We start from the raw sequence: 69991 nt of genomic DNA, 5'->3' as shown, positions 1-69991 counted from the left end.
AAGATCAGAGGCAGGGGGAGAGACAGAGACGGAAGCAAGCGGAAGAGCGCAACTGACGGACAACTTTCATGGAATTCATGCGCCATGCCACATCTTCCTTTTCCGACCGGCGAGAGTCGAAATACCATCAAGCTCGACTACAGGAACAATATCGCTTCTCACCGGAAAATACTGCCCGACTCGATTGGAACATTGACAAATTGCCCAAGACAGCTTACGGGCCCCTAAACCAATTTTGGCAATACACGAGTCGGGTTGGGGGAAAACATGCAAAGACTCCTCCCCAGTTCGATGATGCCCATAAGCCCATGGACCGACTGCGTTGCTTGATTCGGTTGTTGTCTGCACTGTCAGATAATAGGGTGGGAGGAAAGTGCCGTCTTCCATTGCCGAAACCCTGAGGGCATAGAGTCGACTTGGTCGGTCAGGGAGTACATTATCTACTATGATTTCATAATCGCCAAGGAACTCTTCAAGCAGGATAATGGAAAACTTCTTAGACTTATACTGTGAGTTGACGACCTCTTGAAACTGTCATTGTGCACTAAACTCTGCTGCGTGGAAAGACCCCAAAGATTAACTCGTCTGCCCTAGAGAAACATGTTCTCAACGCATTGTGCTCGACGAAACTCTTCCGAAAGTCTTTCGTTCGATTCCGCGGCGATTTCCAGACATCTGTAGGTCACCGGCTCTTCCTCGACCGTGGCGAGTGCGTGTGCAATAGAAATAAGATTCTTGATCTAATAACGGTCAGCCGGTGAACAATAACTAGCGTCGCTGGAGACTAACATCTCTTCCATTTAGAGAAAACTTGTCCAACTGCTGCAACTCATCTTGTCCAACAACAGGAGGACCCTGGGCCGTGTGTGCTTTGGATAATAGATTCGTCCAGATCTCCCGACGAAACTTCGCTGTCAAGCCATCATATTTGATGGTCATGTGAATCCTGCTCAAGATCGCCTCATCGAAATCTATCATCCGATTCGTGGTCAAGAAGAGGACGCCCTGGTAATACTCTAGTTTTCGGAGGAAAACGGTCACAAGACGATTATGAGTATCATGGTAAGATTTGCGCTGCTCCATGAATGCATCTGCCTCGTCCAAGAGAAGAACAGCGTTGAAGTGCTTGGCAATCTTGAATATGCTTGCGAGTCTTTGCTCGAGCACACTGGAATCGGCGGAAGCGACGACAAGGTCTCCGGCCGATATCTAGGCAATGTTAGCAAGCCCACAACCGAGACAACGGGCAATGCTTACAGAATAGAGAGGAAGGTTGAAGTGCTCTGAAGTTGCCTCAACAGTGAAAGTCTTTCCGACGCCTGGCGGGCCACTAGAACAATTCAGATACCAAGTAAGTAATGGAGGGTGTTTATCAACGTACTGCAAAAGAATGTTGAGCCCACGGCCCTTTCCGTTAATTACATCGTCAAATGGCACCCCTGGTACTAACCCCAAGCGAGTTTTTGCCAGTGACGAGAGGAGAGTCTTTTTCTTCGACGGTATCTTCAGACAGTCAAAGGTTTCCGGGGTCCATGTCACCTCGCGAAGAGCACCAACCGCGCACTCCACTATTCCATATTAGTCATCATATCAACTGCTCTTGATCACGTAATACTCACAGAACTGCTTCTCCTGGAAGCTGAAGCAACAAACTGTCGGACAGCTGATCAAAAAGTCGTCCTCTCCCATTTGTTGTACTTCTACGCTGCCTTCCTGCATTCCTTCCTTCTCCCTTTCACGGTCCCTTTTGAACACAGCGCCTATGTCGATAACTGCGATGCCATCATTCTTCTTTGGCCAGTTGTCTTGGAGTCGGGGCCGGGAATAATTCGGCAGCATTTGACGGAAAAATGCTGCGTCAACTCCCACTTGACCATTGATTTTCACTTCGACAGCAGTGCCGTTTTTCATGAAGAAAGCGCTTCCGTCACAGTATTGGATGTGTGTCCCTGCCAGGTCACGGAATTTCTGACCTCTTTTTACCAGTTCTTTGCGGACCGCATCACAATCTGGATGATGGTGGAGGGGGAAGGCTTGGAGAGCCTCGATTGGCTTTGATCCCCGGAATTTCGTGACCCCGAGAAAGATGCCGGCTTCGCCAAACTTCTGTCCATCATAGTCGAGGTACCGGCATTCAAGTCTATAATACGTGACGTCGTCTTCGGTCGTCTCTTCGCCCGCATCGAATATAACACATCGCGGCTCTCCTGTTCCGAAGCACCTGCCATACACGTGGGAACCAGGCTTGAAAAGTGCCCAAAGAAGGTCGTACGTGATATGGCCATGCTGTAGCATGGAATAAAGACGTTGTGAGGTCGCCGCATATGTATGCTTGAGGTGGTCGATGAGCAAGCGGAGATCCTTCACTTGTGCAGATCCACGGTCCGGATCGTTGTTCATGGTCTCCGCATATTTTTCCAGTTCTGGGAGGAAATGGAATAGCACATGTTGCTCGATCTAACCTCAAGTCAGCATTCTCCTTAAAGGGAATATCAGTTTCAATTACCGATGGCTTATCTTCCATCAGGCTAACGGCCTTGATGTCGTGCAGCACCTCACGCAGGATGTCGCGCAAGCCTTCCGATTTGACATCTACGTATGACATCACCTCCTCGGACTTCCGGTCTAATCCGATCATTAGTAGACTTTCGGGTCTGTATCCAAAGGTATCACCTACCAACACGTTCACGGACAACGAACACATACTCGGTATAGTCGTCCGGATCAGTGCAGTTCTCCGTCGGCTCGGCTATCTTATATTTACAAGCCTCTTTGTCCCAGCTGTACCTGTGTCAGCAATTCCCGAATAAAAAAGGGTCTAATGGCAAGCTCATACGTTTCCACGACTGTTTTGAATTGGGATGATGATGCCCATTTCTCAAACGATTTGAAATCATCTGGAGTAGTACAGATTTGACGATTGAGATCAATTTCATCTGCCCCCTGAACAACCTCTTCCTGTTCATTGTTGGCACAGCAAGACTGAGCAGGATTAGTTGCCATGGAGAGCTCAGCTGAAGCACATTCCAGCAACTGCCGAACCATGTCGGGGTCTGGTGGGGACTGGCCTTGGGAGGCAGGAGTGTTTGGAGGTTCTTGATTGGTAAGATCGAGCAGCACCTTTTCAAGAAAAATGCCAAAGAGATGCTTCAGATCCTTCACGATAGCTGGAGGAGTAGCTCTCCCCTTCGTCGGGCTATCCGGGGGCGTCAACCCTTGGTGGCAGGGAGAGGAAGTCTTCAATGCCATGTTGTGCAACTGAGAAATATGGGTGCGGTATGGGAAGCTGGTATGAAATGTACAAGAGACTGGAGTGCTAATGATGAACAGAAAGGTCGATGAGAGCCCGAGGAATGGCTTCTTCTTATATGTTCGTAACCCTGGTCATCCATGCCTGTGTCTCACTATCTGTTCTGGATAAAATATCTCATTTCCTATCCTTGTAGATTAGTGCATGCAGCAATGTCCATGAACTGGGCGGCTCCCTCCTCGCTCAGAATGGCTAGACATGCCTATACAGGAATTTACGAAGATCCCACGCTGATTTGAGAGCAACTTGCATGAACTTGTATGTATGTTGCAGGGGAATGATTCGACTGAGCTTGGGGAAATCGAAGCCACCCAATTTGGTCTCGTCGACTAGTTTCCAGAGCGGCTGTAGCTTTCTGTATGCCCCCAATGCAAGTGGTTTTCACTCATCTATGTTGTTCAGGAATGGTATGCTCTTTCAGCCACCAAGCATTCCACCATAACAACTACCAGTACCAGCTGCAACGACAATATCGGAGTCGCAGCTGAGCAACAAGTTAATTATGGGCTCTGGATGAAAGTCACGTGAATACCGAAAAAAAACTGCCGATATCGACCGATTTTTACCGATTTTTCTAGTTATTCTCCTAAATCAAAGATATTTCTTGTCAATTTCCAACGTTTTCTTATCTCTTTCTTCCGATGGTAATACTCAGTGCCCGTTTCTGTACAAGTCCTGGGACGCGCCTCGAATAAATATAGCCAGGAAGATTGATAATTCCAATAAGAGCATTGAAAGGGCTCCCCATTAAAATGACAATGTGGCTGCAACGTATGTGCATACTCGAAACCAGTCATAAATTCTTCCTGAGTCTCCTCTCGTCCAGAGCTCCAGTTGATTTGTTGGTCTAATGAGAATATCCCAGTTGCGCATAGAATATTTGATAGCCAACTGGCAGCGAATGCTCCCGCATGCGGGGTAAAAGTCGATCGTGCTTCGCTGTCCAAGTCAGAAATTTACTCAGACGCAAGCAAACCCTCATCTCCCTTTTTTTGCACATGCTACACAGAGGCTGTCTCGGCACACATTTTAAGGCTGGATAGTGAGCCGCGTTTTTTAGGATATTCTAGCCCTCTTCCCACTCCAAGTAGACTCCACACTGCCTCACCACAAAAATCGCTCTTTCGATTTAGTGACCTCAAGGGTGTAGGAAAAGCCACAAACCCTTCTCTCAAGCTACACTGACCAGCATAATAGATCCACGCTGTTTCCCCACATCACCGGAGATGGCCGAGCAGTCTTCATCAGAGAAACCCGCTGTTAAGGAGGCGGAATATAGTATTGGAGGCAGCCTTAAGACGTTTCAACAGCTCAGCTCGTCGGGAGGAGCGGCACGAAAGAAGAGGCAGGATAATCACAAGGAAAGGATCATGGGAGCTTTAGGCGACGCAATCCAGGAGCAGTTTTCGAAAGAGGAAGGGAAGGAGAAACAAATTCATTCAGACAATTAGTCTGTACGGTGTTCAAAGGCGTGCCGAAGGTCTTTGTCGTATTTCTCTTTGTCCGCGAGCTTGCGACCCGCGATACCTCCCACGTTCTTCTCGAAGAAGAAAGGCATGACCACACCAAACTCTTCATCGTAATTCTTACAAAATAAAGGCTTGATATGGTTGCTGAAGATAGTGAACACCCCCGAGGGACTTGAGATCCCCATTGTGTACCAGAATGCACCCGATTCCCACGTACGATTCATAATCTCCGAGAGACGCAACGGTGTAGATCCATCATCCATCTTGCGGTGAGGCAATTCCTCCTCAGTGACCAAAGCCTCCATAAATTGTCGACGGATGAGATCGTATTCCGCAGGAACAACCTCATCCACACCTTTGTCCGTAAACCAGAAGGGAGGCATCATCATTTCGATTGGCCGGGAGCAGGCCCATTCAAGGTCCACGAGACATTTTATATGCCATTGTGCATCGACAAAGATGTTGCTTTGATGGAGGTCGGTGAAACAAAGAACAAATGGGCCTCTTCGAAAACTCCGGTTGAAAATCGACTGAAAAACTGTTCGCATGGCAGTTAACACAGAGAGCTGGTAAGCACAGTCTCCGAGATTATTAACAGCATTTGGTTGCTGGCGAAATCGGTTGTCATGAGCTCCCAACATATCAATCACGTATGAGTCAACGGTTGAGTAGGTATAATCACGGGATATATCGGTGGATATCCCTTCATTCTCCAGCTGCTGTATTTCAACTGAAAGAGGTCGATTTGCAAGATGCAAAAACCCATAGTTGTCGATTGTTAACGAGCCAATTCTCGGAAGCGGAGATCGAGAGAGACTCAGAAAAATTCGAGAAAGATCACGGAAAAGGTTTGTTCGTAGCTTCCGGTCATGTCGCCCTTCCTTCCACGTATTGGAGAGCATTACTCCTCGTGTTTCGTCGACAAATTCAACCAGAATGTAGCCCATATCGGCCAGCCCGCCAATGGACATGGCGTTGCCGTACTGATGACGGGTATAATTTGATGGGGCAGGTTTCCCTAGCCATGATAAAACTTTCCGGCGCATGAGCCAGAGATAGCGAGAGAATAAAGGCATACATCGGAGAAGAGTAAACTGACGAGTATTAGTAGGCTTTCCTGGACACCGGGATTTATTAGCTACATACCACTTCTCCGGATGACAAAGAAAAGCCATAAAGCTGGGGTATTGGTATTTCCGAACAATTCTCTTGGAGCCAGGCATAGGTCCCCACTTCGCACCGGATTTTCTCGTCGCTGTTACCAGGATTGAAGGCCTCGCCTACACGGTAAGGCAGAGGGAATCGAAGAAGAACTCGCTTGTTTTGCTGGTTGTGAATAGTTACCGGTACACAAACATTGAAGCTACCATGAAGCCAATCTTCAACATCCGAAACTTCGCATGCAGCGGGTGAACTCAAGTTGAGATGGTGGGCGACGACTGCCTTCATCCAATCACTGTTGTCGCGAAGGTGAGCGAAAAATTGAGCCTGTTGGGCATAATAATCAAGTTGGTGGAGCATGTTGAATTCATCATCTTTCACATCTGAGTACGTGACTTCTCGTCGAAGAAGACGTCGTTTCTTGGGCATGGCGTCAAATACTAAATCTCTTTGTTTACCCAGATAATTATTATTCAGGGGCTGACAGTCTTTCCAACGTAATATCACATGATACACGCGGCCGCGTGATATGTCACGTGATTTCGTATTTCCATCGATTCCGATCGATTTCCGCCGATAACCCATTACATTACAAGTTTTCCATCGATTTTGCCTGAATCTCAGTAGTATTTCGCTGCAACTCACCCATTTTTTTTGCTATCAAACAAGATGGCCCGATCGTCTCAGCATGTTGCAAATCGCCCAAAGTCACTGACAGTGAATGAGGCTATTCTTAAGCTCCAGGATGTTTCAGAGCTTGTGCGAAAAAGGGGGATTTCAAAGCTACGGAAGCAAAGCGTGTGAAGGGTGCTTTCAGTCACCTCAACGCCACAGCTACTGACGAAGAACCGCCACGACAGCAGCATTATGTGAAGTTTCTTCGAAGACTGAAAGATGTCGCAGGGGCTGCTATGGTTGCTTTGAGTGCTGCAAGTCTCGGACAGGCTGCTGTATACTCCATGACCGATCGGGTCAGGACAGAGCTGCCATTCAAAATATTAGAGCGCAGGGGTGATCTCCAGAACGCGGTGATTGAGTCTCTTGCGACCAAATATGCGAGTTCCACTGAGCCCTGTCCTAGCCAAGTCGTACACGTTGCCGGTCATATCTCGTCGGAAGTTGGTGAGTGTTCTTGATGGCTATTGCGATATGTGCAAATGTAATAGTGCATCGCTCACCTACAGGCAAGGGCATCCATCCCAGCTTGCGCCATCCAGTCTTGCCGACCAATCTACGGGCACTGCCCTCGATGCGAACTCACGCGTTATCAATTTCAATCCAGGTAAGAAATACAAAATGTACATGTCGATATTTCTTCTCACAGAAATCAGAGATACCCCAGACAGCAGCACATCTATATTTACAACCATCTCCTCACTCAGCTGATGGATCAACATATTTTCTGTCATTGGGTGATTCTCCAAAGCTCCAGGTCAGCCTTCTTCAGAGCGAGCCACCACACCGAACAATCAATATATCAATCACACACCTCATGAGTTTCTTGCAAGGTCTTCAAGACCTCACGAATTTGCCCAGCACAATCAACCTGCTCCAACAATATGAAAACAGCTGCCCTAATGTGCAGCTAAAGGTCCCTCTCTATGACGCGTTTCCCTCCATTGAAATCAAAGTGACTAGAGATTTGGGGCCAACGGTGTTGCTGATCTTCACGTGGGATATCGCTAATGACCTGTTGTATTCACTGGGGACTGGAATGGCGAATGTAACGGACTGAAAGGGGATCCAGTAGTAAAAACTTTTCTTCTGGCCCAAGAACAAGAAGAATTGTACCAGATAGCCCATCAGTCCTTGTATACCGTGCGGGCTTTCCAATCACTCTGATAACACCGCCTCCATTTGTATTTTCGACTAGAATCCCACAAACAGCTCGATCGACAGAAGTGACAACAGAAACTGGTGTCCAGCTCGCATCGATGGATACGTTATTAGGCTGGATGGTGTCAAACTCATTTCCAATAACACTGCAAGCTTCAGGCGCCCTTACCAAATTATTCTTCTCTCTTAATTGAGTTCTAGCTATCTCCAGGATAGAATCATCGTCTATGAGATGGCTCACGTCGAGCCCTTTAACTTCCTTTTCTTCATTGTCCATCTTGGAGACCTGCTCAGTCCTTGAGAAGGCCAATGTGGGGTTTCGGCGAGGAATCAATGTCGAGGCTTGGAGGCAATCCGGATTGAAGGCAGGCGCATCCCTTGAAGCTGATATGAGACTGCAGGAAAGAAAACCCCAAAAAATGGGACGGCGGGAGGATGGTGGCTTTTATCCTAACTGGGAATTAGAAATTCCCTGTCTCCACCTCGAGGTCATTTCCCTCAGAATCCAACGTAACTTTCACTTGGAACTCACCCACGAACCACGTTTGTTCCACCGAGGACTGTTGCCTCGTTGATGCAAGTTCTTGGGCACCAGTGCGTCGAAATACGTCCACGTCCTATTTTCTTTGTCTAGCATCTGACGTCAGAGCCACGTCTACCAGATTGAAAACCGCACGCTCACCTAGGAGGGCACTAGACTTGCCTCATCGACCAAAAAGAGGTAGTTCGGTTGTTTTGATGATACAACGGGAGAACTGGGATGAGGGAGGAGATGGCGAGCCGGGACTGAAATTGGGTATCAATTGTCTCGTGGTGTGTCCGCGGGGTTGCCTCAGAGCCCCTCAGCGCCCAACGCCAAACGCCGTTAATCAGCTGACTCATGACTAAGCCAATGTCGTCACCCATCACCTGATCTCCCCTGTTTCTGATTGGCCATCTGGTCCTACAGATGCAAGAAAGGAACAAAGTGTGGTGTCGTCGTTGGGTCCATTATAACTTTTTTACGTCAATAAAATGCAACACGCTAGCTTCGTCACGTGTGTCCCTCCACTTCTAGATGGGACCCATCTTCCCATCAATAAAACGCTGTAATTTCAATGGGATACTGTACTGAATCCTGGTAAATTGTCTGCAATTAATTGCGCCATAGTGGAGCTTGCTATTTGGCCATCCATTCAGCGTTATAATTATATGCTCGATGCTCCTGGGAATACTTTGTTTTTCCCGTCCTTATTGGATCTTTCTACTTGAGATCTCCACCATTGTCTGGCACAGAGGCTAGCAAAGATATTCGTCAAAATGTGGAGAAAGAGAACCGCTTCTCTGCGTCAGGTTCCGGAAATTTTGTAAGCTGTCGTACAGCTTGCGGCCAGCTACCAGAAGTACTATATCTGTGGCCTCAGAAAGAAAATCCGATTGCTTATAAAACTGTGGGTGCATGCGCTTATTGGAAACACGGCTTACCAATGCGATAAAGCCACCATGGATTGCTTTTCGGCGGATATATAGGTCGAAACTAGTGAAGCCATACTTTGGTAGGCTGCTCCCAAAAACTGCTCTAGGGTATACCAGATTGGTTGTCTGCATTCTCCGTGATATGGAAGATGGCGGCCATAACCGAGTAGTAGGCGAATCGAACAGCCGATAATTCAGATTGAGCATCTAGCCCTTTCCATGCCGGATGCAGACGGGAGACCTATACAATCAGTTACTGGCGCAAGTCAATTAAGACGCAGTATTTTCCTCACGTGCTCGATTCTCTCTTGAATCAGTTGCATATCCGCCAACCAATGTTCCCGGATTCCATGCAAAGTTGCTAAATCACCTCCTATCAACATTGATGACCGCCCCTTAAGATACGGCACGACAGCAGCCTGGACCCCAGCAAGTGCCATGTGAATCTGGAAGAGGTCCGCTATGGGACGCCGATAGCTGAATAGGCCTAAAGTGAAGTGACCAATATGAATGTCAAGTAAAGTTTTGAATCTCCCCATCTTGAAAGCAAAGTTTGTATCTAGCATATAGCACCAGGCGACACAGTAATACTGCTCTTCGCTCAGAGAGCCTCCTGTCTTCATGACAGTGTCAAGGCCCAGGCATACACACACCCTGCAGGCAGCTTTGGTAAGCTCCCAGCATATAGCGAGGTCTCCGGATCCTTGATGGAGAAAAATCTAATTTCATTAGATGCAATAATTTCTTCTGACTATTTGAATACTCACACCGGAGAGGAGTGCCTGCAAGAGTCCGAGCGAAGGTATCATCAAGAGAGCTGTGTTCTGAAGAGCTGCTTTGGCTGCCGTCTGGAATTGAACCACGCTATTTGCCAGTTCGTGGATCAGTTCACTGTCAATTCCAGCGTGGATGATGGTGGTCAGAAATTTAGAGGCCATGGCATTGACACAAACAGTGCTGATGAGCAAGTCGTGAGGGGACTTAGACCTATGAAGGAGGGTAAGTCCCATTTGCTCGAGTGTTGCACCACAGATATGCCTGAAGTAATCCCCAACAAATGAGCCAATGCTATCCTCCTTGATATCTATTAATACCAAAATCAGCCTGTCACATTAGTCGAGCTCTACCAACTATAAAGACGTACCCTTTATCATCCATGCTAATAATTCAATAGAAGGGGTTTCTGTTTGCTTCTCATTGACAGCGACTTCACTGGCAACGTGCGCGGAGCCCTCAAAGCTTTCTGAGGGTTGAAAAGCCCGCCCCAACCCCGATTCCAATTTCTGGCGGCTATTGACGGGGAGCCATTCCAGTTTGTCTCCGTGATATCGAATGGTGACATGAGAATCATGATGGGAGAGAGACTTATCGGAGCCGGGAGATGGCCCACGATATTGTTGATAGTCCGGCCTGGGATATCTGTTGGATGTGGCTACAGAATTATCGTGTGGTCCTAATGATAGATTTTGCGCGTCTTGGGATCTTGAGGTTGGTCGAGATGACTTCGGACGTGTTTCACCGTTGCTTTCTATCACCGCAAGCCGAGTGGTTCTTTTGATTCTTTTTATGACTCGCTGACGTGAACATATGGCATTCCTGTCCTGGCAGTTACCACATGGGTTACCTCTGTCACAACGGACCTATGTTTAGTCAGTGAAAGTTTCCATACGATCTTATTGTAAAATAATTCAATCCATACCTTTCGAGTGAAGCACGAGTCGCACTGGGGTTTGTTTGAAGCCATTAGTATTGTTCGCGTGGCAATAATGGGAGACAAGTACCACTGGAAAAGGTGTAGAATGATTCTTTAGTAATTGTTCTGATGACATAGTGGTAGCTAACGAGAGAGATAGGCGCAAAGGAAAATAAAGAAAAATGAATTTTCCATTATGTATTTTCAAATTGAGGAAATCACTATATATATGGATGCACCAACCTCTAGGTATCGCTATACTGCTGAACTTTTCTCGGGAAGAGGCCTGCATATAAATAACTGTAAAAAATATAAAATTACGTTGTTGCATAGAATCTAAACATTATTGGCTTCCTAGGTATTCCAGATTACGCTTCAGAAAGGCGCACTCTCTGAAAATGACCCGGAAAATGGCGTCATGTAACAGCTAATTAAAATTGCATTCTGCGTTGGCTAATCATGTGCTCCGTAGTGGTTTCTCGTAAAGTGTGTTAGATTGTCAGTCTTAAATACCGCTAATGTCATCTACGAGGAAAGTCCAGAACGCCAATGGCCACTTGCTGTACCGAAATTAGACGTTAAGCGGAGGGGGAAATCTTCCATTATTTTATGCTTTGGATTAATTTGGTGAAAAGTCAATTCTATCTATTTTCATGAGCTGCTGGGTGTCCCGGTAAGAACCAGTGAACCTAATCCCGGTAATGGCGTGTGTACCTTGTACGTGTTCCGCTGGAATATTCTGTGGTTACCTCAATCCGCCAAAACCCGAGAAGCTTTGAATAGATTACGGAATGGGATGCGGGTGCGGTAGATGGGGGTATTAGTCGGGCCTTAGCCGTGAAGGAATCAAATAATGAATGACGAACTGTGACAGCCCTCCTAAGGCTAAATGTGGGGCCGCAGGATAAGTAGTACGGAGAATCCAGTTGACATAGTTGATTGAAGAACTGCCAGGAGATCGCTGTTGAGAGCGTCTCATAGCCTTAGGGACAGATATTGGCATGTTACGACTTGAGTATCTGGCAATGACCCCTTTTACCATACAAAACATACGAAGGTGTGTGTACCCCGACAAGCTTTTTGAGCAACCCACTTTACTCCACTGCCCCATAGGAAATTTTAGTGGTCTTTATAACAGATTCCATACAACTTGGTGTCTAGATTACATTGGTGTTTACGGTAATGTCCGTGTCCGAACCCTGTCCGCAAACTGGCTGACCAGTTGCTGACCAGTTACGATATAGTGAGCAAAACAGACAACTCTTATTTGGACAAGATATTTTGGTCACAGATATCTCCAATTAGAGCCTTGAGTCAATCCCAGCCAAGTTGCTATTCTTGTTCCGATGATGGTCGCAGCCCAGCCGGGTTAGGGGGCGATTGTTGGAGCTTAATTCAAAAACGGAAAATAATAGAGAGTTCGGAAACCACAAAGCTTATTGGAGACTATTTCTTACACTACTGGCTGAACTAGGGAACTGCAGGAGGAAGAGTTTTTAGTAGAAGGGGCACTCGGAGCTTTTCTATGATCCGGGTTATTTTCCTGTCCCGTTGTGAAGGAGTAATATCGGACAAATAAAATGGCAAAATTGTCATCCAATATTTGCTTCACAACGGTGCCTTCTTTCTCATTACGGTACCTCTTTCCGTTCCCCATAGGCCGTCCTAATGATACAGGCTGCGGTGCTGTTGGTGCCTAGCTCAATTCAGGGAGATCAATACTCTGCTGCCTGTCCTCGAAACAGAATTGCAGAAGCCCTACGATTTCCCTAGTCGGTCTTTGGATAGTTTGACTTGCCAGGAAATCCACGAGAGACACGGGTCCTAAAGTGATTTGCAAGGTCAAATGCACTTTGAAACAGTAAGCTTGGGGTAATGGTCCACCTTGCCTCCGCACCATACACTGGTATAGACAGGTACGAGCACAATGCACAAGTTGTACATGTCTCTGATTCCGAAAGAGAGGCCCACATGAAGAGGGAACGAGGGATCCGTGGAGAGTCGAGAGTCGAGAGTCGAGAGTCGTGAGTGGGAGTGGGAGTGGAAAGGAAACCAACTATGGGCTCACTAAAAGACAAGCATTGCAAGTTGGAGCCGCAAAGTCGCATGGGAGATTGCCCCAAGGGTCTCAGATGTATTTCCTTACTCCACTGGCTAAAAATAGTTTCCCTTTTCTCGTCTTTCTCTGTTTCGCATTCCGCATTCCTTTTCCCCTTTGCGTTCCTTTCAACTTCGCGACTCCAAAATTATCATGACATGAGTTCGCCATGTCCGTCTTTGCCTATTTACCGCCATTGCCACCATTTCTGTTCTCTGCGCTTGTTGTAAGTGGATTCGCCTCGAAGGCTTTGCACATTGCGTTACACATTCGCTCGTTACCGTTCCTCTATTTCGTTCTCTACTCGCCAACCCTCATTTTACAAGATGTGCTGGTTATAACATGTGTGCGGTTATTGTTGCGCTTCCACGCGCCGGAAGGCTGCTGGCAATGGTTATCCACCGCCGTAGGTGGGGGTCTATCGTATGTTTACCCCGGATGCGAAAGACGAAGCCACCAAGAATGTTGGCTCTCGGCACTTGAACATGGACTAACAACACACTAGCCTAATAACATGGGGTGCCTCGTCGATTCAGTTCGGATTCTTCCTACAAACCGGTGCCGAGGTGGCTTGGGCAGCTAGTGGGAGCTTCCTCAGCGACCCAGCCGCCATGAAGATCCTACTTAGTGGTATCTCGACTGTGTCTGCTGCAGCAACGGTCCTCGGACTAGTGGGATGGTTGGTTCATTCGCCCGTGTACAACCTCACCGGCCTTGGATTGCAGGCAATCCGAGACCTGTGTATGGGAGGATACAAAGCACGGTATACATTGATTGCCCCTAGCAAGTCGTGCATGGCCTCGTTTGACCTCCGATCATTCCGTCGCATCATTCCCGCCATCGCCATCTGTGTCTCGCTCACTTTCTTGGAAATCACTCGCCCAGAGATCCCGTACGACCATCTCTCCGGGGCTCTCCCACTGACACTGCTCGAGGCGTCCACGAAAAAGTCCGCAACGGTAGAAGGTTGTCGTGAGCCCGGGGTGCCTTTTCCTCTGATGACTGTGGATGCTAGCGGCAATTCTCACCCTCTATACCAGCCCGATCCGTCTGTGGAACAATGGTCACGGGCTTCTTGGCTTCCGGAAAACCCACCCCAGGGATTTAGTCGATGGGATATGAGTCCCCGAGACCGCGCAGTGAAGAATAACTCTTACTCTTATGTTTGTGGTGGTGTTGAAGGCGGATTCTATAACCCCAAGAATGACCCCATCAAGGTTAGGAACTTGGGCGGCGAAATCTATGAACCCTTGAAGAAGGCTTTCAAGGAACACTCAGTTCAGGTTAACCATGTGGTACTATTAACTCTTGAGAGTGGCCGAAAGGAGATGTTCCCTACACAGCAGGGCACTCCGTTCTTTGATAACCTTCTCGTCTCTCATAAAAAGAAGGATATGGAGGAGGCGATTGACCGTCTAGTGACGATGACTCCCGTTGCCCAACAGTTGACCGGCGAATACGCAACCGACAGCAAGGGAAACCGCGCCAATCTGACACATTCACCATGGAAGACACCAACGGAAGAAGGAATGGGCGGTCTCAACGTTCGCGGGGCTATGACAGGCAGCTCGTTGACTTTCAAGAGTATTCTAGGAAGCCATTGCGGTGTCAACCCGTTGCCAGTGGATCTTTTGGAGGAGGCAGCGCTAGAAATCTATCAGCCATGCTTACCGCAAATTTTCGAATTGTTCAACGAAGGCAAACCGAAATCGGATACCAGGGATACCTCCAAATCAGAGGCTTTGAAGAACCCGTGGAAGCCTGTCTTCATGCAGTCTATTACCGACAGTTACGACCGCCAGAATCTCCTCAACGAGAACATGGGCTTCAAGCACAAGGTCGTCAAGAGCACCTTGGAATCGTCTCACGCAAAGTACCACGCCTCTGGCAAGGAAATCAACTACTTCGGATATGCCGAGACTGAACTTCGACCCTATGTGTGGGATCTCTTCGAGGAGGCTGCAAACAACAAGACCCGCATGTTCCTTTCTCACGTCACCAGTACAACACATCACCCTTGGAGCACGCTGGAAGATTTCACGAAACAATCGTACATGGGTGACCAAGGAAGCATCAACCACGATCTGATGAACAACTACCTGAATGCCGCACGATTCGTTGATATCTGGCTGGGCGACATTATGAACATGCTCGACCAGACTGGCATCGCCAACGAGACTCTGGTAGTCGTCGTCGGAGACCACGGCCAAGCTTTCGGTGAGGACAACAACGACATGACCGGAACCTATGAAAATGGTCATATCAGCAACTTCCGCGTGCCTCTTGTCTTCCACCACCCGCAGATGCCACGAGTGGACATTACCGCCAACGCAACCGCGCTCACCATTGTTCCCACCATCCTGGACCTCCTCGTCCAGTCCAACTCCCTGGATGAGCGTGACTCCGAAATCGCCTCTGCGCTCCTCCCCGAGTACCAGGGCCAGTCTATGCTCCGTCCTTTCCTCGCCTTTATCGAGGAGCCATCCCACAAGGGTCATGCTGACCATCGTCGACCCCCACCCCCACCCTCACCCTCACCGAAAGCCGAGCCCGAGCCGTCCCAGTTCGAGGCCCGGTCTCATCCTGATGGCCCTGCCAAGCGATCCGTCTGGAACATGGGCCTTATCAATGCCGGTGGCTCGATGCTCTCCGTCACGACTGCCAGTGTTCCCTACCGTCTTGTCCTCCCTCTCAAAGAAGGCTTTGAATACTCCTTTACCCACCTGGGCGAAGATCCCAACGAGAATCATCCCATCAAGGCCTGGACCCTCAAAACTCTCATTGAAGAGGTCACCCCGAAACACGGCGAGGAGTCCGCTGCCTGGCTTTCGGATGCCGAGCAAGTCGGAAAGTGGTGGGTCACTGAGCAGAAACGTATCTGGGGATACCGCGAGGCCTAATTACACGTATGAAAACTAAAACCCTCCGATCTCTTTGTTGCCCTTTTGCGCAATACGATATTCACTTGGCCATTGCTCGATTTCGGGGGCCAGTTTTACCTGGAGCCGGTGTTCTTGGAGTTCCCTTTGTGTCTCGAACCAGCGTCTATGAAAACCTAGCTTCACATCTGGGGTTCCGACTCGCCGATCCTTTTACCAGTGGACGGAGCTGGTTAGCCAATTGAGCAGATGCTGCGGCTATGCTCCGGAGTCTTGAGTATGGCCAAAAGATGCGGTCGGCGCAGAAGGCTCGTAAGTTTTCCTCAGCGTTTTTCGTCGGCTAGCTCCATTTCATGGTAGGCTGAATTCAGCGAATGGGCGCTAAAGAGATACCGAACGGAGCTGGCAGAAAGAAACCTGTTTTTTTGGACCGTTTATGAAAACGATGAAGACGAGACCTATTCGAGGCAGCGAATGTTTGCACTTTTGAAGTTCATGTTGATGAAAGTAACTAAGGGAAAGCTCCATGGGTTCTTTCATGAATCAGGCGGCGAAACGTATCAGACACGATATCGGCAGCAATCGGTGAGGATCAAAAAATGCACATAAGCCGCTGACCACGCATCGCGTCTCAGACTCTCAAATCCCTCGCACGCCACGCTAGATGTGACGCTAGGAAACAGTGTGTGTATATAGAGCGGTTAGTTTTGAGCGATCTGATGGGGAAGGACCGAGGGGTATGAAGGCGGGCACCTCGGCTTCAGCACTTCTGTCTTCTCTCCAGTCTCAGTATTCGCTGCGGAATGCACACTTTTCTGAAGGATATGCTCTTGTCACACTAGATCTGAAATGATTGAATCGGTTAGTGGGAACAATATGGTGACACAGTGGACGAGAAAAACCATGTCTAGCGCTGTTGGTCGGCTATTCGGCTATCTATTCTTTGAGCAGTAGGCGGTGGTAGCGTCGTGAGGCGTGGACACGACACATGGTTCATGAGTGGGGCTTGAATGAGGGAAAGTAGTGATCAAAGATGGAGAGGAGTATTCTTGATGCTTGTGGCCCACCATACTGTAACAGTGGAGGCCTCTCAGCAAGTAGCATACATCCCTTTGAAGTTCAAACGGCACGCCAACCCAGTAACCCTTTCACGACAAGGTCGCTATTCTCCATTGCTGTATCCTCTTGCAACGCCTGTGCCAGCTTCTTTTCGATCTGGCTTGCTGTCTTAAGGAGCAAGGAACTCATGGCGTCGTCAAGAAACTGCCTCGCGCCACCAATGAGATGCCTTTGGAATGTGCCATCGGCCGGATTGACCTCGACAACAATACACCTTATATAAGGAGTGTTTTCTCCAGTGCGACGGGAGAAAATGTAAACAACTCCCGTGATAACTTGAAAGGTCTTATCGGAGCCAAGGAGGAACTCCACGTTTTCTATTCTGTTAGTATACAGGGCCAAAGGAGAAGCGGGTAACCTTGCGTAAAGTTGGTCTTACCTAAGATTTGTGCACGAAGCGCCGCCATGGTGATATTAAAAAAATCGCAGAAATGGTGCCTGTTTTGTCCAGAGGTGGACACAAAATCTGTCTGATGGGAAGGGGAAATTGAGTTTCCAGAGAAGGCTTCGCTGCATGATAGGATTCAAAAGTTGGCCAGCGCCCCTCTCTGCCCACCAATCCCCGAACACGTTGAACAACGAGCAGGTTTAAGGAAAGCTTATATACGAATTATTCTTCAAAGAGGAGCAACCATTTGTTCTCGGAATGGGAGAGAGGGGTGGTTTACTGCTAAAATATGGTGAAAGTGACAAATCAGTTTAAGAATAATCAGCGTTTCTTATTAATCTCCAAATAAATGATATAAGTGCCATTATATGTCTTGCTGCTGCGGTCGAATGTAGTAAGACTGTCATCCGTTCAAAGTATAGAGCTTTTGATCATCAAAATGACCGTTGGATGAACGAACTCTGGCTATCCATTTCAGGCTTTAGCTGTGCATCAATGTTAATACAGTACAGATGGATTAAGAGAGCAAGATAACCTGTTGAGGCCACCAACAATCAAGCTGATGGAACTACCAGCAAAACGTGTTCACATTTGCTTGTGCAAGTCTAAAGACACTAGATGAGAGAATGGTAAGAGTTTCCAGACTTGTCTAATCCATGTACGTCTCTGCCACTCCTACGTCATTCCTCCGTTTAATGGTGCGGCAGTCCTTTCAGCAGCAAGCCTCTTGCTTTAATATCCTGTTGTTATTACCTTGGCTGGCAAATTAGCATCGTGGTAAGATTCTACAGCAACCCAAGTCTGGCATTACGAGATGAGGTTGTTAGCGTACGCGAGGCCCAGTGATCCTCTATCGTCTGCACTCGGGCAAGATTGTCCAACAAACGAATAGTGCATTATTACCATCCCAACGTTCGAACAAGCTGGGATGAATCTTACTTTCTATTCCGATATTAACAGAGGTTTTGACTAGTACAGGAACATGGGTTATAGGTGGCTGCCGCTGACAAATGTTTGTCTTGGGGACGTAACTTTGTGTAAGAAAAAGGGATAAGAATGCATAGACTCCTTTAGCAACGAAGAATCACAGCCTTCAGAAACACAACAGGCAAACTATGGACGAAACCTAAGTTGGGAAGGTGCTGGAAGATTCCCCCGTAGACACCACACTCAGAGAAGCCCAAGCTTTTGCAAAATCCAGGCCCGTTTGGCACCTTTCATGGTTGCCCCATTCTTTTTGAGATATGCTTTGGTAACTGGGAGGCCTTTGCAATCAGGATGCCCGGCGTGTTCCAGCCACGACAATGGTGTTCCGTACATATCGTCGAGAGCATTGACTTGGGCTCCGTTTTCCACCAGAATTCTCGTTGCGTTGTAAGAGCCATACTCAGCAGCCCAGGAAAGAGGGGTACGTTTGTTTTGATCGCGATCGTCAATTGGCGCACCAATATCCAGAAGTCGTAAAAGAAGCTCAGTACAGTCCCCCATAGCGGCGTAATGAATCAGAGATCTCTTGAAAGGGCCCCTTGGGTTGCATATGCCCCGGGATTGGACCGACTTCTGAGTTGCTTCGAGGAAAGCCATGATGTTCTCGTCCAGCGCATTCATCTGGATATTTTTGAGGCGCTTGAATTCACCATCCATGGTTGTGGTGGATTGAGAGGACATGGTCTTTAGACACTTCGAAAAAGCCAAAGGTCAGGGTCGCGAGAGCCCGTGACCAAGCTGGGGGATCATAGGCTATATAGTAATGGTGGGAGAGGATGTCCCATGTCTCCCAAAGTATAAAATATGAATATGCTTTCTGCTATCCATGTGCTTTTCGGCGGGTTCTATTTCATTTTAGTGATGCAGGATGCTACTTGGAAGCACAGGAGTAAGGTTCAAGGGCATTCTGTTTTATCAGTGCGTGTTTCATGGCCTCGGCAAATTGCGGCTGCCGGCCACAACATACAGTATGCAGCGGACTGTTGGGTTGAAGAGACGAAAAGGCTAACAAAAAGCCAGAGGCAACTCACCCGCACCGTGTTGTAGTACCTCAGAAACATGAATTGGATCGTTCAACACAGCGTGTTGTGGGGACCAAGGCTGGGCCTACTTCCGGAACAAGACCGCCGACCACACACGCGGCCTGATACGCCTCGTAATTGGATACATGGGTCCTCGGTTATGAATAGCATAGCTCTATCAGAATGGACAAAGACCAAGGTCGAAATCTATGGTTGTGCATTTCGCGCCCCGCGTTATCGTAGTCGCGGCACATCACTTCGAAAATGGCCTGCTACGCCACAAGTGTCCAAGTGCATATCCAGTCCTCACTTCTTCAGCCACGACGACACGCCATAAAGCTGTAACAAGCCATTTTCCTTCGGCCGGGTTGTGAGGTGTAATCTGGTGAGATGTTGAAAGGAAGTACCTCAGAACTCCGGAGCTCATCAGTTCTGAAAAGGTCGCCCGCATGTTCTAGCCCTAGATACGTCAAGGGTTATTGGGCAAGCATCAAGTTGTCTTAGCTGGCCTAAACTGATCTAACCGATTCCTGACCGCATAGTGAGCCTCAATAACCGACCATACTTGCCAAAGTGTTAATCTCCCATGCACCTCAACTTTGGTCAGCCGACTGACATTTTTAATTCAATATGTTCCCCCTACAGGCAATCTGAAGGCTCTCAGAAATCTCGGTAATTCTATAAAAGCCTCTGTCATCCTTCCTCGTTTTGCTCGACTACACACAACGCCAAATCAATCGGTTAAGAAATACAGGACACGAGACGCAACACACGATATTTTCGAATTTTAAGCTCCTGTAATTCGTCTAAGACAAGGAAAATGCGTTTCTCCATCGTTATGATTCTCGCCAGTGCCTATGCAAGCGGATCTCTCGGCGGCACCCTTGAGATCATTGATATTGATGGTCAATGCGCGATATGGTCCTATGACAACCATGGCTGCACGGGATCTTCAGCATTCTTTGGCCAGCTTGAGGGAGAAAAATGCTCAAGTAAGTGGACTTCTGGCATAAGAGTCAGCAAAAAGAGTTACTAATAAACTCGCAGCGGTGAACGAAGTCGGAGACCGTACCCATCGCTACCCTGTGCACGGGGTGGAGGCTTGTGGCACGGAAGACAATTCGTCAGCTGCATGGATTCAGGTGAAGGATACGGGGGTGGTCACCTTCTCCAATCACCAGGGAGAAATGTCGTCATGTACATTAGACAACGGACTCAAGCATGGCAGCCGATGTATTGCTTCTGACTCGGGATCTTCCACCAAGGCTTCCTCCGCTTTGACGACACCGAGGTCTTCGTCATCAGTGTCGGGGTCATCCTTGACTACCTCCCAGACCGGACCTTCTTCTGATTGTTCCGCGGATTGAGGAAATATGAAGAACAAGTGCAACTCTCGGGATGTACCAAACATACCCTTCACTACTTTGCAGGTGCATGGAATTTTTGGCTTTCTATTAGTTATGTTTTTCAATGTCTGGTTTCATTTCCTTTTTGAACATTATATGTATTGAGGCCACATAAGAAAAAGAAGAGGACAGAAATGCAATTGAGCCAAGTGGAACGGGTGTTCTGATGGACTCATGCTGATTCGTAAGTTGTGATTCGATTCTGCATAAAGTTCTATGATTTCAGTCGGGGAGTAGTAATAGCCTGTATTGTAGCTATGCTTTATTTCCCAATTTGGGCGCTTCTCTTGAAGACTTCCATCGATATGATAGTATTCGAGACCTTGTCCCAATCCGACGAAAAGCAAATAAGGGACTTCCCATTTTCGGAAGACTGGGCCATAGTGATTGAATACGCCCTTTGATGTTACGGGTTAGTTTGTGCGTTATATTGTCGTCCCAGGGATTGAACATACATATAATATGACACTTCTTGAGTTTTCCGACGGTCTTCGAGCTCGACGACAAACAGCTCGCCGATCATGGGAGCACGGGTAATGCAAATACCAATGGCAGGCTCAAGGGGTATTTTATTACCCTAGGAATCTGCTAGAATCCAGTTCCGAATTCGGATAATTTGCTCCGAGTGTCTGCCTGCTTGTCCTAGCGCATTTTTTTGTCTTTCGATATTCTTTGTTATCATTTGGACCGAGAAATCTCATACAACGGATCGCCCTGTTGGGACTTAGGAGTAAAAAGCTATGTCGATGTAGCAACCGTGCTTGAGATTGCAAGTTGGTGTTTGGTTGTATGCAACTCCCTGCAGTGGTGTTCGACTTCTCACCCACACGTAAAGTGGTGCTCTAACAGGCGTCGTCCCATTGGAGTTCTGCCTCTCGAATGAAGCGAAAATTATTCTCTCTAGGGGTACTTTGGTCTAAAATCATTTTTATATGGCCTTCAACGCCGGAACTTAGATAAAACTTTCCTTGTTTTATGCACACTTTCTGTCTCGGTCCGTATAACCAGCAACTAGATATCCATAGCGGTATCCAGATACAAACATGCACATTTTCTTCATCACCATTAAGAAACAGGTCACGCCCCTGTAGATGGTTTCATTGGTGCTAGGAACGTATCTCTTGACCCTGGGAGCTCTCTTGCTCCCGGAAGCCTCTGAGACGTTTCTGGGAGCAAAGAAACATCCTCTAGGAGCCACGTAGCCCCCAGGAAACCCGATGTAGCTTCTGGGGTCTGGTATGCCCACCTCGGGGAATCAAAGCCGCGTTCCTGTTGACGATTTGCTTGATTCCTGGAGCGATGATATTGGCCTTCTAGGAGTGACGAATGACGCAGGATTTTGCGCAGGTCCGGTGAAGGTGTTTTGTGAGGGCTTTCGACGATCTCGGAGGGCAAGAGAGTGACTCTAGGGCCCTAAAGTAAGCTCCCAGGGGCTCCACAGCTCCCAGATCTGGTCGATGTATTCCCAGAGCTAGTTTCGTGTTCAGTCAGGAACGTAAAGTGAAGATCCCAGGGCTAGATCTCATTTTCCTAGAAATAGAAATAGCACCAGGATCTCAAGAGTATTTCCTAGGGGATAGACAGCTCCTAGAAATTCTTTTGAGGTTCCCAGGGCCAACATATTGGTTCCCAGAGTTAGTTAACAGGCACGAGAGTTTGTCAATCTCTTGCCTCTGGCTTTTCTGCCAATAATCCCCGCCTTTCACGCGACACGGCTCCACTGAGATGAATCCTCTGTTTCTTTGGTCATCGCCGTTAGGTATCATGAAAACAGAACATTTATCTACCACTACAGTTTCGAGCTCAGACATTTTCGGAATCACCGAAGCAGTCAATAGCTACCGGCTATGGTATATTGGTGTCCAGCACTCACGAGATGAAACGGTCGCGTTGTACGACCATCGATATTTCATTTCTTGCTAATTTGCTTCAAAATTGTATATCACGGCTATAACGGCTGTAACCTGTGATCACCTACGCTGAGTGGAATTGAGTCGTGCCGATCGGCGAAGCGGTGCAGCGGTGGAAGGTTGTCGCGGTAGATAAATTCCTGCTAGTCTGGCTGAGCGACGGGGCCCACCATCGGGAGATGATTCACTTGCTGCGAGGACGGAATGTGTTTCGGCATCCGATGAGGTGATTGGTAAAGGGCGAATCAAGGCATCTAGGGCACCTTCGTTTCGGCTGCGGTCATCAGTATCTTGGTCGTCTCAGAAATAAGGTCATCCACACTTACCACACACAGCATGACGTGCCAAACCCTGTATCTCGCTTTTCCAACCATTCTTCGGCGCACGACAGATGACAGAGCGATGTGCACTGACCGCAGTGTAAGATTACGCTCTCGTCCGCATGGTCTTCATCCTCGGTCTGGCAGAACACACAGTAGATGCTGTCGACGTGGATGCTGTCGACCGTTTGGCTCGGCCTGAGACTCTGCAGCGTCAAGTCTTGGACACCCACCCGGATATTAGTTGCCGATGAGAGGATGGCTGGTCGGGTCGGCGAAACGCGCCATGGAACACTGTTCGTCCGCAGCATTGCAGAAGTCACAAATGGATTGAATGGCTGCACTGGCTCGGGGTTGGTTGAAAGCCGCACCGGCGGGTTTTGTCTGAGCCTGTGAGGAGGTGACGGGCCAGTGTTGTCTGATGCAGGGCGTCGCCTGGAGGCTGACGATGTCTGACGCTGGCCTGAATGTACAACAACTGATGGAGAAGCCATTCTGGAGCCATGTGGTACTCGCGCCTGGTTGCGGACGGCGGCTTCATACCACTGCTGACCCAGTTGGTCGGCCTGCCGTTGCCGGTGCCATCTCGCGCAGAGGAAGTCTCTGGCAACATCACAGAGCTTGGATTGCAACGTTGACAAGTCAAACGGGTCTCTGGCGAGAGTGGTCAACTTTTGATGGCCGATCTTGGTGTCTTCAACTTTGATCGAGTTCTTGCATGGCTCGCCTTTTTTCGTCATCCCGCAACAGGAGCCAGGACCGCCATTGGGGCTGACCTCTATCTCACAAACAAGAAACGGATTCCAAGGCAGCATGGTAGTTATTGAGGTGGTCGTCAAAGGCAGAAAATGCTTCGGATTGTGGTGGTGTTGGGCAATCACTGCGGCGTTCCTTCGCCAGCTTTATATGCCATCGCGTGGGCTCCTTACCTACATGGCTGCGTGGCTGGCATGGAACACTTCCTTGAAACAGTCGGTACGTCGAGGAATGCATTCGGGTACAGTATGCGCCGTATACAGCCGATCAGTGGCCTGCGTGAAGGGATATCATTCCAGACCACTGCTGCAATCAGCTGCACTTGTGGTTGTAGACCGCCGTGACCATGCATTGGCGAACAGACTATCTACTGCGGTTAGCCGCAAAGTCGACAAATGCTGGGTGAAATTATGGGTTGCCTATGTAATTTAGAAGATTTAGAAGTGCGTGATAGGTTGTGGTTTATTCTTATGGCGCTAGATGCAAGATGTGGGTACGTAGAGATAGATTCGTTTCCCAGGCCATCGACACACTACCAGGAACAGTTTTGGCGTTCCCAGGAGCTAGACTCCAGAGATTCTACAACTCCGCCTGAGCATTGTTGTCAACTCCTTGTGATTGCTACGCACCTCTCAGCGGACTGACAGACTACACTCCTAGCTGACCATGGAATTTGGCTGAGGTGAGTATATAAAGGCCTCCCATATCCTACTTTCACAACTCTCACCTCACCCCTATCTACATTTCGTTAGCTCAATCCGCTGTCCCATCATGGTCTGTTCAATTCGTTCTTACGGAGTTTACCGATAAGCTAATACAATACAGCCAAACATCAGAGACCTGCCCAACGAGCTTTTGCTGTGGATTGTGTCGTATTTGGACGGTGGTGCATTATTTGCCCTCGCAAAATCATGCAAAGACTTTGATTTTAAACTGCAGCCTAGTATCTGGAAATACAATATCAAATTTCAGAACAGCAATCTGTTGCACCTGGCCGTCAAATACAACAACGTTGGTCTTGCGGAGGCTTTGCTCCAGCACAACGCCAACATCAATGCATTTTACCGAGGCAAAACTCCTTTAATGAGGGCGCTCAAATACTCTTCCGCTGCTGTGCGGGACCTCTTGCTCAGTCGTGGAGACCTACACATCAACATTCAAAATCAAGCGCGGGAGAGCGCCCTGTGGTATGCCATCCACTACGGAACTTTTTCCACCGTCAAGCGCGTTCTAGAACAACCCAACGTCCAGGTGGACATCAAGCACAAACACGGCCGAACGGCGCTCCACCTAGCAGTCTTCGCAGGCCGAATAGGGCTCGTGCATCTGCTACTTTCTAGAGGCAGCGACCCTGATCTACAGGATGATTCGGGCCACTCGCCATGGGACTGGGCATGTCGCTTCAATAGACCCGTGATGGAAATGATTTTTTCAAAGGATCCGATGGCCGAGGTGTTTCTTGGTACCCAATCATCACAGGAGGCTGAGCTACCTCTTCACCATGCAGTATCCTATGGGTCGGTAGATGTTGTCAAACGGCTTCTCGGACAAAAGGGCCTGAATTTGGACATCCAGAACCGGAATGGCTATACGCCGCTCCATCTCGCCATTCAAAGCGATCGCCTAGAAATGGTCAATTTGCTCCTAAGTCACCCCCGTGCCAACGTGAACTGCAAAGACAAAAATGGCAATACGCCACTTTGGCTGTCGACTTACTCGTCATGCGACGAGATAACCGAAAGGCTGTTGGCCGAGAAAGACATCTACGTCAATTTTGTTGGAGGCCGCGGGAGTTTCGAGACGCTGTCTACATCTCACCACGCCGCGGCCAGGTTGGATACCGTGCTCCTACGACGGCTGCTTGCGGTGCCAGGGATCAGTCTGAATCTCTGTGTTGGAGGCCACTCTCCATTCTCCGTGGCCGCATATCACGGACGCATGAACACGGTTGCTTGTCTGTTAAGTGTGCAGGGTGTGGAGATCAATGGAATGGATGTAATAGATCCGCCCATTTGTCGAGCGGTTGCACATGGCCATCTCGATGTGGTAAGACTCTTGGTGCAGCAAGACGCACGTCTTAACATCAATGAAAGCACGATCGCAACTCACGACACTGCTCTCTGCATTGCCGCCGTTTGTGGTGAATTGGAGATGGTTCAGGCACTACTAAGCCATAATCGGATTGATGTGAACCTCAGGAATCAATGTTCTGAGGATCCATTGATGTTGGCGGTCAGGGGCGGGCATTCCTCGATTGTTAATGCACTTGTGGTCAATCCGAGACTGACATACTTCAGTTTGGCAAAATCCCTGCATCTAACAAGGAACGATTGCATCCAGAGGGCCATTCGAAGCAGAATGGAAGATGCCAACACTCCGCAAAGATTGCTGAAGCGGTCTCCGGGGAGAAGGTTTGGTGGTCTGGAAGAGCTGGCGACATCTACTTCGGGTAGCTGTCGTGATGCAATGCGGGACGGCCGAGTTAATCGACACTTTCTCCGCTAGCTACACTGCCCACATTGTCACTGGATCCGTAGTTTCTTGTTTATAATATATTGGGGTAATAAAAGCGATACTAGAACATGCGGGATTATTCGCAGAACATTCCACGAAGGCTATGCTATTCCAGATGTAAGCTACTTTCCATGCGGTAATTCTCTCTCAATTACAATGTTGTCATATTATTGCCAATTTGGAAAAGTAAGACCTACGACAATCATGAATACATATGCAACCCTTCACCCTTCTCTTGCGTTGTCCAAGAACCCTGGTACATGTAGATTGAGTCTGGACGGGTGGTTCCAGTCATCGAGTACGCGAGTCAGTCGACCCCGAGATGATTCCAGTGCCTGCTCGAAAAAGCGCAGCCGAGACAGCTGCTTGTCGTGGCGCAGCTGAAGTCCGTCCCTTTCTTGAGTCAGGTGTGTGCTAGCTTCCTTCAAGATCTGATTGCTCTGCTCTAGGTTCTGGCCATCGATGTGTTTGGACACGCACGACTCCCATAGGCGTCGATAGAGTCCGACAATTCGACCTGCTGGAAAGGCAAACTTGGGATCGTCGCGTTCGAGGTCTGCTAGCACCTTCAAAATAGGTTGAAAGGGCTCGGTCGCCAAGGTATGTCTTGTTTCTGCTTCCTGTTGCGAGGGAGAGAGCTGCGACGGTCAGCAAGTGCATTGGAAGCTGAGCCGCCATACTTACCAGTGGAGGGACATGATCAGAAGCCTCCTGCGAATTCTCTTTTTCAGAAACGATTGGCAATGCACTGGGCTGTTGTTCTCCTTCTTTTTCCTGGTCTGGCGTGCTGTTAAGGGCATCCATCTTGATCGCAAGGGAAAGTCGAATATCTGGGCAATAGCATGTCCACTAATTCTTGGAGGCTTTTATAGACTAGAAGACATCGGCGGCTAGATACTCAGTCTCATTTTCACCATGAAAGTCAATCAGCGTAGTCAGCATTTCAATCTCAGCACTCTGTTAGCAGTCCGTTTAATGATGGTGCTGGTGATCAGTCTCGTGGTGTTGGTGGTTGGTGAATGTGCCTCATATTAGTGGCTTCCGGTGATGAACGGACCGGAGATATATATTCAATCACAACGCATTTTCCACATTCGTTTGAGAGCTCAGAAATTCCAAAAGTAAATAGAGTAAAACCTAGAGGATTGAAAAAGAAAATCGGAAAAACAAGGTATCCATCTCAACCATGATCACAAGTTCAAAAGTTGACTCTCGTCAATAAGGACGGCCAAGCTTCAACGGGTTGACAAGTCGAGTACGTACCCGCGCCCGCGCACGACCGTGGCCTGACGCTTTCCGCAGCCTAGACGAACAGAACCACACACAGCTCAGACAACCAACACTCAAGCGAGGCCAGAAGATTTCCATGTTCCTTAGATGAAAATGTGAGTGCCGTTGGTAAAATCAAAGAACAGCTTCCATTGCCTCAATATTAAGACCGTAGATTCAACGGTGAGCCAACGTTTCTTAACCGACTCACTTTGACTCATTCTCAACAAGACTCTAGCATTTTTTTCCCGGTGGGCATCTAACATGACACCAAAAATTCGGCTGCAAATAGTTGCGGTAGAACGAAGGCATAGGTTGCAACAGACCTCACTTAGGATAGGCATCGTGTCCAGCGTTTGCTACCTAGCAGAGCACGTACGCGACAGGAGCCAAGAAATCTATAAATACGTCTTCTCCCTCCAGCAATTTGTTCTATAATTCTATCGCTTGCTGCGCAAAGTCGAGCAGGCCTTCGGTTCGAGGCACCTGATAAGTTCTTCCGTTTGACCTACTGGACTTTCCACTGTACTGACATCTATACTGTAATTACGTTGTGGACTGATAAGCTAGAAAGGGCATATGAGAATGAGATTCCCATCAGCCCCATGCCAGCCGATCAAAGAAGGAGATTTGGGTTAGCTGGTCAAAGTATGCGAACATCTGTCCACCATAGCAGCGGACCACTGTCCCGCCCCTGAATATATCGATGGGAAAAAGGGATTTCTATTCAGGTATGTAGATTTCAGCGCGACCCTTTCCGAGACTGGACTGACTTCAAAGACGATGCGAAATAACCGGATCTTTGCATTCCATCTAATGCACGCGCAAAGCCACGGAGCCCTTTTCCGTGTCTTCTTTCAGAACATGTGAGTTCTACATGTCTCGCCGATCGACAAGCTAATGATGGACAGGAGACCGTTGACAGCGCCCTAATGTGAGTCCGACCCAGCGGCGCCGTCAGTGCTCCGGGCAAGGTCATGGCTTACACCATTTCTGGCCCTGCCACATCAAACCATGCAGCATGTCCTATGTGAAATACTGCAAATCAAAGGCGCGGGCCAACAACAGGACGCATAAGCTCGAGAACCTTGTTCTCTATGGTAAGGTGAGTGGATATCGCGGCTCTTGATGCGCCGGGTCCGATGATTTGTGCCAAGTCTGTGCCCCAGACACAAACACTACTGACATCTTCATGCCGTTGCAGGAGCAGCCCATCGCCAACCGCGCAAGGTCTCGTGGCGAGTTACCTATTCCCGCCGACTCAGATAAGACCAAGGGGGCGGGCGAGACACCATCGCGTCTTCCCCCTTCTCACCGCCTTTTCACACGACTTTAGTGCCTCAGCCTCTCGCCGCCTATGGGAAGTCTCCCTTTACGACTGTACAATTTCTTGTCATGGGCGGGTTCTCATGCGCCTTTGCCGTGTTGTGAACTTGTCGGTTCATCCAGCGCGACTTCTCGAAGCGACAGCCGGAGAGTGTGACGAACCTGGATACAACATGGCATATTGGTGACTGTATCGCAGAACTGATTTGGCAGTGATCTTGTTGGTAAGCAGGTATGATCACGAATCTTGTTGATTATCTGTCTCAAGCATACACTCGGATTTTTCATGAACGGCGTAAAGTACAGCACCTTGTCCAACTGAATCAACACTTGCTGACTCGGGTCTCACCACAGGAAGACGCCGTCAGATTCCCATCACCCGAATGCAAAGCGAGCAAATCTCTTATCTGCTCGACCTCCCCTACACCAATTCCATCTATGCTTTGTTTCTTCCACATGACTACTGGTGGCATCGACGAGTCGCTACCTCGACCTTCTCCTAGTCGATTTAGTCCATCAGATCATGCGTTGGTATGCCTACCTGATGCAGACCCAATGGAGCGCATAGCAGTGTCTGTCTCCCGGCATTTGAACCCTCTCGTAGAATGGCCTACTTGCGGCTTGGATCCCTGGCGTCCAGTGGGTGACCATCGTTGTCCTCAGATGGCATCTAGCGTCTTTCGAGCCTGAAACCCCTAAGAAACCGGGAGACGCCAATGCTTTGTCTAGCTAGAGCCATATTTTCGTACTGGCGAGGTTGTTAGTCGGGACTGCTTGCATGGAGAAGGTGAGGCAAAAGTCACGTCATTTCTAGACGAATAAACTAACAATAACCATTTCAGCTTCAAATCAAGTGGAGAAGACCGGGGACGGCCAAACGAGAGAGAACTCATGACCTGAGAACCACGCCTGATAGAATCCCCCTGATTCCTCTTCCTCTCCGCGTTGCTCAGCTTATCGACATATTCGAGCGAGCGGGAACCACTCGGACATACACGGAGCTGCATGCTATCAGGATTGTTTGTCTCGTCCCCGTTAGACAGGAGCTTGGCGATTTCATTCCTAAGCCTGTGTTTTTCTATCCAAGCCCGAGCACTACGTGCAAAACCCATACACCTTGAATGTCAGAGCAGCTGGAGGTCAGTCAAGTTATCCAGTATCCTTCGTCCATTGAGACCGTCGTCTAACATATCGCAATTGGAGGCGCAAGCAGGTCTTGCCAGCAAATCACCGATTCCTCTACGTCTCTGAGCTCACTGTTCTTTGACCATCTATGATGTATTCCTCCGCGCCCAAGACGATATCTGGCATATCACTGTTCGAGCAATTCACCGTGAAGGTGGGTTTGATGTCTGTAACAGAATCACAAGAGCCCTCAGGTTCTAGGACCTCTGAATATCCTGCACAGCCTATACTGAATTGTCTAGCCCAATAAGCGCTCATGTTATATTTGCTTGGGGAGCAGTTGGAGCGGATGTCTGCTAGGGTCACACGTGGGTTAGAACACCCCTGTACAGATATCACCAGGTCCTGAGCGGTGATCGTGGAGAGTGTCTTTACCGGTTCTGATTCCAGATAGCTCGTTGGACCCCGATCGGAATTTAATCATGCTATATCAGCAGCGGAGCATGATTTATCGCATGTAGTGGGGAATAAGCGTAACAGAAGGTAACGACCGTTTCTTCGTCGCTGTAGTGGACTTCTACGAAAGACTGGTTCAATTTACTGGCGGGATATTATTCACAGAGTTGCGACGGCTCCTACATGTAGAAGGAGCGGATCAGATATTCCAGAGCCAAAGCTACCAATGACATGTTAACCTCGAGAGAAAGAAACTCTCACTCTCGCAATCGCTCTATGATGTAGGCATTCTAGTGTAGAATAGGTTCGAGTGACTAGCAATAGTCATCTCAAGCAATTTCTTTGGCGACGCAAGAAACTGAGCCTATCACATAAGCATCTTGAATTGAACCCATGATCAGATTTTCTAGACACATCGCATGGGTCTACACTTCGTATTTCTGATCTTGAGTGTACAGTATATTGCGTGATCAGAGTTGCACAATTCTTGAATTGGATCATCTCAATTGAGTTGGAGGCCGTAGTCAAGACGTGACCAACAGGGATCAAAATTGCTTTGCAGAATCAAAAAAAAAAAAAGGAATTGAAATTTCTATGATGTGGGTGACATGGCAAGAAACCGCGCTGCCTCCATGAGACGTTGACCACCCCTCCCTTCACCGCCCGACCATTCACAACAGTGATGTTTCGGTACACACATTTCACCACATCGACATCAACACTGAGCAACAACACACCAACACCAACATCAAACATCAACATCAAACATCAACATCAAACATCAACATCAACATCAACATCAACATCAACACATCAACACATCAACGCATCAACGCATCAACGCATCAACGCATCAACGCATCAACACAACAACGCATCAACATATCAACACATCAACACATCAACACATCAATACATCAATACATCAATACATCAACGCGCATCACCACATCAAAACACAACACATCAAAACACAACACATCAAAACACAACACATCAAAACACAACACATCAAAACACAACACATCAAAACACAACACATCAAAACACAACACATCAAAACACAACACATCAACACTCTCACCAATTCTCACCAGCATGTTTGCTCTACGCCTGAATGACGGGTGTCAATTTCACTACGCGAAAGGACTATCGGACCGCAACTATCAGTGCAGAACATTTGGGAACCTCCCCTTTGATAAAAATGACACTTTCGTTGTTATATAATGTTGGCCATTGAATTTGGGACGATCTATCTAGGGCTCATTCTATCTGTCCAATGATGATCCTTCGGAAAAAGAAACAGACTATGAGGAGGTTGGGCAGGTCTTTGCTTCTTCGAATACTGTTGAATATCGAATACTGGTCTCTAACACCACGAAGAGGTGCCTGCACATTGCTAGAGGGCTTGTTAACGCAGCAATCCCCTGCAGAGCACGTTTGTTGACGCAGAGCTCGTCCTGCGAAGCACCTTCTTACACTCGCGGGGCTCAGGGCAGCGAGGGAGCACATTTTTACAGTCACAGGGCTCATTGGCTGTGAGGGAGCACATTTTTACATACACAGGGCTCATTGGCTGTGAGGGAGCACATTTTTACATACACAGGGCTCATTGGCTGTGAGGGAGCACATTTTTACAGTCACAGGGCTCATTGGCTGTGAGGGAGCGCAAATCTTACATCGCTGGGCTCGTGGCAGCGACAGCCGTGGTCACGGAAGGTCTGGAGTACTTGGTTTCGCAGAGCCCATCCTGCGAGGCACACTTGTTGACGCAGAGCCCATCCTGCGAAGCACACTTGTTGACGCAGAGCCCATCCTGCGAAGCACACTTGATCACGCAGAGCCCATCCTGCGAGGCACACTTGTTGACGCAGAGCCCATCCTGCGAAGCACACTTGTTGACGCAGAGCCCATCCTGCGAGGCACACTTGTTGACGCAGAGCCCATCCTGCGAAGCACACTTGGTAACGCAGAGCCCATCCTGCGAGGCACACTTGGTAACGCAGAGCCCATCCTGCGAAGCACACTTGTTGACGCAGAGCCCATCCTGCGAGGCACACTTGTTGACGCAGAGCCCATCCTGCGAAGCACACTTGGTAACGCAGAGCCCATCCTGCGAGGCACACTTGGTAACGCAGAGCCCATCCTGCGAGGCACACTTGTTGACGCAGAGCCCATCCTGCGAAGCACACTTGTTGACGCAGAGCCCATCCTGCGAAGCACACTTGATCACGCAGAGCCCATCCTGCGAGGCACACTTGGTAACGCAGAGCCCATCCTGCGAGGCACACTTGTTGACGCAGAGCCCATCCTGCGAAGCACACTTGTTGACGCAGATCCCATCCTGCGAAGCACACTTGATCACGCAGAGCCCATCCTGCGAGGCACACTTGTTGACGCAGAGCCCATCCTGCGAAGCACACTTGGTAACGCAGAGCCCATCCTGCGAGGCACACTTGGTAATGCAGCGGTTCCTGCGGAGAACTTGGTAATGCAGCGGTCTCCTGCAGAGAACTTGGTAATGCAGCGGTCTCCTGCAGAGAACTTGTTAACGCAGCGGTCTCCTGCGGGTCTCACTTGTCATCACAGCGCCCCCTGCGAGGTAGTCTTGTTTTCGCAGCACCTCCCTGCGAGGATTATTGTTGACGCAGACCTATCCTGCGGGGTAGTCTTGTTTTCGCAGCACCTCCCTGCGAGGATTGTTGTTCACGCAGACCTATCCTGCGAGGTAGTCTTGTTGACGCAGCACCTCCCTGCGAGGATTGTTGTTCACGCAGACCTATCCTGCGGAGCACCTTTCTACACTCGCTGGGCTCATGGCAGCGAGGGAGCGCAAATCTTACATCGCTGGGCTCGTGGCAGCGACAGCCGTGGTCACGGAAGCTCTCAAGCCCGCAGGCAAGAGAGGGACACTATGATGCATCAAAGAGTGAGGACCAAAGTGTGAGGATGGAAGTCCTGAGAATTTTGCGCTGGGAATCCGACCCCTTTTATAATTTTTCGGTCAAGTCTCTACCATGGAACCATTGCGCCGAGGGTAGCGAGAATCACTGTCCTGGTTGGCGCTGAAGCAAGTCGAACGACGTTGTAACGGTGTCTGGACACCTTGTGGCCTGCAGATTCATGTTTCGACCTGGGATCATTTCTCTCAAATCTTGCGTTGAGTATGGTGAACCACTTTCATCAACTGTTGAAAGAAAGCAACGCGGCAAAAATGTGATTCCTACATATTGTTGAGTTTGCAATTAAATCGCTCAAGCGGTGGCACCCTACATCTGCCCGTTTAGCCACGGTCACCGTCTCTTTCATGAGGGTTGATGTGCTTCAACAGATGCCAAAATAATAGGTTGGAAAATTTCTGGTTGACAGAAACGCTGGACTGTACTTGCGGTTGGCCGGAGGATCCTTTGGTCTCGCTCGAATCAATCCTGTTCATCCTTGGCCCCGCGCCGCTGAACGTTGTTTCTTCCCTGTCTACTCGCAGCCAGCTAATGTTGCTTTTACCAGAATCTCTACTCCCTTACCGCACAGATATTGACATACTCTCAAGCTCAGGATGAGGATTGTCCTTCTTTGGGAGGGCATAAACAAAAGCCCAGAGCTTATTGGAAAGTTTCCATAGGAAACCGAGCCTAGGACAACCATGTGAAATGTGCAACCAGGCCCACGAGCTAGGTTCGCGTGATCGCCACCCCCTCGCAAGATTGCAACGCTACTATCACATTGATGAGACTCTGGATACAAATAGCGCCCGACGGACCAATCAAACACAATGCGCGAATTTAGACAGACGCAGGTACGGTTCTGCGATGCAGGTCCCAGCGACGACCCACGGGACAGTAGATCAAGGAGGTTCTATTTATGGCCCGGAGAAGAAATGAAGAATTTGCAAAGGTCCAGACACGATCCACAAGCCCAAACTTGACGGCCGTCAGTGTCCGATGGAAAAGGACTTTGTTGCGTAGAAGGTACGGTCGAGGTACGGTCCAGGCAGGTGAGGTATTTGGAATATGACGCGGAATTCTGGCAACAGAATGGTAGGCTAAATCCCGATCCGTGGTTATGCTTTCCTGGTTCCTGTCACAGGAGAGTAATTCTCCTGTCAAGTGGCAAGCTGCTTGTCTACTTGGTCTGTAGAACGTCCTAGAAGCTATGTCTTCTGTCTTGCATAGACCTTCCACGTAGAGAGTATACTCTTTTTGAGCCCGATAAATCCTCTCCATCTGCCCAATTCGATCGCCAGTTTAATGTCTCTAGCAGACAGTTTGTAGAAACTATGCCAATTAACTTATGGACAGACCACATGAGCTTACGTAAGGTTGTCTCCGGTTTTTGCGCTAAAACCGAGAAACCGATTGGCCCCGGACATAAGTGGACGTTGTGGGCCGGCCCTCCTGCGGCCCCTAAACTTTATTTCAAATACCCTGCGTATCTTGATCATGACGCTGAATATTAAAGAATCTTCATAATAAAGTATTGCCCTTCCCCAACATCCTATATATGAAGCGACCGAGGTGATGGTAATTATGCCCTAGTTCTCTTTTCCTTTTAGCTGCAGGGCTTAATTACGAACAAACTAGAAATTAAGTGGGGCATTAATTTGTAGATAAGCTTTTCTCGTCGATCATTCATGACAGTCGCATTCTCTCACCGTGTGACCCTTTCCATGGTTCATCGAAATCCTATTTCAGGATTCAGCGATTGATCGACAACCCCGGTAATGTTCCACCTTGTTTGGGTAACTTTTGTCAAACCATGACCTTGTAACTTCCTCTGTATTGTTGTGATCTATTGTTGGGATTCCGAGGGTTGATGGATGCTTGTTCATATTTTGAAACTAGCTTCATACATACAATCTGAGATATTCATCATTCTGCGTCTTGATTGCTCAGCTGCCACATCCTCCGTTTGTAGCATCATCCGACAACACTAATTCATCGAGATAGTTACTATGGTTGCTTGGCGATCACAATGTAGCGCGTATGCCAGCGAACTGCTGATAGCATGGACGTTCTGCGCATCGGTATTTCATCTTCCTGGCTGCAGAGACACGATGTACGTAGTGCCAAATCTGCGATGACGATCGCGTTTCTTTACGCCGTGACGGACGGAGTAATGACATCGCGCGGCCTGTGATTGATGATCAGCTTGTAACAAACGTTGGAAGAAGGTCAGCTCATACCTCATCTCCAGCCTTCCGTCTTGATTGATTCAATGCTGTCGATATGGCTAGGCTCGGCTGTTAAGATTGTTTGAAACCACTTTTCAATGTTGCTTTGTGCAGGCCTTATATTAGGGAGGGTTGCCAATGAACCCCTACGGCCAACCGAGCGACGGGCAGTTCCTGCTCGGTTTCGATTGCCTGAATGCTTAGGCGATCTGGCACCAGAGCGACGTTGCTTGCGCAAGATATGGTACATTTTCCCTCGTAGAGACTCAACGCTTCGGTCCACCTGATATTGTTCATAATATGCGTCGGAGCGGGCTTTCCACGACAGCGCCCGATGGGCATCCAGCCAGGAGAGAAGGTTCTTCTCCTCCCATTCCGACCAGACTACCTCGCTTCAAGGAGGCATAGCGCTCGCATGAACTAACGGGAACCAGAGAGGCCTTTTCAGCAATGGCACGACTTGAACTCTGCATGATGGGAAAGGTGAGCCTAAATCCCCTCCAGGTCCCAGTAAAAGCTGAGATAGTATCCTTGGTTCATCTGAAATTTTCTGAAGGCTCGTGGCATAATCATGGACCACTCTGGACAGTCGCTTCGGTCAGTCTGAGTTGTACTCTATCGACTACGTATTTCAGAATCCCCCGGACTCCCAGCGCCCGAACACATTCATAGTTACAAGAACGACCACCCTTCAGTTTAGTACTTCTCAATATCTTGAACACAATGACTGTCTGTGGAAATGTACGTAGCAATGAGTTCTTAAACCGAGCCCCACCGGGTACTAAGGTAACATGAAACAGACTTCAGAGGCAAAAACTTTGCCTTCTGACGAAGTCCCTTCCTCTAAATTTGAATGACTTTCGTGCCTGATTGGCTAAAATGTATTCCAATTTAAGCGACGATCGCGGTACGTACTGATGGAAGATAGTGCGCCTTGCAAACCCTATCGCAAACACCGGTTTGGAGAGCAAATTCTTCATAAAAGCCTCAGCGACTTCTCCTGTAACATCCGACTTGAAAACTCGTTATCTCACTTTGACACAGATTCAGCTATGGGTGGAATTCGAAAACTTCCGTTTACTGATCAACGACAAAGCTTTCGGAGCCGATTACAACGTGCACTGTCCCTGTCATCCTCCGGATCTGAGGATATTTGGATTCCGCCCAGATCCACGGCGGGGGATACTACGGAGGACGAGCGTTCTCAGGAGGACGACTCTTTTGGCAACGACCGCAATGAAATCACAGTGGATGATGGCCAGGAAAGTCTTCTGCCCACCTGGAGTACGGGCCCGAGACCAGACGAAGAACTGGAACAACCCGGACCGGATCTCTCCGAGAAATGCAATATGATCGCCTTCCAATGTCTTGCAGAGTGAGTGTCAATCCGCTCCCTTGGAATGGTGTTTTGTGATATGCTGACTTACAACGCTTAGACTAGATGTCCGAACGAAGTCAGTCGTGCGACCCACCAGAGAAAGAACACAGGCTAATTATTTTGCAGGTCCATGCAGAAGTCATTGAATAACCAGAACAGCTGGATTGGAAACATTCGCAGTGGTCTGGAGGAAATCCGCAGTCGGTTGGCTGTCGTGGAGACGGCTATTGAAATGAGGGCCAAAAAGGGGGAGAACAATGCTACTGAGGGTGATACATCTAGACGATCGCTTCGGTCGCAGCAGTGATTCAGACCGGAAATATGACGAAATTAAGTCTATAGTCTAGAGCCGGATGTCAGCCCTTAACTGAGGTATTCTTATTACGTTGCGCTATGCGAACAATTATATTTCACCTTGTTGAAATGGATGCAAGATCCATCGTATGATGCCTTGCATTCAAGGCATCATTCTGATGCATCAATTCAGATGCCTCACATCTCTTTAGGTCAACATTGACACCTCCCAGTTCAGTACTAGTGCGACCGTATATATAGCAAATCTTTCATACCATGGAAGATCAGACTTAAACACCTCTCTGGAATAGACTGTTTGCATGCTTTATTCATCTCCTACCATTAGACATCCCAAGTTTTAACACCGTTCAAAAGTATCTTCCCACTCCACTTTTTCGGGTCCCCTCTCAAAATATATATATCACTTACACTGTATATAGCACCACCATTTTATGGTCTATAATGCTATAATTAAAAATTGAGGTTGCTTAATAATAGCACAATAAAAATCTCGCTTAATATTTTGTATAATACCCCTTAGCCTTCCGTACTGCTTTCAAACGTCTTCCCATACTCAATATCAGCGCATCTATCTTTGCTTGATCTATTGCCTTCCAAGCTTCCACCAGGCATTTTTTAATAAAGCCAGTCTATCTCCTTTCTTCCTTGGCCAATAAGCTCTAGAAACATTGCAAAAAGCTTCAATTTCAACCAACGCTAGACCGGTTCAATTGGGTTTAAATTAGGTGAGTGCGCGGGCCAATCCTCGACGTATACTCCGTGCCTTTCAAACCACTCTTACGTCGCCATCGCTAGATGAATCTTTGCGTTATCTTGCTGAAATACTAAATCAGGGGTATAGATTGACATCAGACCTTTTTCGAGTGCTTCGATATACGATTTTGAAGTGTAAACCCTTCCTGAAGGCGAGTCTTCGTCCCGTTCCATGATAATTAATTCTGTCCGACCACCTAGCCAGATTCCGGCCCAAACAATTTGCGAAATATCTTTAACGTGTACTTTCGCATTCACAAGATCGCGGCGAAGACCCTCGGAGTCCGTACGGAAGCACCATTGTGGTCCAAACTTCGAGGTTCGCTGCACCGAACACTCGTCCGAGAAGATCCACGATTGGAAGCTTTCACGCCGCCATTTTCGCGCAAATCTTAGCCGTTTCCTTGTAAGAGAGGGCTTAATTGGTATCTTTCTTTTTGAACGCCGTTTTCCGAGACCGTATTGCTTTAAAACTCGCTGTATAGTGGACCGAGACGGATGACCAGGTGTCGCAGCACTAAGCTGTTTATAGGTCCAAAAGGGGTGTCGCGCGCTTGTAAATAGAGGCAAGTGGAAGCTCGAGAGCTTAGTATAGGAGGACGGCGGGCTCGGGGAAGGCTTTCAAATAATTGATGCTCCTCGAAGCATTTCAACGTATTATAGATCGTCCGACGGCTACATTCGAATTCATTAGCTAGCTTTGACTGCGAAATGCCGTTCTTATGGCCAAATACAATAGCTGACCTTTGCTCAATAGATAGTTCAGCCGTTTTACGACGTTTTGAACTTATTTCCATTGAAATCGGACATGTAGGAGAGGTGTAGGAAGAAAAATAGAAAGGTGGGTGGGTTGCCGGGTCAAATTGTAGTGGGGCAGTGGGAAGATATTTTTGACTGGTATCTGTATATATACAACGAGAAGAACAAGTTGATTTCCAACCAACTTGGTTCTTCGTATACATATCTCGGGATTAATTCCGATGGTTCGGCTTGGTTCCTGATCTGCACCAGCCTCATATCACAACAGAATCATCAGCGATCAACTCCGTGATATTGTTTCGCCCATCTGCGATGGAGGGTCTGTTACGTTTAAGTGAAACAGGTGCAGGTGATGAGCCTGACAGGATGCAGGGTTGAAGCACTTTAGCTGTGCGTTATCCGGAGCGTTATCTCCGTCATAGCTGACCGGCGTGAGTAAGGTGCAACCGAGGGGGTGATCAAGAGCGACAGCATCTATATCATGCCGTGATGCTAGTTCTGCAACATCGATGTACGAGCGCAGTCGGTTCACCACTCTAGACGGGCGTTCGGAAAGTTCCTTGTACGTCCAGCCATACGCTAAAAAACCCTGAAGAATCAATGCTGTTGCCACCTTATCCAGTGAGCAGCCTTTCTCCAGGATTTCAGGCCGCTGCAACCTGAGATATTCCAATAGAAGAGAGACATCTCCCTTACTTAGTTTTCTTTCCCACCTGTTTCAATCTAGTCAGTTTCTTGCAAATGTCTGGAAGGCATACAACACACTTACACTGTGTTTATCTGGCTACCAAGCATGAGCAATAGCCCCGGGCCGGCATCCATCAGAATTTGCATGTACCTTTGGCCAGCCTTACGATCGGCTTTCACAGCGCCTATGGAGGCTGATATGCTTGCTGCCTGCAAAGACAAAGCGGCAGACTTTCTGCCACGGCCACGGGATAAGCGGAGGAGGTCAGAGGTCGCCAACTGTTCAAGATCATGATCCAAGAATATGTGACAGAGGCGACTTGCACAATCATAATCATCGCGGCCACGCTTCACCCGAAGAAAACCATGGAACAGTCTCTGAAAGCGAGCGACTGGACTTGTACCAACGCCAGAGAAAATCCTTTCCCGAGTGGACCAAAGATTCGCGTATGTCGCTCCATCGAGTTCCATGGCATTGATTAAACCCTGGAGCGCCCGGGCTAGATAGGTTGCCCTTGAGTTTCGAGATCCCAATCTGGCCCTGAAGAAAGCCGCCGCATTCGTATGGTTCTCCAGAGGAGCATAGGCCGCATCAGTGGAGCCAGTCTCAATCACCCCGCCTGGCCGGGAGGAAACGGATGGAGACAATTCAGAAGCAACCAGCGACAAGTTGGGTGTCTCCGATTCCGCTGGAGTGGAAGGGAAACAAGTCCTCTGTTCCAGACCAACCACAACAGGGCTTGATGCAGCTTCAGCTATGAAGGGGGGATATCAAGCGAAAAACCTTGTTGACAAGATTCCATAGACCTTTCTACTTCCAAGGCCATGGTAGCTGCCCCTTCCTGATATGATGGCGAGCTGAAGAGGATCCGTCGTTGGGTTTCTGTGCATTGGAACACAAAGCCGCGAAAGCACCCAAGTAGACCCTTATAACGCCACTCAGATGTAGGAACTAACACAAGAGGGTGCCATACTGACCGGTGAGTTGACAATAAGAGACGGAGAAATTTTCCGGAGCATCCAGGCTATAAGTTGTTCGTTGGTTTCATAATCCATCAGAATTGGGACCTGCTAGGCCGTACAAATCAAACTCAGGGGCGAAAAAATGCGGGAGAGATAGCCAGAGCCACAATGTCGGCCTTATATTGTTCTTGGACTGAATTATTGGCACAACTTTCAGAAACAACGACACCAAGTGAGACAGGGACAATTCCTGGCCGATTTAACCGAGAACAAAGGGGTACTTATTCCCCCACCGCATCCCTTTATTCCATATCAATGTGAAACTTATATAAATGCACATGTGGAGTTGCAGCTTTGGCTGGAGCTCACAGGTTGCGTTGGTTAGATTAAAATCCTGGTATTCAAACATTCCCGCCACATTCGGTGGGATCAAGCCATGTGGAGTTCTTGCATAGAGTTTCCAGTACTTCGCCCGGCTGACTGCAGAAAACGCGGAATTTATGAGTCAAAAGACCTGAATATTGTCCATAGTTGTCAAAGAATGACTAAAGTGGGACGAAATACTTAAAGACAACAGCAGAAATGCTTCGAGGGTAGCGAGCGACGTGTTGGAAGGAAAGGGGAAAAAAGACAGGAACGAAAATGGGGCTGAGAAACTCCATTTATCTCTGAAGGAGTAGCGGCCAATGGCACGGAGGGGAATGTGGGTAGACTTGGGCGGCAGACAGAGTTGAGAGTGCTGAGAGTTTACAGTGTAGGAAGGACTCGAGAGGCCAAGGATGCGCTGGTCGCTCGGCCCGCAGCACTGCCATTCACCAAAAGCTTAATTTTCCAAATGAGCTGTTTCTCTCTTTCTTCCGTGTACGTGGTTCCCCAGTGGCGCTGTCAGATTTTACATACCCAAGATCGCCGCACGACAGGGAATACGGTATTCGATAGAATTATTACCATTGTAGCTGTATTTATTTTAATTCTTTTAACGTTGAGCTGGAACTCTAACTATTCTCATTGATGACTTGGGGAATAACTCTGGCCGGTTTTGAAGCCAGATTCATAGAAATTGTACTGTTCCTCGGTATGACACGACAAATTCCGGACCGCAGTTTCTAGATGCCAATCCGGTGCTAGATGATGCTAATGGTCTGGGCCAGTAGTCGCTTACCTTCCTCCACAATACCAGCTTACAAGATGCATATGGCAAGTAGAACTCACAAATACGGGGCATAGTTAACGATTTGGAAACCTAAAGTTGATTTCCCAGCTAGACTAAAATACGAATCCGTACCCAGACTAGCAGGATATGGTTTATAATCCAACTCTCCCCCGTAAACTATAGACGCTTGGCTGGGGGTGCGTATGAAGCTCTGCTGCCTGGCTGTGCGACCAATCATAGGCCGTCTTCTGGTGGCTCTGAGTGCTCAAGAACGCAAACTGTGAGGATCGAACCGGCGCCCTCAAAAGTCGTGCAATCCGGGCTCATAACCAGTTGATTTCCCAGCTAGACTAAAATACGAATCCGTACCCAGACTAGCAGGATATGGTTCCCGATGGATCTTCCAATGCGGCAGCGTTTCGGGTGTCGGGATTGGATATCTCCACATTACCAAAACTCAGGCGATGATGTAGAGTAACAGTTTAATTCGCAGTCACGGTCTCTTTTGGTAGTTCGTCAATCATGCCAGTTGGTTCCCTCAGTGCTAGGCTGTAATCTGCGATGGGAATGGAGCAACTACCTTGTCGAGTTGTAAAGTTAGTTCGAGTCGCTACGGAATGGTTACATAACTTACCCGAATATGACGGACGCAGAAAATCTCGGAAGGTTCGCGGTGGGCGGAGTTGAGACAAAATGGGCTGGGTCACTGTAGCTTGGTAATGTGTCTAATATAATGCCGCCTCTGTCCTAGCGCGCCTCCCGAATCCATTCGGTTCCGCTTACAACGCTCGCAAAGCGGCTGTAGCATCCTACTCGGACACTCTTCGACTCTAATTGCAGCTGCTTGGCCTGAAAGTCAAAACCTTGTACATGGGAGAGGTATCGTCCATCGGTGTCGGCGGACAATATCAATTTTGGACCAGAGAGTATTTACCGCGTCTTAGAGGATTCTGTAAAGGCACGAACAACTATTCACCTTGCAAAGACAATGGGGCTGGCTCAGTTCGCCCGGGAAGTTATAGATGAAATTATCACTGGAAAGAGTGACTCGATTTGGAAAGGTTCTAATGCCTTCATGGTTTGGTTTTTGAACGCTGTGGGACCAAGGAATGTATTAGATAGTACCTTGTTGAAGGGGGCTGGATTAGACAAGGAAGAGGCCAGGCCGAGTATTTTCAAGCTTGGCCAAGTAAAAGGCCAAGAACGCGTGAGGAAAGGTTAAAGTAGCCAGATATAACTAGCTAGGCCCACAAGCCTTAGCGTTATTGACATATTCGGCATCCATATAGTAATAGAAGTGCTTGATGTCTGCCTTTCCACTGTAATGTGATCTTCTAGGTAAATACTTTGTATCATCCATGTATCCACTATTCATTACTGACACTCTTCTCTAACTATTAGGCGTCTCTAACCGGCTGATTAAGTATGTACTATTTAGCGGTCGATAATGGTATATTTATACTTTAACTGGGCAAAATTCGGTGTAAAGACACTGTTTGAAGAGAGGAATGATGTTGATGAACGATCAAATGCAACAATTATTTGTAAGTTGACCGAATATGCATATTCAACGATGCTTTCTACGATATCAGCAATAAAAAAAGAAGATAAACATTATGGTATAAGACCCAGTGACCCACAGTGCGAAAAACTGAGGTTTAACTGTCAAGCAAACTTGCAGCTGGTGATTAAATGGTTGTTGGTCCAAAATAATACAGTGACGCAGCAAATGTTTTAACACCCCTCTGAATATTTAGATTCTGCCAGTCAAAAATTCAATTTTTTCAGCACCCTTTAACTTGTTCCTTAATGAAATACTTGGCCTTTGTGTATTGAATTGAATTATACCTTCTATGAAAAACACCTACTGAAACAAAAATGTCTAAAATGTAAGATATCATAAATTTGCTCTTCGGTTTACAATAGGCGGTCTCAAAAGCGGTCTGTCCAAGGGTGTTAAAACATTTGCTGTGTCACTGTAAATGAACGGATCATTCATTTTCTTGTTACAGTACTGTAAACAGAGTGAAAGAAGTAGGGTATTTATTGAACAAGATTGGCTAGACAACAGTCTCCACTCTAAATCACGCGCATCTCCTAATACCCAGGCACCCCCCAGTTGCAGAAGTTATTTCAACCTGCCCGCCAAGGACGATGTCCGCTTGGACAACCAAGCTGTGCCCATTTTCTTGCCATATTCCTAAGGCCTCCAATTCAAGTCCCCTTCCTGTCCTAGGTTCCTTGCTTATTATTCTGTGAAAATAAAAAAGGAAAATAAAAAAGTTTTAGAGGCCAGAAGCTCAGGCTAGCTACGCTGTGCATTTGGCAAATTTTCCAAAGCAGACATTCATTGTTTCTGTTGGCCCTCAGAATCAGAAATTCCCTGTCATAACAGACCAAGACTTGATGCATTCCTCGGACACCATTAATTGTTTGAAAAAACCAAGCTCCCTCCCTTCCGTGCCAGGCGTCAAAATGGGTGTAGCAATATATTTGCTAGGCACATTTTACGTTCATCCCCTGGTGGAGTAACCGTTTCGGAGTTCTGCTAGTCGTGAACTCGAAAACCCGCCGTTTCTGGAACGCGGGTTCCTCGATCGCCTCTGGCCGTGGTTTGGCCATGAACTCTAAACACCACTGTTTCTGGAGCGCAGCACGCCTTTTCAACGCGAAAAACCACGAAGATGAAGTGGGCCGTTATTTTTGTACCTGTTTGCGGTCTTAAGAATCCTTAAGAGCCACTTGGTCTTGTTGTACATGTAGTTCCAAGGAAGATGGATTTTCATTTATTCGGAGGGAAACATGAGGGAGGCTATAACGAGAAGGATTTCCAAATCAACTTGGTTCTTCGTATACATACTTCGGGATTAATTCCGATGGTTCGGCATGGTTCCTGATGTGCACCAGCCTCATATCACAACACAGGCAAGTGCAGAGACACAGAACAGCTGTCAACTGGATGCAACTACCCGGAAGTAGCTGGTGAATGCTCCACTACGGCTACGAGGAAGACAGACAAAGATACTTTTAGCAAAAGTCATAGCAACAGTAGGGTATTAATAAATGAGACAACCCATCAGATGAGTTCTACTTCAAGTGTCGGAAAATTGGGCACCCCGTAGATAACAGAGTGGGCGCGGAAAAGGAACCCGAAGTTCTAGGACAATCCTAGACTCGAATAATACCGACAGAGTACGGAGGGGGTATGAACTGAGTCGGGCTTACGCTCATGGATTGCAGCGCTGCTTGTGGTGCATAGCGCTCGATGAAATAAACTTCTACCACAAGGTACAGATGCTACTCTACAACTGTGGGGGCGCGTGCTTACTAGCCATCAATCCGACTCGAATCAAAGGCCCGTAGCCGGCCAATAGAATGGCGAGTATTTTGAATAAGGTGTGTAGGAACTGTTGGCTTCTTGGCAATTTTGCTTACGGTTACGGAGTACGTACGCGGTGACCAGTAAAGCACGCAAGAAAAAGGTCTCTCCGTGCCGAAAAGTAACAGAGATGTCTTATCTGCGTTTCCTCATTTTTCATTGCGCCACTCATTGGTCTCGGTCGCAAGATCTGCGGATCCGTTACCTAAAACTGAAGTAATTTATTCCCATATATCCACCCGAAATTCCTCTAGAACTCAATGTTATGCCGATGGAGAAATTTCGGACGGATAAATATTCGGCTCTAAATTAGCTCTGCACTTTCATGAAGCTCCAGTGGTGCGTCAATCGGGCTTACCTTTGCTCCTGAACTTTATTTAAGATGAATCGAGCCTTTCGGGGCGTCCGAAGGCTGCTAACTGTGTTCCTTTTGCCAGAACCAACAGGGGAATTGCATACAAGGTTAACTGTAATCTTAAGAACCCCATATTCACTAAATTATGAAAGGGTCGCATTTGCACCAGTTTCGAGGACAGTATCGCCCGGTTACTTTTGTTGAACCGTCCACTCATTCCTTGTTCCTGTATACTTACCTCAGTCATTCCTTGAACTGATCATTTCAAACCGAAGACCTCGCCTAGAACATCACTGTCGCAAAATGCGTCTCAGCTCCCTTTCCACTTTTCTTGTCGCTGTTGTCGGTGTCTTGGGCCAGCATGAGAAGCCTAGACATTATCATAGAGATGGCAAGTTTGAAATCTCTTGCGGCAACCGCGGTGGAATCCACGGTGGGATGAAAGCCGTTGCCTACTTCGGCAACTGGGTACGAGCGAACTCACGCTGAATTTTCATTCCCTGACGAATTTTTAGCTAATAGTGCTTTCGCAATACAGGATATCTATGGAGCCAACTACTTCATCACCGATGTTCCAGCAGAGAACTTGACCCATCTTGTCTATGCTTTCGCCAACGTCAACGCTACTACTGGCAGCGTGTATGAACACATCCACGTCTTTGGATAGTAGGCCTAGCTAACAGACGTTATACATAGGATATTGAGTGACACTTGGGCCGATCTCCAGTATGCGTACCCTGGAGATAATACCACTGCGCCGGGAGAGAATGTATATGGAAATATCAAGCAGATGTTCCTGTTGAAGAAGAAGCACCGCCATCTCAAAACTATGCTCTCCATCGGTGGCTGGAGCTACCGCGAGAATTTCCCCCTATGCTTTTATCTAGCACCAAGCGGCAGAATTTTGTTGATACGGCCGTCCAATTTGTCGCAGATCTCGGCTTCGATGGAATTGATATCGACTATGAGTACGTCGCAGATCACAGTCAAGCGGCTCAGATGGTGGATTTGCTCAAGCGTCTGCGCCAGAGTCTGGACCAATTAGCGGAGAAGACTGCCGCTACATCCCCATTCCAGATCAGCTATGCCTCTCCAGCGGACAAGGACAAGGCTGTCATGTTAGACCTCACTAGCATGACCCCGTATCTCGATTTCTACACTGTTATGGCTTTGGACTACATGGGACCCGGATTCAGCAATTACTCTGGCTACTTGTCAAACTTGTTCCCGGATGTCCGCAATCCACGTGCAACTGATTATGATACAAACTCGAGCCTTGATTTTTACATGTTTAACGGTCATGTTCCACCCAACAAGCTCGTTTTGGAGAACCCGCTGTACGGTCGTGTCTTCAATGGCACTAATGGCGTGGGGGATAAGTTCTCCAATGGCGGCACACAGGGCAGTCTTGGTACCGCTGGGCTTTGGAATTACAACGCACTTCCCCTACCAGGATTCAACGCTAAGGTTGTCAACATTCCTCGTGTTGGTGGAAGCTACAGCTACGACGCCAAGCAGAAATACCTGGTTAGCTATGATACTCCTGAGATAGCTGCCCTGAAGGCTGAGTATGTTCAGTGTTTGGGTCTTGCTGGCACCGCCTGGTGGGAAGTTAGCATGGACCGAAACGATACTCTGAGTCTCATCGGCACCACTGTCTCTCTGTTTGGAGGCGCTGGCTCTTTGGATCAGTCTCTTAACAACTTGAACTATCCTACCAGCACATATGTTAATCTGAAGGATGGCTTCTCTGGCAATTAAATCAGCCACCATGTTGAGAAATTTCAAAATGGGTTTGGTTGACTAACTGCAAGGTTTTCTAATACCAGGCATGGCCAGCCACCCTACTGATCTTGTGTGTTCTCCGTCTTGTTCGACCTGGATTCTATGACGTCTAGTCGCTTTCCAGCCTTTCGTTAATCATTGCAGAGAGGTTTTTTCTCATTTATCATTTTCTGCTTTTCTCTTTTGTACGTGTGCCTGAAGGTAATCACAGTCACAACCAGTTTAGGGCCTTTCCCTCCTTCAATCCCCATGGCCGCCATTGTCTCTTCTTACTAATAGACTGCTCAATCAACTTTGTTAGTTCGGCTTTTCTATGTTCTCTTCATAATCCTTGCTGTTTCCCATGTGTTAATTTTCACCTCTCCCTCATCCGCTCGGGGGGCACAATTAGTGTTGATTTTAGCACATGCAATTAGTGGATTCTAACGGGTTGAAGGATTCTCGTGCATGCTAGTACTGAAGGAGCCAATTAATCGATTTTATTGAAGAATTAATTACCAGGTCGCTGTTGAAGGCGTCTCATAGCCTTCGGGGCTATTCGGGCGTGTTACGATGCCGATATTCCGAACTGGCCCTTTTTACCATACAAAACCATATGGAAAAGCAGGTACAGAGTATCCGGGTGGTCTTGGCGAGCCGTGTCAACGTCTAAGCGAAACAAATATTGAAAAAGGAACATATCAAGCAGAATTAGCGATCTATTCATCCTGAACTCCTAATTATGCCAAGGAAGCCAATAAGGGGCAAGCCCAAAATCCTGTTGGCGGGCGACCAGGGTGCTGTCCAAGCCGGGCCGGGCTGCCTGTGGACGAGCCAAGGGCCACGGCGAGGCTTAGGCGTTATGCATGAATCCAACCGCGCATCCCCACTGCAGCCATACGCGCAAGTGTCTGAGTTATTCGGATCTTGACAGATCCAATTGCATGCAGTGCAGTGCTAAATGTAACGGCCAGCAAAGGATGAAATACAAAACATTCAGCTATAGGAAGGTTAATAACATACGGGTCCAGCATAATCACAATAAAGACACTGGCGTTTATCTAGAAACGCAGAGACGATAGTGGGAGAGGATTGGACTAGGGCAACAAGTACGGCGAAGACAGTTGCACAGGAAATCTTGATTGAGACCATTTTGATGTGTTGTTGTCGAAGAAAAAGGAGTTCACCAGAAGAAAACTGAAAAGACGTTCACAACTAGTGTCTGATTCGCAGAATTGTATACTAAAAGTGTACCATATCAGACAGCGCTTCTTCATGGGCCCTATCTTTGGTTCGGCTGTCCTCGGTCTTGTCCACTTGATTTGAAGCTGAGATGGTTATTGTTATTTTATTCGGCTAGAAATGACGGGACTTTCGCCTCACCTTCTCCTTGCACGCACACTTAAACTAACAACCTGGCCGTCTGCGAAAGTACGGCTCAAGCAAGGCGAAACATCGGCTCCTCGGGCTCGAGAGACGCAGACGCCATCTGAGGACAACGATGGTCACCAACTGGACGCCGGGGATCCGAGCCGCAAGCAAGCTATCCTATGAGGTTGTTCGAATGCCGAGAGGCAGACACTGCTATACGCTCCATTGGGTCTTCCATCAGGTAGGCATACCAGCGCATGATCTGATGAACAAAATCCACTGCGAGAAGGTCGAGGTTGCGATCATCGATGCCATCGGTATTCATGTGGAAGAAACAGAGCATGCGATGGTGTTGGTGCAGGGGAGGTTGAGCAGCCCAGACATTTGCTCGCTTCGCATACAAGTGTGAGAATCTGAGAGTGTCTTCCTGTGGTGAGATCCGAGTCAGCAAGTGTTGATCCAGTTTGACGAGGTGTTGTACTTTACGTTGTTGATGAAGAATCCCCCGAGAGTACGCTTGAGACCGATGATCAATTAGGATCGTGATCATACCAGCTTACCGACTAGATCACTTCCAATTCTCTTCAGCAATGCGGTCACCATTCACGCCATGTTGTATTCATGTTCGTTGCACTCTCCGGCTGTCGCTTCGAGAAGCCGCGCTGGATGCACCGGGCAAGTTTCCTAGACGGCAAAGGCGCGCGACGAACTCACCTGTGACAAGGAATTGTACAGTCGTACTGGGAGACAGCTTCGTGTAGATGCCAAGAGGTTGAGGCTCCGCCGTTTGGTGCGTGAAGGCGGTAAGGAGAGGGGCGGAAGACACGATGGAGCGCGCCGTAGTGCCCTAGGTCTTATCTGACTCGGCGGGAATAGGTTGCTTGGCACAACATGCTGGCGATGGGCTGCTCCTACAACGGCATGGAGATGTCAGTGGTGTTTTGTGTTTGAGACACAGACTTGGCACAAATAATCGGACCCGGCGCAGCAGGAGGCGCGATATTCCACTCACCTCATCGTGGATAACCAACGTCTGGAGCTTATGCGTGCTGTTGTTGGCCCGCGCCCTTGGTTTACAATATTCCACATAGGACATGCTGCATGGTTTGAAGCGGCAGGACCAGAAATGGTGTGTAAGCCGTGGCTTTGCGCGGAGCACTGACGAGGTGCTGGTTCGGACTCACTTTGGTGCACTGTCAACGGTTTCCTGTCCATCATTAGCTTGTTGATCGGCGAGACAATGCATGACTCACATGTTCTGGAAGAAGACACGGGAAAGGGCTCCGTGGCTTTGCGCTGGTGTATATTGGACGGAATGCATGGATCTGGTTGTTTCGCATCATCTTTGAAGTCAGTTGAATTTGGACAGTATCGTGCTGAAATTTACATACCTGTATGAAAAGTCGCTCTTTTGCATCGGGGGAGGTCCAGGGCGAGACAGTGAGTCGGCTGCTATGGTGGAGAGAGATGTTCGCATAGACACTTTGACCAGCTAACCCAAATCTTGTTCTTTGATCGGCTGGCATGGGTGGCATAGTGGACCTGGTGGGAATCACGTCTCTCTCTCACAGGCACTTTCTAGCTTGCCGGTCCACGATGTATCTAAAAATGTCAGTACAGTGGAAAAATCAGTACTGGGTCGAAGGGGGTGAACTTATCGAGTGCCTCAAGACACAAGGCCTGCTCGACTTTGGGTAGCCAAGTGATAGAATTGTAGAACAAATTGCTGGGGGTAGAGGACGTATTTATAGGCTTCTCGGCCCCTGTCGCGTACGTGCTCTGCTAGGTAGCAAACGTTGAAGGACACGATGCCTATCCTATGTGAGGCCTGTTGCAACCCATGCCTTCGTTTTTACCGCGACTTTTGCAGCGACATTCTTGATGCCATTTTATATGCCCACAGAGAGAGACGAGTTGGGGTTATGTTAAGAAAAAGTGATGCTGAATCGGTTAAGGAAACGTTGGCTAACGATCAAATCCTCCACGGTCTTCTATATTGAGACACTGGGAGCTATTAAATCTTCGATGATTCATGTTTGACCATCTCATCTGTTAATGACCCAACGTTGAATCGTCAAAGAGCGCCTTCAATTTCTTCACTAGGAGACATGGACTGGTCTTCCCAGCCTCGCTTTACAGTTGGCTGTGTGAGCTGTGCGTCTGTCCGTCTAGACTGGAGTGGGAGCATTAGGTCACGGTCGCGTGTGCTGACCCGCGGACATTGTTGATTTAGCCGTACATGAACTAAATATTTTGAACTCGCAACGATCATTAATTTTTTTTTTTTGGGTTGGTATAATAATTCTAAATTGTACAATATTTCTGTCACATTTTGAGGCTTTAGCAAATGTAAAAGTGGGATATTAAAATATATATATCCCCTCAATTAGCGTTCATCACCAGGGAGCTGATGAATATGAGATATATCGACAGCTCCTCATCGCATTGTACCTGCTCATGGCATCCCATGCCAACAAATAAAACATCAGTGAATCTCACAGTATGTATGTATCATTTCTTTCCAATTGATTATCCGGTCAGTGAACAAAGGCGTCGGAATGACGCCTGTAGAACACCAAAATCCGTCATTATGCTATGATGATTGTACCCACCCTTTTACCACGGTCACACGGGCTTACAACGACCGTTGGTGGCTGGCTAAATTTGCTCAAGTCTGCAAAGGTCATGGACATGAATACTTGGGATCTAAACCTCAACGCCGTGAGGCTTGATCAACTCCCCGACTAACGCGTTGATCACTATTACTATTATCCAATGGAGACAAAACTGCCAACAGCCCACTGAAAATATTAACCGATTATAGTCAATTGGACCGTTTTACGATCTGAAGGTTGTTGTGCGTGATTTTGCAACCTTGGCTCATCTTTTGGATCTCGGACTACATGTACCCGACACTGTTAAGTTAGTTGACTCTAGGTACAAGACGTAGTGCGAGGAAGCAAAAGAAAGGTAGCTTCCTCGCGTTCAGGGGAACCCATGTACACCATGTGGGTCCCGCGCAGATCATATCTCAATCCGTCCCGTATGCTTCATGTATATCCTTGACAGAGCCCCAACTTAGCTCTTCGGCCCTTCATATTCTCGAGGAACCAAAAATTATTCCTGGGGCCTTCAGTACAGTTCCTGAATAAATAAGAAATGGCTTTGGGAACATTTCGGCTGGATCTAGGAGCTCTTGCACTCCTGGGCCCTTGTTTCTGGTTCCTAGAGCTAATTTTCTGTCTCCGAGGGTCAAGTGGAGTCCTCACGAGATCCCCTCGCCAGGCCGGCGCACAAATCTCCGCGCCATTTAATTATTCCCAGAAGGCCAAGCTGTGGTCCCAGGAGTTAGTGAAGCTGTTGTCAGGGATATAGATGAAGCATGCGGAACGGATGGAGATATGATCCGCACGGGACCAACATGGTGTACATGGGTTCCCCCTGAACGCGAGGAAGCTACCTTTCTTTTGCTTCCTCGCGCTACGTCTTGTATCTAGAGTCAACTATAGTTGTTCTTAATACTGATTGATCATCTTGGAACACTTTCCACCTCTATGTATACGTGAGACCCTCACAGCTGTCAACAGGAACAGGACTTTCGATTCCTCGAGGCGGAAGTACAGGACCCCAGAATTTACGTCGTGTTTCCTGGAGGCTACATGGCTCCTAGAAGCTGTTTATATGCTCCCCGAGACCGCACACAAGCCTCCGGGAGCAGGAGAGCTCCCAGGCCCATGATGAGTGTTCCTAGCACTGATAGAGCTGTCAACAGAAACGTGACTGATGATAGTGGGCATGGACAGACCTACAAGCTACTGTACGTTTGATTTCCTGGGGCTCTGTGATTCCCGGGCTACTCACATGTTTCCATGGTCAGCTTTTGAAGTCTTCAAAAACAGAAATGCTGGTGAATACTTACCAAAAGGGTGGCCAACTATTATCTGTCTTTTAAATTAAGCTGCTCAGAGCACTGCTCCATGGCCGGCCACGATGGACCCGCTAGTCAGATCAAGAGATGAACACGCTTTAATTCCAATTATCAAATCCAATTGCTAAATTATTTTAGCAACTCTGGAGTAAATCTATTCCTTTGCATGACTTTGACCGTCGTATTTTTCTAATATTTTCGAATTCCACATCTTCTTCACTCATCCATCGAAAATTCATCATGACCATTTGCGACAGTATTCATTCGAAGTGCTCGCTATCTAGTTCCTTCACAGCCCTACTTGTTGGAGCACTTCGGACCGCCACTTTCACTGTTTTGTCGGCTCAGTGTGCGTATTCAGCTAGAGACCAAACAAGTCACGTACGACAAAACGAACAAGTGACAAGATGACCACTAGAGACCCAAAAGCGGCCTGGCCAATGGCCCCATAATACATAATCTTGTAGTATGGAAAGTGGTCCTCACTGTCAAAAAACTCGAAGGATGTCTGAAACCCGTGGACGTGGCTGGCAACATAACCCCCTAGGGAGAGAACGGCCAAGCTCACGATGATTTGAACGCAACCGTAGTAAACTCGAGCGTTGCAGTTCTCTTGTAGCCACTTTGGGTAGATCACAAGGACAAACCCAAAGATGGAAAACAAGGTTGAGATAAGGGCCACAATCACCATGCCCTCGACGACGTTGTCCATGAGGTTTTGGAATGTGACGTCCAAAATAGAGTCGCTCGGGGTGACGAGGTCGGATTTTGCGCAGTCCCTCAGGACGACTGCAAAGCGTACAATGGCCGAACTGAGACTGGCAAGGGCCAGCCAGGTGGTGGTAAGGAAGAAAATCAGGAGACGTAGCCGTATCACGGCCCCAACAGTATTCAGAGGCATTTTGAGTCCACAAGCGCAGATTTATCGAATGCAAGAAGGTGATGCAGGTGTCGTTTCAAGGGAACAGTTAAACAAAATATGGAGTGAGAGGGAGAAAGATGAAGCAGGTCAATATCTTCGGGCGCCGTGAAGTTTATATGTGCTATGTGCTCTTCACACAAAGGCTGCCTTTTCAAAGAGCAGCACAGCCGATATCGAGCCGCCACAGACGCCTTTTTAATCACCTGCTGCCTTAGTGGCAATCCTTATAGGAATTTACCCGATGAGAATGTTCCGAGTTGGAGCACTCTTACAGTAAAGGTTGACGGCCTTGGAAAACGTGTCCGATCTCTTGGGAGTAACGCGGGTCCCGGAATCATCCCGTGCGTTCCCAGGGTTTACTTTCCTGTAGAACGGGGCAAGAATACTTTCAACATCTCCAAGATTGTGACAGGTTGTACATAGGCCATATCATTTTCGGTGAAATCGTGAGACGAGGAAGCTATGCGTTGCTGTTGGTTGACAAACTCCCGAACCGTTCCTCAGGAAAATGTAGCCACCAATTTTTTGTCTCCTCTGTTGAGCTTGTTTTGCCAACAATGTTAGGATCTGTTTCCAACCGTGCGACAACTGCCACTGTTTGGTGAATCAACGCGGCCGATCAAGAACGAGTTTGCACTGATCAAATTAAACCAAGTCCCACTATCAAAGATGTGAGCAACACGGCTCAGATAGATATCTTCCATGGGCGGAGGATTCACATGTTTTGGTGTTCATTGTTGTTTCATGTTTTAACGTTGATATGGACATGATATGTGACACCATTCACCACCCGTACATCCCAGAGATGGTGGAATGAGAACACTCAACTGATATTTTCATATCGGCACAGTAATAGCGGACTGTGAACCAATAAACCTGAAGGCCCCAGCGCTCGTGGAACGGCAAAGAGACTCCGCTGGTTGAATGTTCTTTTTGTAGCTTTCGGGTACCCAAATCATGACGCAATAACAACTGCCGAGGGACCGGAAATGCAACTCCCTTCCACACGTTCCAATTAATAACCAACTATGATCTGGCGGCCATGTTGCTCCTGGGAATAGTCGCACGAAACCCCGGGGGCAAGATAACTCCTAGGGCAAATATGTGCGTTCCCAAAGCTGATTGAGCCATCAACAGGTACGGGTCTCTCAGAACCCGAGATGGAGTCAGTCAAGTTCAACCACAATATGACGCGATGCCTGGTGCATCACCTTTTATTTCTACTGGTGTGTTTTCCCATGAGTTTACAAATCGAAATTATGGACATTTCATCTCATTCTCCGCTAATCTTCACGTCTAAAACGCTTTTTGTTTCAGTACAACAATCTCAACTTCCACATCATCTTGGTATATAGGGTTCAAAAGGGTTATATTGAGGTTCCAATTCATCCGATAATCTCACGGTCAAACATGAAAAATCCGAACAGTCGTGGGATCTGCAACTGTTAGAAGTCTTTTTGGCAAAATTTGTAATGCCGTGACTTACAGCTTTTGTCCAACATGTATGTTTCTTCGTATGATTTGACATGAAACATCTCAATGGCAACGACTTTATCCGCCTTGGACCGCTGGATCTCATGCGTGGTCTTGAAAGCAACGTCCAGGCGCTGTGATGTAAGTGACCTGAAAATGTCGGCGAGACGTAAGGCCAGGTTGGCTATACCCATGTCAAAGGCCGTATCAGTCTGGATATCAATTTACTTACTTCTTTCAAGTCCTCTCTCCATATTGCAAAGTTGGTGCGGACCAGACAGGGTAGGGATATCAATAGCTTCACCCAATGAGTCCAATATCTTTGGCAACAACATCGGATTCAAAGCTAGAAATGCCCTTCGGTAATATCCCGCCACTTCTAATTGGCTATCAATTCTCAGGATCCGGGGTTCCATGCTGGAAACACGGATTTCTTCACACTGAAAAGCTCTCTGTAGGCTTAGTATCATAGACTGCAAATGATATATTGAGACCTCGGCACCAAACAGTGGCGATTCTTTGAGCCGGCATGCCATCGTTGACAGAAAGGTTTGGTCGCGAGTCCATATTTCCTTGGATTCATATCCCTCAAGTTCACCAGCCTGTATGCCTTGAAAAACATGACAAATCAATGCGACGCTTGCCCTCACTCCAAACGGCCGGTACGGAGGGTGTTCGGTTTGCAAGGTTTCAGCTAGAAAGCTCGAGTGAGGGGATGCATTTTGCCCGATAAGGAACAATAAATACCTTGTTTGGAGTTCTATGTCTTCCAATGTTACTGTGTGCAGCCCGTCGGACTCAGTCAAAGCTTCGCGGGCACCGATTAGCCATCCTTGAAGATGACCATCCAGCAAAACAAAGCTCTTTTCCCAGTCACGGCCGCGGCGACATATGACCTTCCACAGAGCTCCTACATCCATAGGAAGCATTGAGGAAATGAAAAGATAACTTAGAACCAACAAGAGTTGGTGGACTGTGGGTGGACCGTAAATGCTTTTCCCAGCTATGGTAAAATCAAAATTCGGCGGTGGAGGCAAAGAGGTCTGGTTGACAGTCAGTCGTGGGTCTCAAAGCCTCATAGATTGTGATTATTACCGGAGGGGTCATCTGCACAAACAGCGTTGTCGTTTGAGAGGTTGACAAGCTTCGGCCCCGTTCCATAATATCTTCAGTAGCTGTAGGGCCATTTGTTTGGGAAAGCGACTCCGCCACCGTAGCCGCAACAATCTTTGGTAGTATCTCGTAAGGCGGATTTTGATCTTGCTTGAAACCCTTCTTCTTCAAGTGCTGAATATATTCATCATCTGCACACCTTACGACGTGGTGCATAGCCTGTTCGGTTGGCGGTTCTTGTACTTTCCATGTAGTTTGGTAATCACCAAATTCACCCTCTTGCACTTGCTTTTGCTGATTTGGCCGTAGCTCTTGAGAGAGCAGGTCTTCGGTCTGGCCCTTTCATTGCATAAACACACAATTTACCACGCCTGACACAAGCTTGACAATGGGGAACTTCACGATTGCATCGAATTTTCAAACTGCGGCATGATTGGCAGGAATGAAGAGGCATTGTGGTTGGACTGGTCAATATTGCAAGCTACCACCGTTGCAATCCAACTGTTTAAACAAGACGTGTGATAGCTATAGGACGCGTGGACATAACAATTGGTGATAGACTCTCACTCCAGATGCACTGCAATAGGATATGTCAAACGCTCTTCTCAGCAGGCGCAGAAGCGGAAGGCGTATTGCTGAAAGGCGGTTTCAGTTCAGGGCGAGTGGTACTGCGACGCAGAAGAATCCAGTATGTAGGGGCGATTGTTGTAGCACAACACGTTCAAGGTAACCTGAAGCTATACGGGTAGAAGTCAAAGAGTCCATAGAAGAGGAAAATCAGAACTTATAGTGTCTGTTGGTTTCAAAGACTGTATACAGTAACTCAAGATATGTAGCCAGGTTTGATGATTACAGTCCGCTGATTCCGGATAAGTTCCTAGGAAGGGGTTCCTTCGTCCTAGGAGCAACCGGCATTATTGTGAGGGTCTCACGTATACATAGAGGTGGAAAGTGTTCCAAGATGATCAATCAATATTAAGAACAACTATAGTTGACTCTAGATACAAGACGTAGCGCGAGGAAGCAAAAGAAAGGTAGCTTCCTCGCGTTCAGGGGAACCCATGTACACCATGTGGGTCCCGTGCGGATCATATCTCCATCCGTTCCGCATGCTTCATCTATATCCCTGACAATTATCTAGATGATCGAGCTCTGACAGGAGGAGTTCCTTGGATATTAGGAATTATGAACAGTGCCCTGGGAGCCGCATTGCCTATCCTGGGCTCGGTTTTCTGCTGGAAAGTAAAGTTAGAGGTCCAAAAGCCTTTTGGTAGGATTGAAAATCATTAAGCAAACTTCAAGCCATTTCTGCACACTTCTTGCACTTACTAGTTCCCCGCTGTTTCCCTTATCATATTCGCTATACCACCTAGACCAAATTCCCGGAAGCCATTCGCCGAGGAAAGAGACCCCCTTTCAACATACGTCAGTAGTACATGATAACCTCAAGAATGTCATAGACGTTTTCCTTAGATCAACATGCATACATCGCCTTTGATTTAGGGGATTGATACTACCACCCCTTTTGGATGCTAACGTAATTCACATGCGAGTGGGCCACCCAAGCGAGTGGGCCAACTAGCCACTACCCATTAAATTTAAATGCAATTATCTTAACCAAAACGCCATTAAATTCAATAAGCTAAAAACGAGGTCTATCTGGACATGCATTTCTTTTATGACCCTCGTTTCCACATGCTCCACACTTCGGTGAGGCCCTCGTACGTGGCTGTAAAGGTGCCGGAGCCGGTCTTGCCTCACGGGAGACCTGTGCTAAAACTGTATGCTCCGGCTGCGCTATTAATGAAGAGGCCTCTAAAACTGAGAGACCTTCTTCGGAAGTCATCTGCCTTGTAGATCTAGACCTTTCCCGCTTCTTCGTCTCGTTTGCAGCGCGTAATTCGCTTACTTGTTTCTCGAGCAAAGCTGCCGATTGCATTGTGATTTGGCACGCTTTTAGAACCTGATCTATCGCGGAATTAAGCGGGCTCGGTGGGCTTTTTGAACGCTGTTTTAGCAAAGCTTTAATTGAGGAAGCTTGCTTTTGTAATTGTACGTAGTACGAAGGCGTTTTTGGATCCCACTCGCTCCCCCGGCTCGAAGGGGGTGTCGGGGTTCGAAGGCAAATATCGAGCTTCGAGATTACTCGATCGGGGTTATAAGGCATTAAACCGGCGGCGGCGAAGTTATTCTTAATAGTCTCCGATTTAAATACCTCAATTCGTGCGGACGGGTAGGCCTCGAGGAAATCAAGTTTATCTATAACGTGGTCTGCAAGCGAGTGGGCCATGTAAGCGAGTGGGCCACCCCACCACTTTTTCTACACTTTTATACGTATATATCAACCACAACGCTATTATATTGATTAATCTCTTCTAGGACAGGCATTCTTCTTATGCCCTATCTCGCTGCAATTACCACATTTAGGTAGGCGCCGCGTAACCGGTGCTTGCGTAGCCTGCGCTGGCGCTACCCTCGGTCCTGTTCTTGGCTGAAAGAACTGATTGTGAGCTTCCTCTAGCTCTAATGCTTCTCGTACTGATAGACCGTCATCGTGGGCTATCCATCTATTCACACGAGCGCGCTTTTGCCTTTGTGTGGCGTTAGCGGCACGTAGCTGCTTGTTTTCTTCCTCGAGAAGTATACCGTTCTGCATTGCGATTTGACAGCCTTTGATAAGCTGGTTTAACGCGGCCTGTGAAGGCGAGGGTGGGCTATTTGAGCGTCGCTTAAGAAACTCTTTGATTGAGGATGCTTGCTTTAGAAGCTCGTTGACGTTCGCGGGTGTATGTGGGTAAAAAGCGCTTGCGTCACTACCACGGCTCACGGGTGGCGTCGGCGTCCGAAGTTGAATATTGAGCTTTGATAGCACTTGTTGAGGATCAAATGGTACTAATCCTGCTGCCTGAAAGCTATTCTTGATAGTGTCTGTTTTAAATGCGTTGACACGAGCTTGTGGATATGCTGCGAGGAAGTCAAGCTTATCGATATGGTTGATCCCGAGCCGTACTTTGTCGCCGACTAGGGTACCGTACGAGCGCTTTAAAACCGCAAAACACCCGAAATCAAGAGGCTGTAAAAGATGCGAGGTATGCGCTGGCATACAAATTGGTATAATATTGTGATCCGCGCAAAGTTGATCGAATTCTGGCGTAAGATGGCTTCCGTGTCCGTCGAGGACTAAGAGTCGATATCTTCCATGCGTACGACTATTTGTCGACGGAATAATTTGCCTTTGAAGCCAGCGAAGGCCTATCTTGTCGAACGTCCACCCGCTAAAGTAGTTCCTCTTCAATTTGTGTCATTTTATGACCATTTGCGCGAGATTCAGCGCGGTTTGTAGTTCCGCGTAGTCGACGCGTGAGCGTATTGCGGGGGACCTGGAATTGGTCTGTGGCCCGCCTAATTGTGCTTATTTCTTTGTTCTTAATAGCCTGGATGGCTAATAAGATCCTACCCTCTTGCTCTATACGATTTCGAGAGCTTTGAGAGCGAATTGGAGGCATGGTGGTTGATAGAAGATAGATAGATAGACCGGGATGCGAAAAAGTGGTTGGGTGGCCCACTCGCTTACATGGCCCACTCGCTTACATGGCCCACTCGCTTGCAGATCACGTTAGCATCCAAGGGGGTTGGTAGTATCAATCCACTAACTTTAACGCGTCAACTATGTTGACTTTGGATGTATTAACTAAACCAAATATATCAGTACAGAATACGGCGGAAACAGGTGCATGGGACTGATGCTGGGGGTCTTTAAAGTCAAATCCCGGATCAAACCCGCGTTTTGGTGAGGCCTGACGAGGCCGAGGCCTAGACAGAGGTTTTGGCTTCCAGCCACAGTTCTCACTGACCGTAACCATTGAACCTTCAAAACAGCTACGAGACTTGCTGCTTTTTGTTGGTTCTTGGCAGAGTTTCCTCGTAAAATATACGATTCTGCTCCTCTTTTCTCTTTCAAGCAAGGTGACTTCGACCTTTTCGACTTGATACAATACCTTCGTTCATTGCAGACCAGAGATAATAGCGCATTGGCGAACACAGCTCATATTAATGATGTTCCCTTCCTTGGTTATTCTCTTCTGGGTTTTAGGAGGCGTTACTACTGTGGTGGTCGCCTTGCGCATCTTCGCCAAGGCGAGGATCGGTCGTTTAAAGGCGGATGACGCCACCATGATGATTGCCTGGGTAGGTCGCCCATCGTTTATAGGGCATGTTTAGCTTCCAATCCGTGTGGCTCACATTCGTCCTGTTTCTTTCGCCTCCAGGTTCTAGCCATCGTTGCATCTACCCTTTTTACCATTGCCGTGCATTATGGCTACGGGCAGGATATTTGGGAACTTGACTTCGACTCTGTCGTCCACGTATTCAAATTCTATACCATCACTCAGGCATGTGTCATTGGCAGCAGCACTGCCGGCTGTGTGGCCTTTATTCTCTATCTTCAGGCCATCCTAGGTGGGGAGATGAAACATAGAATTATTTTATTTACGCTCGCAATCTTGGAGGTGACATTTAACGCCGTATCCATTATCCTGATATTCACCGGTTGCAAAGATCTGCAGTCGACCTGGAACAAAGGCCTCCCTCGTGGATGTCTTACAGTACCCGTCAAATACGCTACGCTTACTTTCAAACCGGTACGCCCACTTCTGCTTGCTTCTTGCTTCTGCGAACCAAGGTCCCCAACTTACACGTTATACCTTACTGACTGCTCTTCATTGATAGCTTTCAACACTGCAGTTGATCTATACCTTGTCATAGTGCCGACATGCATCTTCTGGGGTCTCAATCTTCGGCTCGGGGTAAGAATTAGTCTCATTGTATTGATGAGCCTTGGACTTTTGTAGGTGTCAACGTCATATTTCCTATGGCTCTGTTTGTCCTTCTAAAATAAATGCTTGTACTAATTGGCTTTAGTGCAATGGCGGCTTCTTTGGCCAAAACCGTCTCGCTTAAGGACATTACCAGCCCTAATTTTACGGGGGCGACTTCCAACCTCGTACGCTGGGGTCTCGTTGAAAGCTATATAGTGATTATCACTGCCTCACTACCATGTATCCGATCACTTGTCGTCTCGTCTATTCACCACATGACTAGCAGGCAGCAGCACACCAATTTGGACTTTGTATGCTTTAATGGCGCTTCCAGCGCACAAGGGGATCGAAGCTCTATGAGCGAACCGTCTAGGCAGAGCCATTGTTAAGCATCTCCTATATATGAACCACGGAGGTAATACAGGAAAGCGACATAAAGGTTATCATATAACGTCGGATGTTGATATATACCCCATTTGAGGTCTAATATCCGCGGAGTTCAACAATATCCACAGCGAACAGACTTTTTCAAAAACGAAAGGAGTCCCGCTGCCTGCGAATCTTAATATATTTGGTGCACATATTTGCTATGCTATCCTTATCCTGTTTTTGGCCAACGAATGACAGCGTATTTCTGCTAAATCGACTAAGCACAACGAAAAGAGGTTACCTCGTATTGAACTTGATCAGCTCGGGTTTGGACCAGGGCCGCAACCCTAGTCTTTATAATTTATTCTATCGGCTTTTGGGGGCTACAAGGTCTTTTAAGTATGCAATTGTCTACCGGATTTGCAATGGGAACCATGGTAACAATTCCCAGGAGCAACGTAAGAGTATCCTTGAAGGGCACAGTATGTGTTTGTTCGTGTTAAATCATCTATTCTAACCATTGCTACACTGGCACAAATGGAGACGGATGAGATATTTTGGCCCGCACGGGGCACCTGCGGTCTGAACACTGGCGATGTAGGCCTCGTTGACGGAGGGCTACAGCGCCGTGAGGGCTGCAGGCGGGCCCGTGGCACTCCGTATATTCTAGGAGGAAAAATAGCTATGCGAGAGCATACGTGGTATATACATGAGGGGGTTCCGCGGTGGGCGGGAAGAAACCGTCGCGGAGAGAGCCCGGCTCTCCCTCGAAACGGCGATGTTCTTTTCGAGGGAGGGGAAGGCCAGGCGATATTTGTGTGCGATGTCCAGCACGGGATATCGTGGGCCCGACGCAAGGGGCTCTCACGCAACAGTCCCGAATAGAACCTATCATTTACCCCGACCCTCGCGGAGTTCATAAACTTGCTCGTGAAAAACAAAAAATCTTTCGGAAAGTAAGCTATAGTATATGTCGGGACATATCCTCCCGTCAGAATAAGCAAAGACACTGTACGTACATAATCTTGCTAAGCTGCGGCTCCCGCCGTATGGGTTCAGGGGCATTGGACCACGACCTGGAATACGCATCTATTTCACATGAATCAAATTGACTTTTGCTTTGGAAGCATAACCACTGTCCACTTAACTGTGTACACAGTACCTACCTGGTGATACCAACAGATGCCTTGCATGCTGAGTGGAGTAAAGAGTTCGGGTTTGATGGCGCACTCCAGCCGTAATTACACCAATCCCCAGCAAGGGTCATGCGAAGAATCGACAATAACGCGAGCACATGATGACAAGGAATGAAAAACTAAGAAACACTTTGTCCTATTTGAGAACTTTTATCGAGAGGAGGCCTTCATATAAATAACTGCAATAGATGTAAAATAACGTTGTTGCCTGGAATCTACTGTGACGGTTCATAAGTTTTAACAACACCCATGGACCCACATACTTACCGCCTTCTTAATAATACTACACCGCCTAGTGTAAACACGCTAGCAAGTCTCACGTATGTCGCGTTTTAGCCGATTTCTTCGCGTTTTTTGACTTATTACCCCTATTCATTAAGCCTGTTCTCTACTATAAGCGTTCAAAAACATGCCTTCACGCTCAGAACTCACACCAGCCCTCCGTGAAAGGATATGTGAGCTTCATTCAGCTGCTCAATGGGGTTATAGGCGTATTCATAAGAGATACGCTTGGATTTCTCTCTCGACTATACGCTATACTATTAAAAAAGAGCATGAAAGACGTGCCGGTGTCTCGAAGCCGCGTTCTGGCCGACCGAAGAAGCTAGATGAGGCTGAAAAAGTACGTCTTTTAGACGCTGTTCACGAAAACCCTCGAGTTACCCGTGAAGACCTTCTTGCTGAGGTTTCTTATAAAGTTAAAACCTCCTCTATCCGACGACTCTTAAATGCCGAGAACCTCCGGAAATGGCGATGTAGTTGGCGACCTTATTTGACCGAGGAATATGCCTTTAAACGGCGTCAATGGGCTTTTCGCTATCAACACTTTACTCCTGAAGATTGGGCTCGCGTCTTTTGGTCCGATGAATGTACGGTAGAGCGTGGAATTGGTGTCCGTCAAGAATGGACATTTACTTGGCCAAAAGACCCGCCAAAACTCGGACAAGTTCAAGGCCTTCCACAACGGGGAAAGCAGGTTAAGCAGATGTTTTGGGCTGCTTTCTCGGGCGCTACCCGTCGAACTGGTTTAGTTCCGCTATTCGGGGATCCAGAATCAGAGCGTGGAGGTGTGAATAGCATCGTTATCCGGGATCTATACCTCCGAATCCTACCTACCTTAATATCGTACGAAGGGTCGATTTTTCAGCATGATAATGCGCCAACGCATACTGCCCACATCGTCCGAGAAGCTCTACGGGACTTAGAGCTCGAGGTAATGGAATGGCCGCCACATTCGCCTGATTTAAATCCAATTGAGAACCTCTGGGCGTTGTTAAAGGCCGAGATCTATAAGCTTCGGCCTGATCTTATTGACATGAGGAATAATGAGGAGACAAAGGCTATTTTAATAGATACAGCACAGATTGCATGGGACCGATTGAACCTTGAGCACCTAAAGCATCTCTCTGAGACTATGCCGCATCGGGTGCAAGCCATTATTGATAGCCAGGGATGGCATACACAGTACTAGTTAAAATGGGCATGAGGTTTTAAAACCGGCAGAAAATTATGTAATTAGTAGTGGGTCCATGGGTGTTGTTAAAACTTATGAACCGTCACAGTAAACAGTATTGACTTCCTGGTATTCCGGATTACGCCTCCGAAAGGCGTGCTCTCTGAAACGTCCTGGAAAATGGCGTCGTGTAACAGCTAATCAAAATTGACAATCATGTGTCCCGCGATGATTGTCGTATTGCCCTGGATCCTGGGGATCAATATCATTGGAGCAAATCTCAAGGTAAGTATCCTGATTTGGCATGATGATTGTCGTCTTGTGTGGCTGAAACCGAAGACCTTAACAGACTTCTATCACATTTACTGCTTTGAAGAACTCTTGGACCTAACTTAGCGCTTGAAGTTGCGATTAAGATGAACTAATTCTCGAGGCAATCGGACCTCTAATTGGCGAGATATTTCAAGCAAACCTTTTTGCCAAGAAAGAGTTGTTCCAACCTTGGACCTCCTCATTTGGAGGGACTTTTGCCCTCTAAAATCCGGCTTCACATACAACACTACAACTTAAATTATGCTTACCAACGCCGGTAGTCGTTTCCTTGTAATATTACAGGAACCTGCTTAAGAGGGCATTCTATTTACAAACAGGAGCTGGCTTAAAGGGGTCGGGGCAGGGATTACTCTGTATAGTCTTTATAATAAATGTTAAATTGATTGACGCTTAATATTGGAATAGAGTCCCGCCCCAAATCTCTAGTCTCATTCGACGGAAGTCACATATCTGGAGTGCCGAGAAACACCACCTTTATGTTAATAGATATTTAAATTGGTTGACTCTTAATAACCCGGCATTTGATATGAGCGTTTCCCCTGTCTATTATAGGTCTATACCAAGCGAAATTGGTATATGGGGTTTAAATTTACGTTATTTGGGGATCAAAGCCTCCAGTGTCCACCAGTGAATTTGAGTGAGAAGTATTTCCAATTTGGCATATAATATATAGAGCGACAGTGTAAAGTACAGAGATCATTAGACATTTTACTCCCGTTGGTCATTTCGCCGGGAAGGTTGGGGCGTCAAAAGACCGCTATGAGCTGGTTAAGTCGCTGGGACTAGTGAGAGTACAAATTCAACTTTAGCTTTGAGGTGTATAAACAGCACGGGACCTTGCTTAAGCGAAGTTGCACGTACCCACATACGCACGTAAGCATACAATCAGTTGAAATCATTGTCCAACCAATTGGCATCTGACTAGTTTCACACTCGGATGGGTGGATGGATGATTTCATTTACCCTCACCACTCGCGAGTTAGTTTACCCAACTAGACCGAAATACGAATCCGTACCCGAATGCAGTGGGCTGTGGCTTATAACCCAGCTTTTATTGCGAGGAGTCAGGGTAAATGACACACACACACACATATTGTGAGTACGAGTTACTGGAGGCGATGAATGATAACCTATCTTTACCTCTTATGTGTAAATTTCCCTCGGTGCACTTTCTACGTTGTTTCTTTTAAACGTTAGGACCGATTTACGATAAAGTTATGCTTTCAGTACTCTTGATTTGTGATTATATAGTAATAAGAATGTCCTCAGTCTGTTTACATGCTTTCGTTTTGGAGGGATTGGTACATGGTATGTTAACACATGAAATCATGGTAAGTATTGAAAGTATTTGGAGTAGATAGGCCTGACTAAATTGAAAGTCCCCCGGAAAGGGGTCTGTGTACAGTACTCGATTTGCAACCCAGGTTATATTCCGGAGAGAACCTAGCTTCAAAGCGCGGAGAATCACGGGCTCCATTATGATGAACTTCTGGAGAACTGATTGAAAAACGCTCTGTCCACCGAGAGCTGCTCCACCGAATACTCCGACATTTGCTCGCCCAGCAGAGGAAACTGCAATAGACTTATTGCATCCAATGATCAACCAGGGACAAATAGCTATGAATTCCTTGCAGAGCAGTAACGGTATCATGCATGTAATACGAAGAAGCGACTGACCCGCTTGTTGAACTTGCCAGTTGCAAGGTTTCGGTCAATTCGCTCTGAATGCCGCCAGTCAACACATTGAGTTGCGTCGGCGCAATTGATGCCGGAAAATCGTCTCTATATAACGTGGAACTTGCGGGGATGAGCCTTATGCGCGCCCTTAGCCATAAAATGTCTGGGAAAATGCCAGCAAGCAAACGATGGGTAAAGGGAGCTACAAAGTGCCCTCTTTCATCAATTTCAGCCAATAGTCTAGTACAGCGTAGATGTGAGAAAGAAGATGAGTCAGAGTTTCGTGCTTGGCGAAAGGACGCAATGAAAATGGTGGCTGATTTAGCGGCTAAGGAATTGGAAAAAACGCTTGAAAAATGGGGATGATAATATATTATTGGCTAGTGAAGCTACTGATGGGCTTTATTTTATGGATCCTGGACCTTATACGTCTAAAAAATGAGCCAGATGTTGAAGAAATTGAAACTTAGCATTATGGCGGTTAATTGCTCTTTGGCTGTGGGATACCCCCTACCAGAGAAGGCTGGGGGCGTCCTGTGACACCTACGACTTCCTTAGACCAAGGTCTTTCCATCATCAATGGAGAAGCGAACTCCCACACAAGGAGGGGAAGCGAGGACGCGTATAAACCCAGCACGCACTGATTATTTCTAATTATCTCCTGTGGAATCAAGTCTAATTATTTCCATTGACAGGAACCTTGGTGGCCACACGCGCCGAGAGAGCTGAAATGTCTTTCCTTAACTCTTCCACCCCCACCTTCTTTCCAAATCTCTAAGAAACGAGTCTTAGCGTTCCCCTCCTGCTTTTATTGTTGTTCGTCGGTGTGGTATGGGTGTGGTATGGGCATGTTTACCCACACTCGCGGAACGCGGAGTCACTAGTTACAAATCTTGGTCCACACGCCAATAAATTGTAATCGTCTGGGCGTCATCAGGAAGCGGGATCATAGCGAACTGTCCTGTCGAGCCCGAGTTTATGTCACTGGTGGATGCCTGCCCCAGCGTATTGTAACGGGTAACTATATTTCCATTGTGGTAGACATTAAAAATGACCGTTGAATAGGTTGCTGTGGGTTCCACGTGGATATGGATGACTCTCTGGTCGGCATTCGCATGCAAGGTTGCGCCGAAGACGTTTATTTCGGCCCCTGATTGGGTTCGTGTGGTTGGGTTCTGAACATCGCCGACGGCGGCTGTACTGAAGCTCCAGTGGAAATCGAAGCTCGATGGACGACCAAAGGTCTCACGCCATGGAGTCGTGATTGGGTTGATGTTGATTGGGTCCGGGGACAACTGGGGGGCAGCCAGGGTGACAAGCGGTTGTAGACATATTAACAGATACGTCAGAAAAACAGGGAAGAACTATGCTGGTCAGTCTAGGTGAACAAAACGACGGCAAATATACATACCATGATTTGTTATGAGAACAATACTAGTTTAGTCTGGATAAACAAAGTATTTGGATGTAGTTGAGAATGGTTCGAACAGATATAATAAATAATAGGGCCTGCCTGAACGATTTTATATAATAATGAAAACTAGTGTCGGGACATACTACGGAGGTTAATAGGGATCACGAGTGCAAGAATGACAAATGGTGGCTTTTGTCGGGCAGAATTCCCGCTTGGCCGACTTAAGAGGTAGTGAGAATAGTTATGCTGGTACCAGTCTAGCCTTATTAAACCTAGCGTAATACGAAGTAACGTCGTCTATGCCCAATTAGGCTTTAGTCTATCCAGCGCTCACAAATAGACCTAACGTCGGCCAACTCGTCTTCCTACCCTTCCCTGCCTATAAGGCACTAAAACAAGCTGAATTCTTCCAAATAACATGTTTTCGCTAAACAAGCACCTGTCTCCTCTTTCTGACTAGTCAAGACACGCAAATTGAAGTTGATTGAGTCTCAAAATCGAAAAATAACGCGAAATGACATATACTCTCCAAGTCCTTCCACTCCGCCATCTCTGTCTTATGCTAATTACCCCCTGCTTGCCCTCCAGATCTCCGAAACAGGCCCTGACTCAGTCATTCTCTCCATATCCGACTCTCGCAGCTGGTATCTCCGCCGGGTACGTGGTGGAGAGATCCCTGGCGGCACACGAGCTCGCTTTCGCCGCTGCGGCAGCGGTGCCGGTGGTGCTGGTGGCGGAGTGGCCTCCACAGCTCTCTGCGGTGATAATGACCTGATAATTGCTCCTAGTGATGGGAGAGATGATGGGATAGATGCCTCTGACGGCGGAGGAGATGGCGCTGGAGCTCCTGCTGCCACAGGAGCTTCAGCTTCAAGCTTTATCGTCACCGGTTCCGGTCTTTTCCTCTTGATAATCAGGAAGACCTCATAACTATCCTTGATCTTGGTAAATTTCGTACAGAAGTCTGTGAGGAAGCTGTTCATGATCTTCCCGCATGCCTAGGAACCAAGGCTCCTTTTTATTTTTAACTGCAGTTGCAAATCGAAATGTATCTCCCTCCTCACGTGTGTAATCCTCAGGGTCGAGCTCTACTAGAAGCTCGTTTTCGATGAAATCGACGAAGCTACTAATAGTACCCGGCGTAAGGATTGGAGTAACTGTAGCTACTCATAACGAGACAAGTTAGTATATCTCTCTTAGCTGCGGGATCTCTCCATACTTAGCTTTTCAAGCCTATCTGGCTTTCCCGATGCTAAGCACCAATAGAGATAGCAGTGGACGATTAATGAGACTGTCGCTGGCGCTGTAGGGACTTGAAGTCGCCCTCGGCCGAGGCGGCCACCTCCGGAGCTTCTCCCACCAATAAATTGGCGCTGAATCGATCGCTGTTGGATCTGGCGCTGCCGGATCTCATTTGTCGTCCCCGATAAGGCCTGGAAGCGTGGTTCAGGGGTAATTAGGCTTCTCTCGTAAAGGGTCGCCCTAGCCGAAGAGGATAAATTCTGTATAGGAGTTCTCGTGCTATACGTAGGGGAAGTAATCTGGGCAGTGGAGACAGGAGGATAAGTAAAAACATCTTCCCCAGTATCGTGGGACTGAGTATCGCGGTAGTGCGCCATAAAAACACAAATAGGATGTTTTTCGAGGAAGAATATCAGGTACAAAAATAATGTGAACATAGGAGGGAGCCGAGTCAGCTTGGAACAGAACGAAATCCCCTAGTAAAATTAGTACTCAGTTAAAACTTTATGACGAACTGAGGCATGGATATCTTACCACAACGAATCCACGGATAGGCTTATTTAGCGTCGGCGCCTTCCCCTATTAGTTTCGTATGGTAATCCGGATAGAGCCGGAAGTATAGCGCCGTGATAACCTCGTGTTTTGGCGTTGAGACATATATACGTAAGAAAGTTTATATATCGAATTACCTCCGTCGATCCCCTTCTTCCTAGATACTAATTGGCTATCCTAAAATCCTAAGAGCGCTATGGTACTCGCTGATCGGCCTGTGTTTGGATATTGGGCCGAGATGCTGTATAGCGGCGCTGAAAATTAGCTTTCCTGTGCCTCTCCAGGCTCCCAATCCCACGCGCCGAGGGGTTTTGTAGTGAGGCGGAGCACTGGATACTCATCCAATTGGTCATGGAGAAGGGCACGGCGGCGGAGTTCGAGATATTCTGCACGGTAAGGATGACTAACTTCCACTGGCGCACGAGACGGGGGTCCTCAGGATTGAAGTCATTCCCAGGCCCATAAAGCTCGGCTCCAATCTCCTGAAGCTGCTGGTGGCACCAAGCCAGGACGTCAAGGGGTAAATATTCATCTTTATCCCAGTCCCGGACGTCCTCCTGTAGCTCGCGAAGCAGCATAGGATCAACTGCACGCTGGTAATCGGGCTTAGATGCATTAAAATAATTCATAAAGGGCTTCCCGGTAACAGCGTTCGGCCGTGACTTTTGCTTTCGGATATTATGAATATTCCAGGTCTTAGCGTACTCGCTAATAACCCGGCGGAGTGTAGGCATATAGACCGCAAGAAGGGCGACTTGCTCAGGGATAGAGCCGGAGAAGAGACCTATAGAGGATTAGCGGCAGCAGCGGATAGTGGGCAGGATAACTTACCTTGTTCCTGGAGCTCCCGGAAATACTGGTAATAGAGGAAAGTACATGACTTAGATAACTGCGCCCACCAAGCCTCTATTCTCTGGTTATCTGTGCTTCGTCCTAGCCAGAAACAGTCTCCATGG

At 47.7% G+C, this 69991-nt stretch overlaps 13 protein-coding genes across 13 annotated transcripts; 7 read left to right on the top strand and 6 right to left on the bottom strand.

The window, feature by feature from the left end:
* Positions 1 to 590: 590 nt before the first annotated feature.
* Positions 591 to 3249, bottom strand: N7446_010589 (ATP-binding protein; the record flags this gene model as incomplete). Its single annotated transcript, XM_058519332.1, has 8 exons — positions 591 to 740; positions 790 to 1209; positions 1258 to 1330; positions 1382 to 1568; positions 1620 to 2457; positions 2507 to 2625; positions 2678 to 2781; positions 2837 to 3249. The coding sequence occupies 8 exons, from the start codon at positions 3247 to 3249 to the stop codon at positions 591 to 593; spliced, it is 2304 nt and encodes a 767-aa protein (XP_058368170.1).
* A 1508-nt stretch (positions 3250 to 4757) lies between these two features.
* N7446_010588 (uncharacterized protein) lies at positions 4758 to 6369 on the bottom strand (the record flags this gene model as incomplete). The annotated part of the gene is made up of 2 exons (XM_058519331.1): positions 4758 to 5873; positions 5926 to 6369. The coding sequence occupies 2 exons, from the start codon at positions 6367 to 6369 to the stop codon at positions 4758 to 4760; spliced, it is 1560 nt and encodes a 519-aa protein (XP_058368169.1).
* A 240-nt stretch (positions 6370 to 6609) lies between these two features.
* On the top strand, positions 6610 to 7076 carry N7446_010587 (uncharacterized protein; the record flags this gene model as incomplete). Its single annotated transcript, XM_058519330.1, is given in 2 exon segments — positions 6610 to 6699; positions 6711 to 7076. The coding sequence occupies 2 exon segments, from the start codon at positions 6610 to 6612 to the stop codon at positions 7074 to 7076; spliced, it is 456 nt and encodes a 151-aa protein (XP_058368168.1).
* Positions 7077 to 9334: 2258 nt separating this feature from the next.
* N7446_010586 (uncharacterized protein) lies at positions 9335 to 10975 on the bottom strand (the record flags this gene model as incomplete). The annotated part of the gene is made up of 6 exons (XM_058519329.1): positions 9335 to 9472; positions 9525 to 9950; positions 9999 to 10315; positions 10376 to 10663; positions 10856 to 10871; positions 10931 to 10975. The coding sequence occupies 6 exons, from the start codon at positions 10973 to 10975 to the stop codon at positions 9335 to 9337; spliced, it is 1230 nt and encodes a 409-aa protein (XP_058368167.1).
* Positions 10976 to 13191: 2216 nt separating this feature from the next.
* On the top strand, positions 13192 to 15922 carry N7446_010585 (uncharacterized protein; the record flags this gene model as incomplete). The annotated part of the gene is made up of 2 exons (XM_058519328.1): positions 13192 to 13445; positions 13528 to 15922. The coding sequence occupies 2 exons, from the start codon at positions 13192 to 13194 to the stop codon at positions 15920 to 15922; spliced, it is 2649 nt and encodes an 882-aa protein (XP_058368166.1).
* A 1098-nt stretch (positions 15923 to 17020) lies between these two features.
* Positions 17021 to 17427, bottom strand: N7446_010584 (uncharacterized protein; the record flags this gene model as incomplete). The annotated part of the gene is made up of 2 exons (XM_058519327.1): positions 17021 to 17337; positions 17400 to 17427. 2 exons carry the CDS (start codon positions 17425 to 17427, stop codon positions 17021 to 17023), a joined length of 345 nt encoding a protein of 114 aa, XP_058368165.1.
* Positions 17428 to 20237: 2810 nt separating this feature from the next.
* Positions 20238 to 20784, top strand: N7446_010583 (uncharacterized protein; the record flags this gene model as incomplete). The annotated part of the gene is made up of 2 exons (XM_058519326.1): positions 20238 to 20409; positions 20465 to 20784. The coding sequence occupies 2 exons, from the start codon at positions 20238 to 20240 to the stop codon at positions 20782 to 20784; spliced, it is 492 nt and encodes a 163-aa protein (XP_058368164.1).
* Positions 20785 to 39566: 18782 nt separating this feature from the next.
* N7446_010582 (uncharacterized protein) lies at positions 39567 to 40388 on the bottom strand (the record flags this gene model as incomplete). Its single annotated transcript, XM_058519325.1, has 3 exons — positions 39567 to 39597; positions 39644 to 40316; positions 40346 to 40388. 3 exons carry the CDS (start codon positions 40386 to 40388, stop codon positions 39567 to 39569), a joined length of 747 nt encoding a protein of 248 aa, XP_058368163.1.
* A 1982-nt stretch (positions 40389 to 42370) lies between these two features.
* N7446_010581 (uncharacterized protein) lies at positions 42371 to 42899 on the top strand (the record flags this gene model as incomplete). Its single annotated transcript, XM_058519324.1, is given in 3 exon segments — positions 42371 to 42393; positions 42429 to 42543; positions 42555 to 42899. The coding sequence occupies 3 exon segments, from the start codon at positions 42371 to 42373 to the stop codon at positions 42897 to 42899; spliced, it is 483 nt and encodes a 160-aa protein (XP_058368162.1).
* Positions 42900 to 45714: 2815 nt separating this feature from the next.
* N7446_010580 (Endochitinase B1) lies at positions 45715 to 46078 on the top strand (the record flags this gene model as incomplete). The annotated part of the gene is made up of 2 exons (XM_058519323.1): positions 45715 to 45879; positions 45950 to 46078. The coding sequence occupies 2 exons, from the start codon at positions 45715 to 45717 to the stop codon at positions 46076 to 46078; spliced, it is 294 nt and encodes a 97-aa protein (XP_058368161.1).
* A 332-nt stretch (positions 46079 to 46410) lies between these two features.
* Positions 46411 to 47172, top strand: N7446_010579 (Endochitinase B1; the record flags this gene model as incomplete). The annotated part of the gene is made up of 1 exon (XM_058519322.1): positions 46411 to 47172. The coding sequence occupies one exon, from the start codon at positions 46411 to 46413 to the stop codon at positions 47170 to 47172; it is 762 nt and encodes a 253-aa protein (XP_058368160.1).
* A 12866-nt stretch (positions 47173 to 60038) lies between these two features.
* Positions 60039 to 60746, top strand: N7446_010578 (uncharacterized protein; the record flags this gene model as incomplete). The annotated part of the gene is made up of 3 exons (XM_058519321.1): positions 60039 to 60170; positions 60251 to 60622; positions 60711 to 60746. The coding sequence occupies 3 exons, from the start codon at positions 60039 to 60041 to the stop codon at positions 60744 to 60746; spliced, it is 540 nt and encodes a 179-aa protein (XP_058368159.1).
* Positions 60747 to 66711: 5965 nt separating this feature from the next.
* N7446_010577 (uncharacterized protein) lies at positions 66712 to 67241 on the bottom strand (the record flags this gene model as incomplete). Its single annotated transcript, XM_058519320.1, has 2 exons — positions 66712 to 67191; positions 67239 to 67241. The coding sequence occupies 2 exons, from the start codon at positions 67239 to 67241 to the stop codon at positions 66712 to 66714; spliced, it is 483 nt and encodes a 160-aa protein (XP_058368158.1).
* Between the last annotated feature and the right edge of the window lie 2750 nt (positions 67242 to 69991).

This window comes from Penicillium canescens (genome assembly GCF_028828765.1).
Source record: "Penicillium canescens strain IBT 15451 chromosome Unknown utg000007l_segment0_segment0, whole genome shotgun sequence".
In the NCBI taxonomy this organism is placed as follows: domain Eukaryota; kingdom Fungi; phylum Ascomycota; class Eurotiomycetes; order Eurotiales; family Aspergillaceae; genus Penicillium; species Penicillium canescens.
Note: the sequence above shows the minus strand (reverse complement) of the source record. Positions and strands in the feature narration are given on the sequence as shown.